The sequence below is a fragment of the Daphnia pulicaria genome, chromosome 1, assembly GCF_021234035.1.
Source record: "Daphnia pulicaria isolate SC F1-1A chromosome 1, SC_F0-13Bv2, whole genome shotgun sequence".
In the NCBI taxonomy this organism is placed as follows: Eukaryota; Metazoa; Arthropoda; class Branchiopoda; order Diplostraca; family Daphniidae; genus Daphnia; species Daphnia pulicaria.
The window spans coordinates 37,883,936-37,945,678 of record NC_060913.1 but is presented as its reverse complement, the minus strand read 5'-3'; the positions used below and the strand labels follow the sequence as shown (position 1 = coordinate 37,945,678).

The following is a 61,743-nucleotide window of genomic DNA, read 5'->3' as shown; positions in this document are numbered from 1 at the left end:
ATGAACCGGTGTCGATGCATTTAAATTCATTCGAAATTAGTATTTCACACGGGCCTGTATAACACAGTATATTGTCGTGATATATAGGCCCTCAGGGCAATTAAAAAATCAGCAATTGCGAATAGCCTCATCCGCCCCCACGCCATCCCCCATACTTTCATTTGAGACTTGTGTGTGTGCGCACCCGGAGGGAAGGACACGGGACTGGCAAGTTAATACACGTGTAGTATCCATCAGCGCGCCATTGTTTGCGCCTTTTTTGTCAGTTTTAACCGAGAAGTAAAAAAAAACACATAAGCCGACACAAGGAAAAACAAAAAAGATCTGTTTAAGTTCGCGCGGTACAACTATTTAAGGGGAATGTCCGGGTGGCAAACAACAACAACAACCGAGAAGATGATGCGGAGATAATATTCAGTTCGGCCTGAATATTATTATACTATTTTCGGGTGAAAAAGTAAATGGGGTGGACAGATGTTTCCAGTTAAAAGGCGGCGCCCTGAGTGAAATAAAAAAATGGCCGGACATTGGCATGTATGAGACTCATTGATGATCACCCAAGTGCAGGAAGGTCCGTTGATTTATAGGCAATTGACTCTCCAAAAAGCTTCGGGCGCCAATCACATCGGCAGCAGCGCAATCATAACAGCGGGATGATCGACATTGCAATGCAAAAATGTTTCTCACAGGGTTCGTCTCAGCTATTCTTACCAAGTTAGGGTCCCGCCTCGCAAAACCACACACAAGAAACTGAATGGAAAGAAAAGAAAAACTATTCTATGCGCAATCAAAGCATATCGTCCTCATCACACAGCGGCGGATTGACACTGTAAAACTAAGTAGTTCAGTGGCCCACGCCACTTGTTTGTGCAAATCCACTTAACAAACCTGCAAAACACCTACTATTTTAAGTATTCACTTACTTGATTACTCCTTTTTATGAAAAAAATTATGAAAAATTGCTCTAAGTATGAAATTTGCGTCAAGGAGTATAAGTGTAGCTGCACTTAAACGACCAGTAGTTGGGGTTATGGTATTTCCAATCCTCTCAACCGGATTGCGCGCTTTTGTATTGTCGGTGAAAACGTGGATTACATGTGCATAGTACGTACGCTTGATAACCACAGTAACGTAGAGCAACTGAAATGTAATGTAATGTACGTATTTATATGGCGCCTTTCCATTATATGCTCAAAGCGCCTTCAGTTTCCAATTTAGATGTGAAGCACACCACAGTATATTTAACGTCATATCCTTGAAACCATTTAAGAATCCTGTGTTATGCATGCTGCCTCAAGGGCGCTACTTACAGTTTTATGATGGGTTCAGCTGGGGTTCGGTGTTAGGTGTAACGTGAATATTATTTTGCAATGCAAAAGACTGCAATGGACAATTGAATAACAAAGAAGAAAACTGAGAAATAGCACAAAAAGTTTCATTTGGTTTTACAACAAATGAGAAGTGGTCATCGGAAAAATAGAGAGTAAATTTTCAAAGATGAATACTTTATCGTTGTCTTGAATCAAAACAGTTGATAATCTCCAAAAGTCAGGCATGGAATTTTCTATTACTTTAAGAAACACAGATCCTGTCTGACAGAGTATGCCAGATACTTTCAAGGTCTTTACAGATGAAATAAAAAATTTATTTCGACTAAGCAAGGCAGGGGGAATTAAAGCGAACCACCGACAAACCTTGAACTGTTTTCTTTTTATATTTATAAAAACTCAACATTCTTATAATTACAAATCCGTCGCATAACTTTTTTTTGTGGAGAATTTTTGGATTCGTATCGATAACAAGACAAGTATTGCGGTGGCCCGTGCAATCTAATCTGGGAAATGAAATGGAGCAAATAATGAAGTTTTGGGGTAATTGAATAGCCCGAAATCTTGGGAAACAATACTTTAAAAGCGGAATTTTGACTCTCTTTGTCTAACTGAGTGAGCTTTAGCTGATCCTCAGTAGAGGTGTAACGCTGAAGAGATGCACATATGCGCAATAGAAGGATATATTTTTTATTATGTGGGCTTTCATCGCATGTCACATATTTAGCAAGAGATAGGGTTATCATAATTGACAGTGAAGACATTTCAGAAGCGGAATATGATAATTTGCCGTCGCCCATCATATTTGCGACGGCAAATCTTATTTCATCATATTTGATTTAAGGGGGAGTAGTAAATTGCCTTTGCGATTTCAATAGAGATAAATCGCAGTTTATTTGGTCAAGATCTTTCCTCTTTCCCGCAATCAAAACTCTCAGTAAGAGTTTCAGTTCCAAGTTTAGGAATCCCTCGTCGGAAATGTGCATGTAATCACTAGGAAAAGCTTTGGTTGCATCGAAGCAATCTAAAGACGAAAGACACGATTGTTCGTTGATGCCATATACTTAGGAGAGCTCTTCTATGTCTTTTACGTTTTCAGCCACTTCGATTTCCTCCACTTGAGTTTTATAGCTTAGTATATCTCACAATCTACAGTCATGTTCATGATGGACCAAGTCCATCTGTTCCCTTTTTATGTGGCACATTCGGCAAGGACTTTCAGCACAACTGACACTCTCTTTAAATCCGGCCATTTGATTACTTGCTGGCATGTCTCCGGCGAAGTTTGTAAGAAACCCATGCCATTCCCGCTCTTCATTTCTAATTAACAGTTTAACGCCCATTTGCAAACCTGTGAGATCTTTCAATACCGGTCTCAAAAATTCCATCATACCAATTTTTTTTTAAAGAGAACTGTTTACTACGCCGAGTAGTTGTATACTACGCAAGGTTGACCTAGAAGTAGGAGGAAGATTCATCAAACTACAGTAAAAAACGCCAACTTTGTGCTCCCCTTTCTTGCTTCCAACCGGATTGGCTGGTTCAACCTCGTCCCAATACAATTGAAAGACCAATACTACCCCATTCAATCGTATAAAAAGTTTGTGGGTTTTTACGTAGCTCCCATCCCATACATCAGAGTAGACTCCTGTGTCTTCAGTTACTTTAATACGTTCAAAGCTGTTGAGGGTGGCATCGTACACAGACTTAACGGACTTAACGAACAATTGTTGGAGTGATTTAAAAATGGAATGATGTAACCTTTATCTTGATTGTGTCCAATTTGTAATGTGCCATCTGCGATGCACTTCCAGTGATACTCCGCGAAACAGGAACCGAGCGAAACACAAAGCTGAAGAGTTGTAGGAAAGTTTCGTGCCCAGCATTGCTCCATATGGTTGCGTGTTTGGTAGATTGGAGCCTTGATTTCCGCCATGGCCTGTTTATATTCAGGTTTACTTCTCGTTGACGAAGGTATCAACAAAGCCAATTTATGTTGAATAAGTAGATAAAAAAAGTTTACAATTGCGTTGTCAGTAGTAAATGTGGCACAAAGCTAGTGCAAGACTATATAAGTTACTTCAAATTCTATTAACCGCATCGCGAAAATCTCGTCAATATTTCTGGACGAAGGCAAGAGTTTCAAAGCTTAGAAAATGCTGATGCCTGAGGGCAAGAAGAAAACCAGCCGTGAAGATATCTTTTGAAATAGCCGGTTGAGTTATAGTTGCATCTGTCACGGAAACTTCTTCATCTTCATTTGCTGGTTGTAGTGCAACAGCATCATTCTTACCTGAATCAGTTTCACAGCTCAAATCTACGTCCAGCAGTTCTATAAGAAAAAAATATTCAAGTCACACGATGCATAATAATCACATAATCACCGTATTCAAGTGTCAGGCAATATAGCTTCGTAGTTGATGTATTAAACTAAATATACCATGATTTTGGACAGGTGGATTTCGTCCTCGATTATGATGACACAAATACCAATGACGACGGAAGGTAGAATACACGGTGAATGCTCGATTGTTGCATGAATCAACAGAACACAGAGTAAAAAACGGTTTTGTTGCACTATGATATTCTACAATGTGCCAGAAACAAATTTGTGATATCTCAGTTATTTGATTATCGCACATGGAACACTAAATTGCCCTTTGGGAAATCATTGCACTTTACGGTGTGGGTGTTATACGACGACGCCTGCTACGAGCGCGAGGAAGAAAACTTTCCCCATTCACAACCATACATGTACCTCAACAATATGAAATATTTTTTTCTTATCAACAAAACAATACAAAGTCTACTGCAAAATAAAATATTTTACAGCCACAACATAAATCGTGCAAGTTAAAAATTAAGTATGTAAGTACTTACAGAAACTGTGGCTAAAAATTGTCTGCTAGAAATATTCTGCGCGTTACAACCGTAAAATTTAGAGTGCTGCTAGGGATAACCAAAATTAACACTGAAATGATTGAGGTAATTTTTTTTTGCCCTATGCTGTTGACAAAGAAACTTTACGCACATTAAACGATGAGGCCAAATCAAGAGGGATGCTGGTCTCATCTACGTTCAGGTAAATAATGAAAGGATTAAATGTGTACTAAAAAATTTACTTACGTCTTTGACTAATAAGCAGTAAAAATGTCGACATCGTCATCGTCGTTACCAAGGAACACTATTTCAAACATGAAGTACTCTCATATTTGAAGAGAGAGTTAGGGCTGAAAGGATATTGGGGTGGAAAATGTGTGCACATGAGATGGTATTTGGACTCCTTCAGGTTGGTTCACTTATACTTAGTAATACATTTTGGCATTTATACGTGTAACATTTTTTATTTTAGCAATGGAGGATTACACTGGGTTTCGCCTTATCCCTACTTGCTATGCTACATGCATCCGTCTTGTCTCTTGGGGTCCTGTCCACCAAGAGTTACTCTGCTGAAAGAGGGGGTTTAGCAAGAGACGCCGTACATTGCGGAAGAACACAAAAAAATGAAACGCATAATTTGATCTACCTCACGATGTTATTCATTTGTAACCTAAACTGCCATTTGTTTCAATACACACACTGAAATACCTTACACGCACAACTATGTTACAGTGACAAGAGAAGCCTTACAACTTTTTGGCAATTTTATTTCTAGAATTAAATACGCCACCCCTCTACCCCCCCTGAAAACTTTTCAGAAAACTTTTCCTTTGATAAGACTGTGAAGGACAAGTCTGGCAGGGTAAAGAAAATGTACAAGACTTACGGCTTTTTTTACCTTAGAAAAAAAATTTAGAAAAATCTCGGGAAATGTAGATAGGGTGGAGGTAATGGTCACCTTTTTTTGAACAAAGAATGCTTGCAAAAGCGACGGAGAGACATCTGGTAAGCTTCAAAGCTTTACACATTACACAGTTTTGCGCCTTATGCTCCCACAGTTGGTTGTTGTTCCGGTTATTCTTGATTTCACTATGGATTTTAATAAAAAAGTGAAAGTAAGTTATGGCGAGGGAAATAGGAGAAATAAAGGTATTCAACTACCTCTTATTTCAACGCAATCGTATTCCGATATTCCATATCTGAGAAAGAATATACTGCATCAAATGCTGAAACACAAGTCATTTGAGGATTTGGGAGGAAATAGTAATACCAAAGTTTAAGATATTCTCATTTATTACCATGATTTTTAGTTTGGAAGTGATGTGGAATGCGAGTCGAACGTGATTTTGAAGAACAAGGAAAAAAACATAATCGCTAAGCTGAAGAAAAACTCTACACCTAGAGGCAAGTATAATATATTCGGAAAAATTATTTTTATTATGTTACAAGGTATTAGAGACATTTGCTTAATGGTCTTCCCAATATATTTTTAGAGGCCGCTCGTCATCGTACTCTCGGCGTTTCTTCACCGCAAGGCGGTGTCTCGGAAGACGACAATTCCCACAAAAGCACTCCAACGGTCGGAGACAGTTTGTCCGTGATGTTTGCGTTATGTAATCTACTGTGTTGCTCTCCGATAAAGATGTTCCACTGCTGCGTTTGACTCTGCCTAAACTCGATGTGACTCCAGGACGCTAAAGAACAAAAACGCATAGTCTCGAAGATGGTGTGCCTGGTGAACTATTTCGGCAGGAATTCGTATGAAATATGTCCCAATCCGACCCCTACAATGTTCGACGAATATTGCCGCATGATAGTTGATGATCATCCAGAGGTAGCTGACCGCAGCTATGACGTGAAGATTCCATCAACAAAATGGGTAAGCTACAATGCGGTAAATAAATAGAGAGGATCTTTCTTGGAAAATTTAGATTTTGCATGTTTTGATTTATAGTATGGCATCAAGCAGAAGATTGTGAAAAATCTTCAAAATAAGCGCAACTACAGTAAGAATTCTTCCTCTTTAGCTCAACCCCGCCGCGCGTCTAACGCTATAGGCCTACAACCACCGGAAGAAAACGAGGAAACCGCCACGTCGATTGCTGAAGCCAGCAAAGAATACAAGGATTTTGCTTTGAGGCGAACATTTGTACACGCTAATACCCTCAAATGTGATGACATTATAAGAACACTTCCCGAGTACAAAAGTTTTCAGGCGGCAATTATACATATCAGTATTATTATATGGGCCAAGCATTGACTTACCTTTTTACTTAGGTATTGCATGACTTCGAGAGGAATCATTGGGCAATACCACCAGTTTTTACTTCTAGACTTAATAATCATCTCTTGCATTTGCGGCTATTTTTGACGACTGAGAACATACGTGAGGACTATTCTGAACTCTTGGATCTCGAAATTATTGTACACGTCAACAATCTGGCCTCTACTAAAAAAGGGACACGGCATGACCCGCCACTCTTCGCTATTGAAAGGGTACTGTTTGTCTTTCACAACTTATATTTAATGGCCAATAACCTTATTTTATGCAATACTTCCAGGTTGGCGGCGTCGTCCCTAACACCCGAGCAGATAATGCCAGTCCTCACAATATTCTTTTCTTAGACAGCAACAAAGCCATCAAGACGATGATTATAGGCTGGTAGCGGCGTCTCCTATACAGTTGAGGGCATCGAGAGCAATATTTCGTTATATTGCTGAATATCTTATCGATATATTATACATTGGACATTTGCTTCCCTGCCCTATATGGAATTTTAAAAGTTGTAGACGATTTGTGTTTAAAGGGCTTTCACCGGTATAGTAAAAAGAGTCCACTGCTTTAGAGACGACGAATTGGGCAAGAAAAACTCGCTCTCGTCTAGAAACAAAAAAACGCCCGATTGTGTGTCTAAGTTTTTAAAGTCTTATTTTGCATTTTTGGATAAAATGAACTTACAGCTATAAATATGCCTGTATTCCCGTTTGAATAAACTTGACTTGATTGCATTGATCTTTGACTCTCTTTGTTTGTACGTCATTATAATAACGATTCCTATATATGGAATGCAGCAGTAGACTATTCCATAAAAAATATTATGTGTATTTTTAAGTATAGATTTGAGATTCAGCTTCAGGTACACTAAGACCGTTTTTCTTAAGAACGTACTTACTTAAAAAATATAAGTAGATAATTGCAATCAAGTGTTAAGATTTGAGGCCTACTTGTATTAAGTACCCAAATAGCTCTTTAAGTAGATTTGCACAAACAAGTACATTTTTTAAAGTAGCAAACCGCCACTGTGCAGTCATGCGATGACGTCTAACCTTTTCCCCAAAAAAATTCTTTCGTCATCACACAAAAGGCGATCGACAATGCGCCGTCCGTAATATAAAAAGTCCCGCGCTCAAGGCGGGAAAAAAACAAAAGAACTATGCGTCATAGTCAACATTGATCTTGATTTGTATTTGACTAATATCCACTCCTTTTTCTGTTTTTTTTTGTTGCCTCGCGGGCTGTTCGATTTTTGGTGCTCTTCCTCAACATGATGATCGAACGCGCGCACACAAAAAAACTTTTGAGTCGAGCTCGTTCAAAAAAAAATTATTTACTGCCTTTTTTAGTCAAGTTCTTTTTTCTTCAATCGAAAATTCGCCCTTCGTTTTGGCAGGGTGAAAAGGCCTCATTTTCTGAACACACCTCGTTAATGAGAGGTGTTACACGGACGCCACCTGAGGGACAACAACACGATACACAAAGAAAATAAAGTTGAAATGAGGATTTAGATGTACACAGTGAGATGGGAAAAAATAATCAGGGATTGACGCCGTCCAACATTTCCCCTTTGTCTTGTTTGATGTTATAAAATTTTGGGAAAGACACTTTGTGCCAAGTTGAATGGGCCGTCTCTTTTCAAAAGACGACGACGAGCCTTTTTCATGCGAGTAGGCACAACGGAATAAGACACACTGAAGCGGCTAGGGACGGTATATCTGCTGGAAATGGATTACGGGAGTGGAAAGGCGGCTACGACGACGACGATGGTTGTTGTTGTTCTCCCGACGAAGCTTTTGAACAGCACTCGCCGGACCCAAATACGCTCTCCTCTTGCCCAAAGGCAACAGGTATGGAACAAAAAATGAGAAAATAAGAATCAAACAACTGTCAACGGGCAGTTTCTTTTCCCCCTTCGATTGGCACAAGCACCTGCTATAATTGATTTTATATTTGATTTATCTAGATAAACCTGCATCAGTCAAGAATCCATCAACCAAGCGTTCAGCAAAGCCTAAAAAGAATTCAGACTCATCAAGTCCAGTGATGGAACCAACGCCGAGCAACTGGCCGAAACTCGGGAGGGGAATGGTTGTGCAATTACGAATATAGATTCAATATTTTGATGATTCGTGTGTTTCCAATCGCATCGGTTTAGGAAAATTTCTCAACTCCGACCATCCATGTCCAGTTCACATTGACTCCTAGCTACCGACTATGGACCGCAACAAAATTGGGGAAGATGGATTTTCATTACCACACACGCAAGAATCTAATCTCAGAGAGATTGTAATTTGAGATATACACCAATCACCCCCCTTCCCTCGAAATAAAAGGTAGAGAAGACTATTAAATCTTGATCAATACAATCAAATAAAAAATGAAAGGGAGATGCAACGAAAAAAGCATGGCAGAGATGTGGTGGCATTGTCTCTTCAAGGTCGTCTTCGTCCGTCCAACTTGTATCCAAAACAGGTAGCAGTCGAGCTATTACGGGTAGCAGCGCATCAACCCGATTCGATTGCATAAGAACGATGACGTCTGCAATTCACAATCATTTTCCACCTGTTTTGCTATTAAAGTCATCCAGCATTCCCCACACCGATTTTAATTGGGGAAATAATCATTTAAATAAGGATGGGAAAATTCTTTATGGACAATGAGAAGAAATCCGACAAATGTAACAACTTTTAAGTGCCTTTGGAAAACCGAGCTCTTAAGTGAATGAATAAGTGAAACGCTGAACAGGAAATCAGTCCTACCTTTTAGAGGAGGTAGGTGAAATTTATGGAATTTTTTAAAGTTTGTACAAAAAATAGTTTGACCCGATTTTTACCCGGGCCGTGGCCCGGACGGTATTTTTTTATGACCCATGGTGACCCTAAATTTCTTAATTATCTTCTTCTTCCAACAGTGACACGTCAATGATGTTTTTTGAACACCCCTGAACGCCGTTTTCTACCACTTATACTACTTTTTATGCTACGAAATTCTCGTAGAGCATTTGGCGGCAATATTTTTGGTCTTTCTTGAGGCCGCAGGCATTTGAATAACGACCTTCTCTATGTGACTACTAGATGGCGCCACCACTCGGGTTGGCGGTTGGCGGTCGGTGGTTGAACCCGTCACCCGCCCCGTAAAAAAATGCCTCGATGGGTTGATATTTTATGGGGTTTCTTTTCTTTAGCCCAGGCAGTGGCCCGGGTTTTCATGGCCTGGGCCACAGCCCTATTGCAGCGACTACTTTTACCGATTACATTCCCGTACACAACTTGCTAAAAATCGGCACCATCTACCTAATAGCATTCGACATTTAACCGTTTGACGTAATTTCAAAGTTTTGCCGTTGGACAAAATGTGACTCACTTTGAGTTTGACTTTTGATTTTCACGATATTTTTTTCATTTTCCTAATTAAAAGTTAATTTAATTTCTTTTGAAATATACATGTGAATAAATCTAATGTACTAGAAAATACTTTAAAGATACTGTCATAAAACAAAAAAATCAGTTTCTAGTTTTAACAAGAATGAGTGGATCGGCCCTTGCAACAGACTTGTAAGCACTCGGGGGCCCAATAATTAAGTATGTAAGCAGAATCATTTTCCAACAGAGAAGTGCTACATAGATGAACTTTGTTTTCTACTCAGTTTTTCCGAAGTGAAGAAAAGTTATCCAATTTTTTCTTACCATTTACTTACGTGTTTCACCGAGTTTGTTCAATAAACTGATAAGCCTACCAACTGATAAGCTGGTTGCTATCGTTACGGGTTGACGCAGTCTAGCAGAGAAAAAGTCCGTAACGATAGGAACCATCGAAAGCCCAAATTTTCACAGACTTCACAACTCTTCCGCCTCTGGTGGCAGAAAAAGGAACTAAAATTCTACCCGAGGCAGATATCATCATCGCCTCAAAAATTTCTGCAGGGCCTTATGGGAGCAACGTCTCCTCCTTTTCTCCTTCATGCCGAAACTCCGGAAGACCACGCGGGAATGACGCAGACAACAATCAGCAACATTTAATCGAACATGATTCCCATTTCCATTTCCAGACTCCAGAGAGCGCAACGTAGTACGAAATTCATCTACTAGGTGTGTAACGAAAAGAAACAGCAACTTTGTTACGTTAATTACAAAAATCTTTCGTTATTAAAAAAAAAGTCAATAACGAGGCTCGTTAATACCATGGTAGAAGAGGGGGTGGTATGTTCACGCGCTAGAATTTTCCCGTAAGGCTTGATCCCAGGTTTCCCCGGTATATGGAGTGACACCAAGCGGATTTTCTCCAGAACTATATCTGAACACGTTTTTTTTTATGTCCTAGCGAAAGAAAACCATTTAGGATTTTGTAAAAAAAATGTGAAAAACTCGAATTTTTTTACAGAATCTAGGTATTCTATCAATTTCGCTTTAAAAATATAGAAAAAAGGAAAAAAAATATGACTGTTTATTTGAACCTTCGTCGTCTCACATGGGTGCTCGACGCTCTTCCAGCTTGGCTAGAATTGCCGATAATAAAACCATTTTGGAAGCACAATTCAAGAAAACAGGATTCAGTAACGCTACACTAGGTGGCAGCACAATTTACCAGGGCCAAGGACTTTGAAATAAAACCCTGAAAAGCCGAGGATCTAGCTTTATGGGAAAATTCTGGTGCGTGAACATACCATCCCCTCTTCTACCATGTTAATACGTTTATTTCGTTATCGTTTTTTTAACGCTTGTTTAGAGGTTTAATACCTTCACAAATATTTTAGGAAAGCACTCTACACTTCTAACAATTAATAAAAGTGAAATGCCAGGAGGCGATGAGGCGATTTCCCAAATGCAGAATGGTGTATTGGTTTAAAGAAGTGTGAACATACCCAAATGACAACAAAAGAAGAAGAACAGTCAACAGCAAGTCAGAAACTCGTCTCTTGAAAGGCAATACACACTGGCACAACTAACTAGTTATCATCATATTTTATACCCAAACGTTTCTATTACCACGTATAGTTCGCGCCTAACTACGTAGTTCTACAAACGCTCAAGTTACAACTGATGACAGGTGTAGTTTACAGGCCAAAAAGTTCCAAGTTCTGGAAATCAGTGCAATAGTTTGTCATTTTCTGATCGACAATATATATGCAAAATCCTACAATACTTACGGCTTATGGGTTGACTTGAGTCCAACTTGCGTTGAATCCACGAAAGCAGATGTTGGAATCAGAGGTAAAGCCGACGAAAATGGAAGGTTGAGTGGACAGAACGGTCAAGTTGTCGACTAGGTCAGAAAGTTCAACCAGGACGGGTGACTCTTCAGTAACACCATCACGGATTGTCAGAACATCGTAACCTTTGCGTTGCATTCAATAATAAATCTTATTCGTTGAAGCCTGTTTCTTTTTGTTTTGTTTTTTCACAGAAATAGTCATTGGAGCTTAAACTGACCAGCTTCGGTATCCAGATGGTGGATGACGACGGCAATTCTATTTCCATTTTCAGCAGTCAAAAACCATCCGCAAGATTCATCAGTTTTGTAGCCAGTTGGATAGTTGGGTGAAATAATGCTTCCTCCAGTGCCAGTTTGATAAACATTACCGCAAACTACATTTTTCAAAAATCAACCACAAAATAATGCCGTTATAATATATATAATAAAGAAAAACTTAAAATAATTGTTTTATCATGCCAAAAATAATTACCTTCTCGGCTGACGACCTTACCAGTGGCAAGAGCCACCAAGGCAAAAAGAGCGAATGACTTGATGAGAGACATGTTGCGTGCAAGGGCTTTTTTAGAAAAACTGCTGTCAAACAACTATGCAGATGGCTATTTTATAGTTGGGTATGGCCATCCAAGCCATGCAGTCGTTTTTATCTCAACTGTGTCACATGAAAATGTAAATATGTCAAAACATGATGTGTATAAACAAATGGGCATGAGGTAAAATGTGGTAAAATGTGGCAAAATGTGGTAAAATTCAGCTAGTTTATCCCACCGACTGACAAGTTGGATGAGTGATTGTGTAGAGGGCATTCAGTTTCAGAGCAGATACAAAAAGAAAATATATCATACTACAATATGATACGGGTCATTGCGTAATTTAAAAACCAATAATACTACTGCACCTTGCCCTGAAGTTCAAACCTTCCGATAGACATCTGCGGTTATTCCAACAAACCTCCTAGGGCTGTTGGGGCCTTGTGGAGTTGTGGGATAGTAATTACTAATCATGTAACCTATTTCTAGCCAGATTGAAGTAGATTAATCTTCATCTTGATTGTGATGAGGACGGTGCCATATTCCATGATTCTGTCGAGCTCCTAGTTGGCGAGGATGGCGTGAGGAGACCATGGTTCCGAAATTTCTTTGGAATATTCAAAAGGACATTTGCTTAGTTAATTTTTTTTCTCCACAAAGAAACCGTGCGGAGTCACCAATGTGACAATTTCTAATAATATTACGTAGTAAGTCGCTTTTCTTGAATTATTTTGCTTTTTTTAAAATATAATTTTCGCCGCTATTGAAACTTCAATTTGAATTCATATTAACCTGGCGCTGCCAAATAATGTGAGACGATGACATATTTGTTTTGCGTTTATTTGTGGAATAAATACCGCACCAACCACACGAAAACAGGTATAAGGCCAATGAATAATGGGTCATGAAACTCGTTGCTGGTCTTTCATGACTCAGCAAAATACCGGCATGACTAAGCAAGATTCGTGTTACCAACGCTTTAAAACTGTGAGTAATATTACCGCATCCAGATGTGAGGTTAGATTGGGTTTTACACAGACGTCAGCCAAATTCACTTTCAAAGAAAATTTTGTTTCCCCTTTATTGCTTGGCCACAGGCAATCAATTTAGACCAGAATTACGTGTTCATAAATGATGGGTATATAAGACGGCTTAAATCCTCTAAGCTATCACAATCCTTTTGTAGTATTCAATCGAGATAGAAATCTACAAAATGTTCCGCTACGGCCTTTTATTATTGCTGGCCGCTTGCAGCGTCGCTGCATTTGCTGCGGAAGAGGTAAAATACCATTTGAAATTAGTTCTATGCATATAATTTGATTAAATAGGCTAAATGAGATGAAGAGTAGTTTTAAATGTGACATAAAACAACATGCGGAACCATTTTTAAATAGTGGAATGTCGAAGAAAGGACTGAACTATCGTCAGACTATCCTACCTATCCCGCCAGCGATTCGAGGGGTTGTCGACTCGAATAAATATTTCTTCACCCCCCAATTTTTAATCAGAAAATAAAAAAATAAAAAAAATATTACTCCTATCACAACGGCTGCTCCCACAGTCAACCCTTTTGTCTATTAAACTGATAAAATACGCATATATAATGACAAAAAATTCGCTTACATAGGAGGAACAGTTGACCGAGTAGCTGGAGCCTTGTGCCTGGTGCCTTGTGCTACGGTGCCGTAAGCCAGCTGTTCAATACTTAATAAAAGAAGTTAGACTTTTTTTTATTATTATTTTTAAGGAAGTTTTATGAAGTTGGAAAATATAATGTACATGATTTTGTAAATTTAATAAAAACATTTCTGTTCTAAACGCAATTTTTTTTCTGTGCGAGTTTTAACAGATCCAATCAAATTATTTATTTATTGTTTGTTTTCCTCATTATTTAGCGGATTACTTGCTGTAATTCGCACATACAGTCATTCAAGACAGGGCAAGTCCATCTTGATTGACTTTGCATAAGGAGATTTCCTGGGAAAGGAAGAAGAGCTCAGTATTTAAAAATCTTCGGTGGAATTTTCAAGAAAAGACCTATCCTGGCTATAAGCAACTAGCATTGGATAAAAAATCATTAAAAGCAGAATGGCTTCATTAGTTTCTAGTTTTCTCTATATTTTTCGTATAATTTTTTGTTCAAATGACATGGGAAAAGAAAAAAATCAAATTGGATGCTTATTTTTATCACATAAAAATAAAAATATAAATTAAAATTGGAGATTGAAATAACAAAAATGTTTATTCATGCCAAGATTTGAACCACTTTTCTAGATGTAATCAAAGTGGGTTAAGTTACCGAACGATTATTTATAAAAGTCAATATTTCTTTAAATAAAAACAAATGTAATTAATTTTATTTGAAATGCTTAAAAAGCAAAAACAATCCTCAGTCATGCAAGTTGGCACACATTACCAAGTGTGTGGTCCCATGACCTAGTCAAGCCCTCGCACATCTTACAGGTACAATTCAAGTACTAACCATTACACCCAAGGAAGGTAATATAAATCTTATTTTATCGAATTTTCTTTCACTAAATTTAGCTCAGTATTTATAAACCTTCAGTAGAATTTTCAAGAAAAGACCTATCCTGGCTATAAGCAACTAGCATTGGATAAAGAATCATTAAAAGCAGAATGGCTTCATTAGTTTTTAGCTTTCTCTATATTTTTCGTATAATTTTTTATTCAAATGACATGGGAAAAGAAGAAATATAATTTAATAATATAATTTATATAAAAATATAAACGCGACTTAAGAATAAAATATTGTTTTGACCGATTGATTTTTAGCCATGACTCTTACAAGTAAAAATTTCGCGAAAAAAATTTTTTTTAATAAAAATAGGCCCCGAATTTGTCATTTAAGACAGTTTTCAACTGGCTTACGACTATCCATTCGGCGAGCTGATAAGCTTGCTTTTCTATCTTTAATTAAAGTCAATATTTCTTTAAATCATATTATGTAATTAATTTTATTTTAAATGCTTAAAAAGCAAAAACAATCCTCGGTCATGCAAGTTGGCACAAATTACCAAGTGTGCGGTAATTATAAATTTTTAACAAGCGATCCACGAATCAAGTAGACCAAAATCCCGGAGCGGCTTTCCTGATCTAAATCCGGAAAAGGCATTAAAAATCTAAAAAAAATATAGCCATGTTCGTCTTCGCACGCCGGATTTACCTGCGTTTGCAGAATGACATCGGCCAATAAGAAATCTGGGTTCACTATATATGAAGGCCTGTATAAATGCAATGGGTCTAATGTGAAGGCCGATATATAAGACCTTCTGCTGGCTTCCGCCAGGAGCGCAGCGGACCGTACGAAAAAATGGCTGCAAGCCAGGGAGGGAAACTAGCTAAATAATCCTTTCACTAAATTGGTAATATCTCAACCAATAAAATCCGGAAAGGAAATTCCTTTTGGATTTTGGTGGTTGAGATTGCAATAAACCTTTTCAAAAAATTAGTTTTTTCCCTAGCTCCCCCACTTTTTCGAAAATGGATGTCAAAGCCCCCCCACTTTCTGACAAAATTCAAAAAAACCAAACTTTAGAGCTAAATAACTCCTAAACGGGGGGGGGGGGGGAAATCGTCATTCTGCAAACGCAGGTAAATCTGGCGTGCGAAGACGAACATGGCTATATTTTTTTTAGATTTTTAATGCCTTTTCCGGATTTAGATCAGGAAAGCCGCTCCGGGATTTTGGTCTACTTGATTCGTGGATCGCTTGTTAAGTAAAAGGCATTTGGTTTTCAAGGACAATATCCTGCCCCGAGGAAATAGAACCCCGCGCCACCCCCTTTGTCCCCTCTTAGTTTCTTCCTTCGTCTCTTCTTTCCATTCTTCCCTTGGGGCAGGAAATGGTGATATTTTTTCGTAAACACGGTAGGGACGGTTACAAAAAAATTATAATAAATAAACTAAAATGACTATCGAGGGGAAATAAATCTTAAAAGATTACCTGATAACTAAGGAACGTATTTATCTAATTAAGAATAGCAACTGAAGACAACTTAAATGGGAAAATTAAAAACTAAAACTAAAACGGGCGAAACTCCATAAGCCGCCATGCAAGACATTTTACTTTTACGTGTCCAATCGATTTTTCACAATTTCAGCGAACTGGCAACTTCGGACGTTAGCCAACTCTATAATGCCGAGAATTTTTAGTCTGCTGTTTTTAATGTGCTCATAGGTAGTCTGCGTGTTGACATTTCAAATTGCAAATTGGCACCGAAAAAATTTATTTGGCCGAGTAAGTTTCTGCTGCTTGCAAACTGCATGACTCAAATTTGTCTTTCTTTAACGTCTTCAACCCTGTTTAGGCACAAGGAGTCATTCATATGTCAGCATGTCCAAAGAACATGATTACGATGAGAATGTTGCTCTTAATATTAGCACGGAAAGACAAAGGTCTAACGGCAGTGATATTTCTTTTACATTAGAGTCAAATAGTGAAGATAAGAGAACAGCCATAAGAAAAGTGATCAAGCTGGATTTCATATTGGAAAGACTGGTGATAAAGATACAGTGCTGGTCCACTTATCAGACCGCCTGCCCATACGACCAATCCAGGTATACGACCACCCTTTTGCTTGCACCACTTTCTGGCGCGAGATTCCCCTAGTTCAAATTTTTCTGTCGATAAACATGCCGCGACTTGAATTATTTTAATCCACTTCAAGGTATTTTGTTTTTAAATCATCGTTGACCTTCATTATTGAAAAAGGGTTGGACTTTTTCGAACAAAGATGAATTTCGTCAGTGGTAACAATTTGTTTTCCTTAAGCAAAGTGTTACTAAGATTCAGTCATCACCTTCTACATACTACTAATTCATTTGGCCGGTTATGCGACCATCCAATTATACGACCGCTGCACCAAGTGGTCGCATAAGTGGACCGGCACTGTAAAGATGTCGAGGCTGAAGGTAGCTGCTGGTATAACCGTACCTGCTTTTCCTTCTTTACTTTTACTCCAGAGCTTTTGCAATCAAAGCCGAAAGATAATGACAACATAAAGGGGAATTGTAAAAAGTGTTTTCAGACATGCAGTGGACAGGTTCGATCAACAACCAATTGGATGAGGCATATCAAGGTAATGATGCTAACTTTCAATTTGCTGTAAGCTCATCTTGATCAATTTTAGAATTTATCCTAATTCTACTTTACAATTTTTTAAATATTTTAGAAGCACCCAGACTTTTATGCTGATTATAAGAAGAAGAAGGAAAGAAACCAAGCTAGAGATAGTGTGACTGTGTCATCCAAGGCGGCTGCTGCCAGAAAGGAAAGAGTAGCTGTTCGTCAATCTCTCCTGAATTTTCCGTCATCAAAGGCCCCATCTAAGCTATCTAAATTGGAACAGAGTAAAATTGATGCTTTGATTATGAACTTCATAATAACGAAAGCCCTTCCACTGAACACCGTCGATGATCCAGCTTTCATTGCCCTTGTCAATGGGCTCAATCCAAGAGCTAATGTTATGGGTGCCAAAAAATTAAGGTCACTTATCGACAGTGTAACTTTCGAATAGAATAACGAAAAAAATCGTATATATATTCGTTATTCGTCAAATTAAAATTTTCTTTATTTGTATTCGTTATTTTTATTCGTTGTAGCTCACAATTTCATGAATTCGAATACAATTTCGAATATTTAACGAAATTTTATTCATTATTCGAAATTATTCGTTATTCTCGAGTAAAACCCCCTTTTTATTCGTTATTCGTATTCTTTTGTACACCTTATTCGTATTCGATTACAAAATGAATTAACATTTTTCTTTATTCGACAGAACACTGCACTCAAGCTCTCGTGTTTGGTCGTTACAAAACAGCAAGTAACTCAGATGGATGTCGTTGATAAAGACCATTCCACAGCAGAGATTTATTGCACGGGCGAAGGGCTCGAGCATCAGCTACACGTCACGTCCGATGCAGTTGTTCCGGTCATTGAATTTGACTTCAACCTAGGCGTCCTCCTCGTTGTTCCAGAGAGTTATTCACAACCCATCGACAGATGAAGACGCGGAAAAAGTGATCATTTCATCAGGTTTGTGAGTACTTTGTACCTGTTTCGGAGTAAATCACCGAGATGTGAAGAAAAGGGGTACAAATCCTGTCCTTTCGTGAAAATTCAGAACCTAGGACAAGGAGATGGAGAATTTCTTCTGTTTGAAAAACTCTGCGATTGCCGTAAGGTGTGTGAAGATTTGAAGTAGCGTTTTCTTTTCTTTTTTACTTTTTTTTGCCGCAAAATTCTTTTGTTTAATTGTTGTCTTATTCGTGTATCTCTAACTCTAAATTCGTGATGGATTCTTTTCTCGATATCAATAAATGGATTTCATCCCACAAATGCTCTTGGTTGATGGTCAAAATTATTATTTAATTTCACTTTTATTTACACTGCACATTTCACATTATTCAACACCTAACTTATTTTGAATTGAAGATGTCGTACAGTTTTTAAAGTTCAACGAGGTTTACCTATAAGTGGCAAACATCGACGTCAATCGCAGGAATAAAGCCGAAATACTACTTTATTCCACTTATTAACCCCGATCATCGTAATTGCATCGGTTACTTACATGTTGCATCCATATAACTCTGATTTGTCTAATAAGTAATAACGGCCGGGAAAATTTAAAATTCGTCAGGGGAAAAGCGGGAAAAGATCACTATATATGCTCAAACTGAAAATCATGTTGGTAAATTTGCTTCATCGATTTCAGTTTTCTGTTCGGGATCCTATAAAAAAGAAACAAATGATAAATTGCCTCTTCGAAACTACTCTGAAGACGAAGGGTATAACGCTCATCTTATTGTTTCAAAAACTCCCTGGGAGGCTAGTCGAGTATTGATTGTAATAATATGGGCAGCAGTGCTCATTCGTTCTGAATGAAACCCGTATCATGCTAGAAGGCTTTTGTCTTTTCCGACGCCCACTATTTCGGTAGATTTCTCTGAAAAGGGAACCACATTTCAAGTACTGTAAAAAAAACAAGTTTAAAAAATAGCCGCCAAAACACAACTGGGTGTCAGCCTTCGAGATTCTATGTGGCGATTCAGTTTGATTTGTGCTTCGATTGATTTATAACTTCGCTTGACTGTTTTATGATAAAAGTTTGTTATTCGTATTGACAAAATTTTTTTTTGCTTTAATTTTCAATTTCGAACCTGCGCGCCATAAAACAGAATGGAGCAGTTACACATCCTGCGTTGCGCATTCTCCGCAAATGCGAAAATCTCATTTGTGTCCAAGCTGGTGTGTGTCGCCTACAGCGTCTTATGGGAAAACCAACTTCTTCCCGTTAAAACAGTTGTTTTCTTACCTATAACTTTGATTTCCCCCCTTTTCTTCCTAACAGTGAATACTTTATTCATTTCTCTATTACCTAATTTTTATTTTTATCCCCAATTCCATCTGGTTAATTTTTAATTAATTTTTGTTTGTGACTGGTTTTTTTGTTCGTCTCCTGTAGCAGAAGAATTTCGTTCGTAGCGTGGTCGATTCTGTCTAGAAACGTCTGCTACAGGAGACGAACAAAAAATCCAGTCACAAACAAAAATTAATTAAAAATTAACCAGATTAAATTGGGGATAGAAATAAAAATGTGGTAATAGAGAAATGAATAAAGTATTAACTGTTAGGAAGAAAAGGGGGGAAAATCAGAGTCATAGATAAGAAAACAATTTTTTTACCGAGGAGAAGTTGGTTTTCCCATAAGACGCTGTAGGCGACACACCAGCTTGGACACAAATGAGATTTTCGCATTTGCGGAGAATGCGCAACGCAGGATGTGTAACTGCTCCATCTGGCATAAATAATCCCATTTAATTTTGTCTTGGGGAAACAAAATCGAAAACATTTACAGTTATACAGGTCTTTCATTTTTTTTTTTTTTTGCAACTGGTAGGTTATTTCTGTATTATTGTAACAACAGTGCGTGCATCTATAAAATCTTCTTTTATTTCAGATATTTACTTTACAAAAAACGGTGTGTGTAATCGTGTGTAATAATCTAACGACATTGAATTTGATTGACTCTGATTTCTAAATCGACATTATTGGTGTGGACCAGTTTCAGGGAAACCATCTCTTCCGACGGCGAAAACTCGTACGATGCTACATCGACAAGGAATAAGTTATAATCAGAATTTCAGCACTGTTTCAATAATGTCGGTATACATTTTTGTATTATATATTTACTTACTCTTGCGACCTGTCATATTTCCACATAGTTGTTTCCCGCCAACATCAAGGTAGTTTGATTCACAATTAGTTTCATCGGTGATATCGAAATTAAAAAAATCCAATTGTAATCCACACATTCGACGGCTCCATCTGTAGAGTAAAATTAAAGGGTTGTTGGAAACTTTTACATAACAGTCGACTAGGCAGCAAAAGTTAAAATTATTAAGCACTAAAAATTATAAATTAGAACAAATGTCAATATGTGGTGCACAGCACTTTTTGAAAAACTATTCCTCAGCTAAAGACAAAATTAGAACCATTTTCGGTTGAACGAATAAACACTTACCTTCGAATAACAAAATCGCATTCAGTTCTCTCTGAGCTTGACAACGCACTGTATTTAAATGTGCTTTCCGAAGACCATATTGTTGAACTGCATTGCTTTCTCTGTATCTTTTCGCAGCTAATTGAGGAAGTGCTCAAGTTCCACAAAAATTTTTGCTGTTGCGTAATACGAAATGGTAAATATATTGGCTGACCGTCGACATGGAATCTGACATCAACTAATCAACGGAAAAATAAATTTTCATTTATTTATTTGTTTGTTTCAAAATGTTCCAAGGACTTACTTTTCATGTTGTTCAATTGCTGACCACAAAAGTGCCTGTTGTCAACCTCGATGTAATTCTCACTACAATTTATCGAGGGTGTAATGTAAAATTCCTTAAAATGGAGTTGAACGCCACAGGCGTCTACAGATCGGAAAATTCAAAAGTGAATAATAAAAATTAGTGTGAAGCATTACAACATTATTATTAGAACCTTATTCGAAACGAAAACAATTCTAAAAAAGCCATGGAGCGAAAATTATCGTCGCTTGACCTAAAAAATAGCTAATTTTATATCTGTAAAATTCTTACCTTCTTCTTGATTTATGATGTACACACACTCTTGATTTTGCCGCGATTCTATCTCAGTCGAGTTGACAACCTCGTTAGTTAAAAGAGGAATTTTACAAGACGAATCTTCAACTCTGATTGGGAGCGCTGTTATCTCCGTCACAGTCGTAGTGCAGTCGGTAAGCTGGACGACCTGAATAGAAAAGCCTTGCGCTTCATTGTCGACCGAATCAGAGTGAAAGACAATCGAAACTTGGGAGCTCAAAAATGGAATTTTTCCTGTTCGGGATAAATTGGAAATTTTCAATCATTAAAATACTGATAGTCCATCGAAAAGCGATCCTTTACGAGGTTATAAATAAAGGAGGAAAAATCACTCATACTGCTCGTTTGTCCCGACAAATCTCCACAAAATCGGTAGTTTTCTATTTCTAGATAATCTTCTTCGCAAATGGTGTTAATCGTTCCAGGAAGCGAGAAGAAAATAAATTTTAGTTGAAGCCCGCAGACATCCTAGAAATACACAATAGGCCCTATATAGCAGCATTCACTTTCTATTGCAATACTACACGATTATCGTCATTTATTTTATATACTTGCGATCTTCGGATGACATTGTAGTTACAGTCCTGACCAGGCAAGTAGAGAAGAGGGAATTGCGGAGAAATGATCAGGAAGCTGGATTCGCTGAAGATTTTCGTTTGACAAAGATAACTCGATGGTGAAGTAGACGGAGCCGGAGCTAAATAAGAAATAATTTCCTGATTATAACATTATATTTTTTTAGAGCTTCAAATTTATTCTAAAGATTTTTCTATAAAATTATACTTTAGAGGACCATAAATATACAAAAATTAATTTTCTTAAATAATAAATCGTCTACTTGGGTACGCAACAAGGACAACAAAAAAATCAAACAAAATTTTTTAATTAGTTCAGCATCTTATATCGTTAACCGTTGATCTTTTGTATCGCAAACTTTTAAATATTAAGTAAATGAAAGAATGAAATGAACTCACGAGCAGTTTTAACTTGTCGATCAATTAGAACAACGCTTAATTTAAAGCCTGTTTGTTGGACGGCTCCATCCGAGTGGAAACGAATTTCAAATGGATCGGCTCCCACGAACGGCACTCGTAAAACCAATCCAGTTTGGACGCCGCAGTATCTCTCGGCGCTGATTTCCAAATAATCGTTGGAGCAATCTGTGCTGTTTTGCAAGTCGAAGGCTATAAAGGAAATGAGTAGTTGCTCAATAACCTGTAACAAAATACATGATTAACGGTTAGCCTACATTTATTCAATGTTAGGTTTCGGTGATTTCCTATAAATAGAAATTACGATCTTACTGGTGACAATTTGACGACCGTGTAGATGCAATCGAGATTCTTCAAGTAAGGCAACGGATAGTTAACGCTTGTGACTGTGTTCTCTAGTTCGCTAAAGACACGATCACAAGTGACACCTGGTGGTGTTGTGTTGGGAGGTTCGGTAGTTGAAAATTCTTCACATGCCATCATCCTATATCGCCCATCAAATCCCCGGAAGCTTCCATTTGAATCAGTTACAAACTGCAGGCTGATGGACGATCCCGAGACGAAAGTGATCCTCACTATTAAAATAAACAAATAAAAAAAAAATAAATAATAAACGTCAAAATTTAAGCGCTAAATAATTAATAGAAAAAATTTTTACGTCTTTGATCCGTCAACGAGGTACCGCAATACCGATTGCCACCGATAATCAGAGCGTCTTTGAAGCACCCTTTACTTTCTTCCAAGTAAAAATCCTGGAAATGCAGTTCGAGTACGCAGAAGCTTTTGTTGGACGGTACAAATCTATGGCGAAGAGAAGAAGTCGAATTAGATACTTTCAGTTAACATAAAAAATAAGTCTCGCCGTCCAAAATACCTCAGTTCACATGAAAGATTGGGCCCGTAATTTTCTGGATAGTTGGTTGATTGAAATTGGCCTTGCGGTGTAGTCAATGTAAGGTCGCACAAAGTGGATGATGGTGTGGTAGAGGTAGGCGTGAATGTTGGCACAGGTGGAATAATGGGCGGCTGAGGGGGGTACGTTGGTGGAGGATATGGTGGATGAGGTCTTGGCGTGTTTGGGATGGACGGGACTTTATTGAGCAACGGCGTTAAAGGAGTTTCTATTTTTGGGCGTTTAACCACATCGGTCGGTGGCAATAAAGGACCAGATGGTCCAGTAGGATGGGCTGGGCGTGGAAACGGCGGTGTTACGTGAGTTCGCAATGGAGGAATCGGCGGATTCGCCACATAGCGAATTTGAGGCGGAATGGGTTGACAAGGAAGTTGTCGGCCGACGATGTAGAATCCATGAAACTGAAGGAAGGAATCTGAACGAAACTCGATCACGAAATCCTGATCCTTATGGAGATAGTTGAGCGAAATGATGACTGAAAATTGCAATAGTGTCAAATTTTAATCGAATGAAGTTTCTATCGCCATAGAAGCCAAAGTAATCTCATACCTTTACGTGGGCGATGAAATCCACAATACTTGCGATCGCCGATGAGAAGCCAGTCCTTGGAACAATCCACAGTGGGTTCCAAGTAAAAATCGCGAAAATCCAACTCCAACGAGCAAACATTGAACGCCTTTTTGATGACGTAGCGGCAGAAGGTATTTTCACGGTAGGGTTGCGGATAAAACGGACTTTTCAAGTAAAACAAAAGGCTCGGAATGATGACGTTGTTACACGAAAACTGGGGGAAGTTGCTGGAGATTGGATAGCCAAACGGTGGAATATTTTGATTACTAATTGGCCTGTGGGACGATTTCGGTGGACTTTGACTACTATAGTATTTTTCTTTCTTGTTGACGGGATAGGTTTGAGCTTTAAACGATCGAAAGGGGTCAGCGTGCGCTGAACGTCCCCATTCGAAGCGCGGGTCTACAAAACGTGAGCTGACGGAATGACCCCGTTCACCATATCCCGTATGACTATTTTCGCTTTTGTTTCTCCATTCCTCGACGTCTAGGGTTGAGCGCCCATCTACAGACAATCAAATGTTTTCGTATAGGTCAAACAACCGGAATTCTAAGTTTCGTTCGCCGTCCTATTTTACAGGCATTGACTCTATTATCAAACTCATTATTCACACACTGCTGCTACTACACTCGATGTTGTTTTTACGGAAAGGTTAATGTTATTAACTGATAAATAAGATAAACAGTTGCGCAGAAAATGTTGGATGCATAACATGCGCTTGTACAAAGTCGAAATATAATGAATGACATGTAAAACAAATTTGCTGTGCATAAAATTTCTTACAAATCAAAATAATGATAATAAAAAGAATCAAAGGCTGTTTTAACTTACGCTCAATCGAGTGAAGCTGGACGAGCCGCTGTGGGAGAACGAAAACAAGAAAAATGAACAACTGATGTTGAGAGCACAAAATCATTGCTTTGTACTACACTAACGTTCAAAGAAAGACTGCAATATCCTTTAGAGAGCAGGCCGAATTTGAATGAAATCTTTGTTGTACCCGCAAGGCAATTCTCCGGTTCCAACGCATATATCCAGACTCCACCCAGGGTTTCCATCCGGGTTCCATTATTAAGACTTGACGATTTTTATTTGTTCGTTTCAGCTTTATTTTTCCACGATTTAAAATAAAGACCCTTCCGGCCGAAATTATCCACGCTCAGTCTTGTTTACCGCGGAAGTTTGAGGGAAATCTTTCTTAGGCGTTGACGTCTTTTAGGATGTGGGCGTTCAAATATTCATCATGCACAGTGACCCATTAACATATCTTCATTATTACTTTTTAAAGTTCACTGAATAGAAAGTTCTCACCAGATTGGAATAGTGGTACCAGGCCTGTACAAAGCTGTACATATTTGCATAACATGCATGGAGACCGGAAACTGGAAAGTAATTTTTCGAAACGCGCTTCTACATTAAACGAAGACTAAACGCAGGAAGGCTAATTTATTATACTACAACTTAGTATTTCATTTTTGCCAAACGTAATGGAAGCAACTTACATGTTATCAGCACATCCATTTATCTCTTGGCAGGATTATTGGGCCCCAAACACCAAGTCGTGTTCCCGTTCGTTGAAAAGTTGTGGCATCATATCTCCGTTAACGGTTTTCACTTTTTCGTGTTGTGATAATCAGTTAGGTTAGGCGTGTAAAATTACATGGCGTCGAATTTTCTCCGTAAAAAGTTCATTACTTGTTTTGGGTAAAATGCTGGGGACGTGTGCGTAAATACGGAATGTAGGGTGGTAAAGTGCGAGATTGAGGTGAGCAGTTGACGCCATCGGGAGCATCTTTATGGGAGTTTTTAGTTTTTGGATTTTATTGTGGTTTTCCTAAATATCTCACATAAGCCATACTAAAATTTCAAGCTGTAGAAAAAAAAAGAGGTCGCAGTCTATTTGTCGACTAAAATCACGATGGAATGCTAAAATCAGGTTCTAACCAATAAACTAGTATTTTGATCAACCTATGTGCTAAAGGTGATGCATCAAATATTTGATTTGTTTCTTGTGTTTAGTTTTACAAAACAATAATTAGTTAAGATTAAAGTAAAATACCTTAAACAAGAAGCGTTTTCTTGCATTACACAAGATTGACTACTAGATTTCTTTTTATTGATACTCGAAATGATTTGGACATTTATGTCAAAAACAAATTTTTTATAGTAATATAAACACTCACCAAACAAACATGCTAAAGGTGTAGCACAATTAACTAATACAGAATTTCCCCTTCAGTTAATGTGGAATGTGTGCTTAGTCTAGACGGATGTTCTTGTGAATGGCTGGCTTAATCTCATAGACATAGCTCATGATCTGCTGAATTACAAGTTCTTTATTAGAAGCCATGCATCGATTGATGACATCTAATTTCATCTTCATATCTTTATCAATCTTTGCTGCAACGTCATCTCGAGATCCCAAATGCTGTGATGACAATAAAACAATGTTGTATTACAAATAAATTCATGTCTGAAATTCAGCTTTACCTTGGATTCAAATTCTTTGAATTGCTTTTCTCTCTCTAAACGGTATGCTTCAATTTCAGATTGGGCTTCCTCTTTTGCTTGCTTCAGTCTACGTGCTTTCCCTAATAGCAAATAAAATTTGATAAGAGAGAAACGAGACAGATGATTCTGAAAAGCTTCTTTACTTTGAGAGGACACAAAGTAATAAAACAAACTTAAGGGAATAAGAATATAATAAATTCTTAGGAATAAATCTAATATGTATGAAAAATTACTAAATTATCTTCCTATAACAATACCAATCAATCAAATTTAAAACCAAACAAACAAACTGACTAAAAAGATTTGTAAAAACATTGAAACATAGTAACACAATGATGTTGAGCACAGAAAAATTATCTTTTTCTAATTTGATGAAATTAAATTTTTCTGCTTTGCCTTTGAGTGACCTTAAAAAGGATTTCAATAGTTTACTTGGAAAAGGTTATCAAACTTGAGTTAATCAAAAGTTAACTAGTACTACATATACAATTGAAATTTTACTCACTTTTTCTGGCTTCAGCCACTTTGTCTGCAGCTTTTTTTTCAGCAGCTAACAGCTGTTGAATACCTTGAGTTTGGCTAGCCATGATCCAACTTACAATGTGAAAAACGAAAAGATGACAGAAGAATAGACTTGATCTTCTGACAGAAACGTATCTCTGATACAACCGAAGATCTTGTGACTTCCTGTCATATGACTGCTGGAGCCACAGCAAACTTTGTATGAAGGCCTGAAACTCCCCATCTCGCCTGTGCTATTGCCGCACCTACCTAGATCTTCTGCCCTGCGGTTTTTTATATAGTTAAAGCAAACTATCAGATTTTTCCATGAGCTTTATAATAGTATTATATTGTTTTAAAATAGTATAAGAAACCTAATAATTACTAGTCAGTAAAGTCAAATAAATAAAAACGATAAAAAATTTAAACGTAGTAGCGTCCAGTCCAGCTAGGTTTTTAGCAAATGTGGGTGCAGCGGTGAGAACACCAAGCGGGTGTGTTCATAAATCCGACCCCTCGCTTCGCTCGCGAGTTTCCCTCTAGGTCCGACCTTTTTCTGATTTTTTTTCCTACTTAACTTAATTTGTTTTCGTAATAAAGCCCCTTGGGCGCCTTCGGAATTTAGAGTTAGTTAAAATTTTAGATGAAAGTTTGTTGCGAGCCCGAAGGGCGAAGCTAATAATCGCATACGCAGAAAAAAAAAAGCCATGTCACTTTGTCTGTATGTATGTATGTATGTATGTATGTATGTAACGCTCCATAGCTCGGGCTTTTTACGACACATTTCAGACTTTTTGGTCTTAAAAATTAGACAAAAAATATGCGGTGCGACCAGAACAAAAATAATTTCATTTACTTAATTAGTTCTTCTGTAATTAATGAAAAACTGTTAAAATAATTGCTTAACGACTAGTGACATCTGGCGGTGGCGACTACAACTTTTCACCTTAGGTTTAAATTTCACTTTCCACTACATATGTAAGTGTCATTTATTTAAAGTGTTAAGTTAAAAATTCATCCTTCTCGTCGAATAATTTTTATTGAAATATATTCGTAATGGATGGTTAAACATGAGTAAAATAATTTTACGAATATATTCCGCCCAAACAAATCACCACCAGATGTCCGTAGTATCGCCGTGATGACGCAATCTTTGATGTCCCATCCATGACGCAACAACCAGATTTGCATTTATGTTTTGCAGTTATTTGACTAAAAAATGGTTATTTTTAAATTCAATTATTGAACTTTATTTGTAAAAATAGGAACATTTGAGTTGAGCAAACTAAACGAAAATAACTTGCAAGGATATTGAACTGTGACAGAAAAATCCCACAGGATTGCAATTGCGAAAGAAAGTGTTGATACGAGGTTATATAAGGGTGATTCGACTCGAGTTGATTTTAAAAGGGTGCCAAACACACACCGTTTCTGTCAGACTGTTTTTACCACACAAAAACACCGTTTCTGCCTGATTGTTTTTTTTACCATACAAAGAAAACAAGAAATCACATTGCTCCATCACTTTGATGATTTCTATTCCCAGAATATCGATTGTTTTTACCATAAAAAAAACAAATTGATTTTAAAGGGTGCCAAACACACACCATTTCTGTCAGACTGTTTTTACCACACAAAAACACCGTTTCTGCCTGATTGTTTTTTTTACCACACCAAAAGCAATAGTCAAATCTATTCCCGGATTATCGAACGTCAAAATGTCTTCTAAGAGAAAACGAAAGGATGAACTTGCAGCTAGGCAAGCCAAACGTAGAGCAACGGAATCTGAAGAACAGCGGTTTGCTCGACTTGAAGCAAATGCTGTCAGGAATGCTGCAGCGAGATCAGCCGAGTCTGAAGTTCAGCGGTGTGCTCGACTTGAATTAAATGCTGTTAGGAATGCTGCAGCACGATCAGCAGAGTCTGAAGTACAGCTTTGTGCTCGACTTGAAGCAAATGCTGCTAGAAATGTTGCAGCACGATTAGCCGAGTCTGAAGTTCAGCGGTGTGCTCGACTTGAAGCAAATGCTCTCAGGAATTCTGCAGTACGATCAGCCGAGTCTGAACAACAGACTGTTAATCGCCGTGCTGAAGATGCTCTGAGGCATACATTCGACAGAGAAGCCGAGTGTCCTCAACAAACTGCTGCTAGACTTGCTGCTTCCGCTGCTCGATTTGCCGCCAGAATATCCAATGAAACCCAAGATGAAGCTAACGATAGGCGACAAAGTAATGCAAGTATTCAACGACGATCTAGGGAAACCCGTCAAATCTCCAAAGAAGAATATCTAGATGTTTTTGATGCTTCCGTCAATGGACCGCTTCATAAGCAACCTTTCGTCGACAAGCATATGAAAAAATTCCATTCTGAATTGCATCAATTAAATCAGCAGCATTGCCTCCACTGTCGAGAATTGTGGCCTACAACAGATGCAATTGTCGATCCCTACATTTGCTGCCGTTGCAAGAAACTTACGGAATTCAACCCTTTTGGCATTCAAAATGATATGGTGCGTGATTTTTCATCTATTCCACTAGCAATTCAGAAGCACTTTCGGGAACTTACTCCTCTTGAAGAAATGCTTCTCTCGCCAGTAATTTCCATCATGTCTGTCTTCCGGCTACCTTCTGGTGGACATGTTTCTCGTGGCTACGTGGCAAATTTCAAACAAGACGTAGCCGGATTCATCAGAGAGATTCCTCTCACAGCAGAGCAACTTCCGTGCCTCGTCATAAGAAGGAGAGGTGTGGACAACACCTGTGCCGAATTCAAAGTTTGCCGTAAACGAGTTGAAGCAGTTGGCCGATTTCTCATTCAGAACCATCCAGGCTTTGCTTCACATCGTATCACTTTTAGCCAGACCAACTGTGATTTGCTGCCCGAAGATGGACCTTTGTTAAATATTCCGACGATGGACAGCGACAACGATGAATTGAATGTCACTGACGAAGGAGCCATGACAAGGGATGTTCCATCAGAAGACATTCTTGATCAGCCACAACCTCCTGATGTCGCTTTCGTCATTTCAAACAACATCAGGCCTCCTCAACAAAATGAAATATTAAATGCGCTCGATCCGGTTAATTGGCCAACAATTTCAACTGAGCCTATCAACGAATTTGAGGTCATGTCTGGTCTTGCATCTCTGGCTTTCATCAAGTTGTTTCCTCTTGGGCAAGCTGACCCAACAAAGAAAGGTCGCAGACAAGACCTATCCGAACTCGTTGCTTCTAACCACTTAATGAAATATGCCGAGATTGATTGTACAAAGGAACCCGACGAATCTCATCCAAACGAGTATTTGTATTATCCGTTTGCTGAACATGAGCGCTTCTGTTTTTGGTCGGTTGATCGCATACGACGCCATCGAGCCCTTGGGCAGTGTTCCGTTTTTCTGAGACAAAATCCCGAAGAAGCTGCATTGTCTATGGAGGAACTTAAGGCTATGGCTGCCAACGGTCAACTTGACTCGGTCATCAGCAAAATGTACTCTTATACAGCCAATGTCACTGGCAGTGACGCCTACTGGAGCAAGCGTCGGAGAGAATTAGAGGCTATAATGCAACAGAAAGGTCTTGGCACGGCTTTTTTTACTGTTAGCTTTGCTGACAATCACTGGGACGACCTCCATCGTCTCATGCCCAACGGTTCAGCTGAACCAAAACTTCGCTACCAGAGTACAAATGCAAATTTACATCTAGCAGACTGGTACTTTTCCGAAAAATTACGTCTTTTCATGAAACATTTTTTCGGTGGTGTCTTGGATCTCGAATGGTTTTGGTATCGTTTCGAGTGGCAATCAAGAACAGCCATTCATGCCCACGGTGTTGTAAAGCTCAAAAACGACCCGGGGATTGCCGACCTAATGATTAAAGTCTACGCTGGCCGACTTATGGCGCAAAAACTAGCTGATCCACAGTACACAGCAAACCTTAGCGAACAAGACGTCCAAGAAAAGCAAGATCTAGTTGAAGCCGGCATTCTTGCAGAACTCAAGGTTCTAAAGTATGCCGATACTCTGTTGTGTGCCTGTAATACTCGGTCTGATCCAGTCAACCCGTTCAATGCTGAAGTACCAGTTCCCCATCCGTGTTCAAGCAATGTCTCGTCAATTTTGAACGATGGAGCAGCCATGGACGACTTCTTCGAAAGATTGGCAAACTGTGTTCAACGTCACGTCTGTCGACCAGACGGTTACTGTAAATCGAAGGACGGCAAATGTCGTTTCCACTTTCCTTTTGATCTAGTTAGTGAATCGAGAATAGTTTTTGAAAAAATCGGAAACACAGACTCTGTTCGTGCGAAAATTGTTCTCAAAAGAAACGACAAGTACATGAATGTTCACAACAGATCAATGTTGGAACATTGGTGTGCCAATGTAGATCTTCAGCTCATTCTTGATCATCACGCTGCAATGAACTACATGGTCAAGTATGCTAGCAAACAAGAGCGGTCTGGAAACACTTTACAGCAAGTGATCAAAACGATTATCAACAAGGCTGATGTCACAGATAATGCTGGCTCCGCTTTTCGCTCCTCTATCATTCGTTCCATTGGCCATCGTGACATCGGGAAAGGTGAAGCGTCGCGCATTTTGTTTTCCGGCCACCACTGTGAATCATCCTTCAATTACGTCAACGTTTCTTTGGACCTGACTGTAAACGAAGTCTTCAGAAATCCAACGACTGGTGAGTTGGAAACTCGACCAACTCTGCTTACCTACTTTGCCAAACGTCATGTTTACATTGAACAAAACACCTACCCCAATTGGAATCTTGATCAACCCAATTTTATCGAGTTTTGTCGTCACTTCACTGTCGTCAAAGGGAATCTTAGAAATAATCCCAAGCCGGACAAGACCATTGTTTTGACATTCCCGGTGCATCGAAATTCTCCTACGTCAGCTACCTACCATCTGTTCTGCCGATATTCGCTAATCAAGTTTTTCCCATGGACGGAATCATCTATTCCAATGCTTTTGGATGACAACCTTGTCGTACGCCAATGGCAAGACTTTCGATTGACTGCAGCTCAGGAACTGCGTCAATATTTCAACTTAGACGAAGAATTACAAAGTCGATTAGATCAGGCAGCTGATGACCTCCAGGAAGAAGACAACATTGAAAACGACAACTTTAATCAACTTGAATGGCAGCAAGCGGTCGGTATGCGACCTGCTGGCGAACAAGAAGTTCGTTCTGATCTACCTGTGATTGACCGTTCTTTCCCTTGGCTGACTAGTCTTCAGCTTCATTACACTCCACATGAATTGGCCTGTGGAAGCACTTGGGTGGTTAATCATCTAACCAACGGAAGAGATCTCGGCACTGATTCTACAGATTTACCGTTTGTCAGTCCCAGTCAACTGAATCGTTCACAACGAATGTGGTTCGATATGGTTGTTGAGGCTCTGCAATCTCGGAAACAGTTGTTATTGATCGTCAATGGCACAGCTGGTACTGGCAAAACCTTCACTATTTCAGCAATTTCCAGTGCTGTCCCTAAAGAACATATCGTCCGTTCGGCCTACACCGCGAAAGCTGCCCATCTCATCCGCGGTGAAACTTTGCACAAGATATTTCAAATTCCAGTAGAAAAAGGCCAAGGCACAAAGTTTGGCCCTCTTAATGGAGCGAAACTGGCAGCTCTTCAAGAGAAATTTCGTCATGTTAAAATTATCATAATTGACGAATATTCAATGTTGAGCTTGACCATGCTTGGAAAAATTGACGCTCGTCTTCGTGAAGCTAAAGGCAACAACCTTTTTTGTGGTGGGCTGACTGTTATTTTGGTTGGAGATCCAGCTCAGCTTCCTCCTGTGGCTGCTCCTTCCCTCTATTCCCAATCAACAGCACCGTTTGCCAACGAGGGTCGGGCCGCTTACTTGGCTTTCCAATCCGTCATCAAGTTGACAGAAGTTCGACGACAACAAGTAGAAGATGGCGACATTGACCAGCAAACATTCCTGGACACACTCAACTCTTTGAGAGAGGGAAACTGTTCCATAGACCAGTGGAAATTCCTTCAAGCAAGGAATCCGGAAGCCATTGCCAACTTTGGCACTGATTTTGAAGATGCGACCTACTTGTTTGCCACCAACGAAGCTGTTAATCGCAGGAATTACTTTAAATTACCACAACTTCAAATGCCAATCACCCTACTACGGTCGGTAAATGTGCCTTCAAGTGGCAAGTCAAAGCCATCTGATCAGTTTCGAGGGCTTGAAGTTGAACTGTACCTTGCGATTGGAGCCCAAGTAACGTTAACATCCAACATCAACACGGATGTGGGTCTCACTAATGGTGCCAGAGGTACCGTGGTTGACATCGTCTATTCCAAACAGCCCAATGTTGATCTGCCTGATTTCATCGTTGTTAGATGGCCTGATTATACCGGTCCTCAATTCTTCTCTACAACCATGAATAACGGCATTTCAACTCACAACTGTATACCAATCCCGGCAATATCCATACGGTCTGATGACACGAGAGCCGTCCGGATTCAGTTTCCCCTTCGCCTGGCTTATGCGATGACCGTATGGAAATCTCAAGGAGAAACTCTAGGCAAAACTGTTGTAGACATCGGTCCCAAAGAAACCGCCGGCCTGACTTTCGTCAATCTTTCAAGGGTAAGACACATTAGTGATTTGGCCGTCTTGCCATTTGACTATCAAAGAGCATTGAAAATATCGACTGGCGATGGGTTATTTGCTAGAAAGATGGAAGAAAGACGGCTAAATATGTTGTGTCAGGTTACACAAGATCAATGGTTTGAAAATAACCCAGAATAAATTTGTTTTATTTTCTTACTGTTTTGCTGTCTCACAAATTCGCTTTTCGTGTGCCTTTGTCACTCAACAACGTAACGTCACTTTTGAATACAAAATAGGTCCTGAATTTGTCATTTAAGACAGTTTTTAACTGGCTTACGACTATCCATTCGGCGAGCTGATAAGCTTGCTTTTCTATCTTAATTTAAGATGTGGGTGGGATTGTTTGACATAACGTTAAAAAAGGCCACTCTATTTTAACCGCTTCTTACTATGGCTTTTTGAGGGGTTTGATATTTATTTAATGTAGCGCAATCTGTTATCAGTGTAGCGCCATCTGTTATCAGATCTGGGAAAATCACAGCCGTCAAAAAGTAAATGGCCGCTACTCACTTTTTAAATGCATCGAAAAGGTTAAAAGAATCACATAGTTTCTTTTTTTAGGCTCAGAAACGTCTAATAAGCTCTATGCCTAACTTTGTCATGGGTTATAATTAAAAACTTTACCTTAAAAATACCCTAAATCGTGTTTTTCGGATTTCCTCGATTCTGATTGGTCGAGAAAATTCCCAATAAAGACTTTCGGGGTGCCTCTCTCAGCGGACTACTTTAACTTGTGCTGCATTAAAGGCCCCTAAACCTTCGGTAATTTAGTAAACTAAATTCCTCAGGGATAAGTTATTATTAAAAATATTATATTCTTATGCTTTATTACGTTTTTATTTCCTTCTCTTTTTTTTCTAGTAATATACCTAGTTATTGATTCTTATGGGTTTAATCCTTTATCAGCTGTAAACCATATCAGTTTATCCAATGGAGCAGTTACACATCCTGCGTTGCGTATTCTCTGCAAATGCCAAAATCTCCTTGGTGTCCAAGTTGTTCTGTGTCGCCTACAGCGTCTTATGGGAAAACCAACTTCTCCTCGGTAAAAACATTGCTTTCTTATCTATGACTCTGATTTCCCCCCTTTTCTTCCTAACAGTGAATACTTTATTCATTTCTCTATTACCTAATTTTTATTTCGACCCCAATTCAATCTTTTTAATTTCTAATTAATTTTTGTTTGCGACTGGTGTCTCCTGTAGCAGACGTTTCTAGACGGTACCAGACGTTTCTAGACAGAATCGTCTACGAACGAAATTCTTCTGCTAACAAAAAAGTTGTTGTCGTCCAGTGTTGTCGATAATAGAAATTTTTTAGATTATCTGAAATATCGATCGCGATATTCTGATATAGTTATCTGAATCGGGAAGAATATCAAAACCAACGCCACCAAGTGGTGAATATTATAAATTTGTTGAATGGATTTTTATAAAAATAATAAGAAGCCGTGGTTTTCTTCAGTTTTCATTTAAATTTAATTGCTCGGAACATATTAAATAAAAGTCAACTAAATCAAAGGCAAACGAAAAGGTATTATAAATTCCAATAATCGATGACCAAACAAGAACAAATCAGGCATTTTTATGAAGAAAAAGAAGCATGTCAATGTTGTCACGGGACAAACGACTTCTTTCTTCTGTAAGCAAATTGCCGGTATCAGAAAAAAGTTGCTCAGACGGCACAGATATTGCTGGGATATATAAATACGCCTATACAACATGCAGCATTGAATGTAACGTTCCCTCTCTGTGTCTAACCCACCACCATTTTAGCGGGTCTTCTTTCCATTCATTCAAAGAAAAAGCTAGATATTCATCAAGGACGACGATGTGACACACCGAAGTCTGAACTTGGTTTCTAGCCCCACTTCTTGCGTCATTCTTGTAAGCTACAAGTTTGTTGTGATAGTTACTTATTGAGACTTCATTTGTCGACGCAGAATTTGGGGCTCCATTGGTTGGACAACGAAGTTGTGATGCCAATTCTCTATTTCTTAAATCTTCCCTATTTTTCAATTCTGTGCGCACTTGTCGTTGCGCAGTGGCTAGTCCAGATGTAAGGTAATTCGGCAAATTCTTGAATTTGCGAAAAAAATGATTAGATTACTAAATATTTATATATTTCATTTTGTAATAGGTCGAGGATAGGTCGAGGAAGGTGGAAACAACAAATTTGATTTCTCTTTCCAGTGTTATAAAGCTCTCTCCCAAATTGAGTTTCAAGTCATTCAGTAAATTGATTGGCCACGGGTTGAATTCCGTGGCACATCAACCATCTCGTAGCACACTCCTGTTGCATTTTGTTTTTGAATAAGTTTTCGCATAACCTAGTCAACGTGGCCGTAGCCCCAGTACTTGAATGAAAATGATACTATCGTGCGGCAGCGTTCTAAAATTTGCATGAAAGCGACATTTTTTTCGATAGCTCATTGCTAAGCTTAGAGTATGGGAAAGGCATGGAATCCGAATCCAGCCACAGTCAGTAACGGCCTTTTTTATGTTTGCCGCATTATCCGTGACTACGCCGACAATTTTATTTCGGATTCCCCAGCGATCTACTATAGAAAATAATTCGTCAAAAAATTCGTCGGAAATTATGGCTTGAATAATACCTTTTTTGCTTAATCAGTACAATCACTAACCGTAGAGACTCTTCATTTCATGTCAGGGCGACGTAGTCCACTCTTTCTAATTCGCGAATCAATTTAAGACGAGCTTCTTCGTACAAAGCCGGGAGATAATTATAAGTGATCGTATTTCGGCAAGGAAAAGCTAATACAGACATTAGTTCGTCGGCGTATACGGTATGCATGTCTGATGCGTGATACTTGAAACATATTAAAAATGTATATACCTATTCTTGGGTCGATACACTTTATAAATGCTGCAAAATTTGGGTCGTCGACAATGCTGAGCGGTAACAGACTTTTGGAAATAAAAATAACAAAGGCCAGAATTAATACTTTCATAACAGCACCACCAACTTGAAACATATTGATGCCGAAAGAGGCAATAGCTTCTTAAGGAATTGTCGCTAATATTTTTATAGGTAATTAAAAATAATCATAATTCACTTCTATATTATTTTGCAAGTTTAATAATTATACCAGAACTCGAGGACGACGATTCATGCTCTGAAGATCTATGACGGGATGTGCTAGGCTGGCAATCAGTGGTGGCATGGCGGCTTTCTGGATTATCACAATTTCAGGCCAAATTTCTAGATAAATATCATTTATAATCGCCATATGTTACCATATATCACTGTTGAGTCTGAATTCCGTTGTCTTCTTGATAGATATCGCTCATGACTTCCTCGTTTTCGTGATCTTCGTCTTTCAGTAGACCAATAGGCCTGTTTGGCATTCTTGTTGTCTTTGTTTTTTTGGGGTAAAGATCGGGATGTTTCAGTCTTAGATGAGGAAACATATTGGTAGTGTTACCAGAAAATGGTTGGTTGAGTTTGCAAACAGTACAGGTCACTGTTTTTTTCCGGGTATCTGGTTTTTTTTTTCGAAATACAGCCACGCAACACTTCTTACCATTTTCTTTTAAACTTGTTCTTGATTGCAATTGATAAGATAGATATTGAAAGATAACAATCAGCTTGAAAGCGGACAGCCCCGACTTTTCCATCACAAATGATCTAATGAAGAGTCAAGGAAGGGTAAACATGATTGTGCCTAAAGAATTTTTTATTCCAACATAAGAATTTTATCCGCTTTCTAATCAAATCAAAGTTTTTATTTCTGTCTCCTAGATAACAGGAGAAGCGGACTTTGATACAGATAGATCAAATATATCGATACTTTGATATATTGATAAAAAACAGATATATATGCATCAAAAGTCTCATATCGACACCACTGATCGTGGCAAACGATTTTACCTTCTGACGCTATCCAATTCTTGTCCTTGAAAATGAAGTAAAGATATTTCAAAAAATGTTTGGTGAAGAAACATTATAAACATTTCAAATTTATTTTCGTCTTAGGGGACAATACTTTCGTTCGTTACCAAAAACCTTGCATCTATTGCAAGGTATTTTACATGCATTAAGGCAGTATGTTGTATAGGCTTGGTTGTCTATGGGCAGTTGTCTAGAAGTCCAATGACTTTTGTTAGGAGTGCTAGTAACATTTCTTACATGGGAAAACGAAAGCCTCCATTTTCTACATGGAGAGTACGATACATGGCTTTATTTGTCGATCACACCAAGCGTCCACGTCCTCTTTCAAAGTGGGGAGTTCAGGGATGTTGATTTGATTTTGCAGGGTGATTCCCTTTTCTTTGTCCAAACCATTGAATTTATCTCTCTCCTTTAGCTTCTCGGGCATAGCATTAAATTCGTGTTCTGCTTCGATAAAATTCATGAGGTTTTTGGAAAATACCTTCGATGATTTTGGGTTAATTCCGATAAACCGGTGAAAGACTAGAAGACAGTGTTTGGCAGAGAAAGATTCATCCAATTCCAAATGCGTGGGTTTGGCTACAAGACTCGTAAAAAGGGCCGCATCCTTTCGTTGAGTGGTAACGTTATGGGCTTTGTGAATGGAGGAGTAAACGAGTCCATTCGTACATTTGGCAGGTAACCCATCAACTTCCCCGCGTGCTCTCTCACGGATGCAGACAGGAGACAAGTGACGAGTTTTCGTCAGCACCTCTTTACCTTTTATTATTCAGAATATCTGGCTGATTTTATAAAATAAATGATCTTTCCCATCGTGATGGGTTTCGTCGTGGAAGATGTTAATGATATGCTCGGTAAGTGGATGGCGATCAGGCAATATAGGTGGGTGTGTAGAACGCCAAACGTTAATTGCGCGTCCAATTCAGCAATCGAATCGTAGTAAACCATCTTCGCCTAGCATTGGATGCAGGATGAGATACATAAAAGATGCGAGGAATTTCCTAATGTTTTTTGGCAATGCTTGATTAAATCGAGAGCTACGTTGTCTAATCAGAGAAAAGACGAGTTTTTCGGCCTCAATATTTATTCAAGAGTTTTTATGCTAATAAAAAATGCACGCAAAGCCTAAAACAGATGAAAGAAACCTCCACTATCGACGGACAAAAGAAAAAATTGGAAAACTGCTCATGCATTCACACAAGTGGTCCCCACAGCGGCTATCAGTAGCAGAACACGGGCTTTTTTGGTTTTTCTGTCCCCTCTCCCTGTCTTATTTAGCCCTTGTCACAATTTCCGTTCGCGCCCCGTTAGTAGTTTCTGTGCCCGGCACATCGACAAGCAACGTTTTGATGCCCATCTCTTCTTTGCTTCCGGCTAGACCCCCCGCGTCTGCGTCTGTTGGGCTGAAAAGTCAAGCCGTTTCTACAGGCGTCATTAGGAAGTCTCGCAAGTCCAGAGAGTTGCCTTCCTGCTCACGCTCGAGCGCAAGGTTGGGTGCGAAGAACAGACAGATTGTTTCGCACCGATCAAAACCAACCGACCACAAAATGCGCGTAAGAGTAGGAAACAAAATTTCACACTACGAACTAATAGAAAACGGAGTATCTCAAGGAGCAGTAATAAGTCCCATTCTCTTCAACATCATTGTATCAAACTTCCTAGAAAACAAAAGAAACAAATCTCTCCTTTTAGTAGACGACGTAACAATATTTGCATAAGTGCACAAGGGAACAGGGCACAAGTGAAAAAACCAAGCCACGCCGAGATGTTACAGATGTGAATAACATTTAGTAAGAAAAAATTGTTGATTCAACTATCTCTCTTTAAGTTTACTTGTACCTTAGTAGGTACTTGTTAAAAAAACAAACAATAATTAAGTGGATAGAAATAGGATTTACGGACACATTAATACCCCGGTCAACTTTTTGGTGGTTTGGATTGTATGCTGCTCTAATGTGAGCTGCAGCATCCCTGAAATTCAATTCCGTAACTGATTCTGCGATTACAAAAGATTCTGGTGTGATTGCCTCCTGGTCGATGGAAGCTGCCACTTCAAGCATTTTAGCCTCTCTCTCAGGATTCAGTGCATAGGGCTCCTGTTATGGTCTTACCAAAGCCAATGTTGGTGCAGAAAGGATTGAACTTGACGAGAAGACAATTTTGTCATAAATCAATAATGTAGAAATAAGAAAAAAAGTACATATTGGAAACAAAGTTGCTACAGAGGTGATTGACATTTCGACAGCTAAAAATATTAACTTATCTACTTGTCGCACCTTTACACTAGGACTAATGATTAATGACACAAAAAGGAAAGCAAGAAAAGTTTTGAGAAAAATGCTTAACTTTGTCGGTCATGCGTTACTTTTATCGAAAATAAAGTTTTTTCTATTCATTTCCGCCTTTTAATTTTAGAAAAAAGTATCAATTAATATATGCAGTACCCACACTAAGTTTGGAAACACAACCAGTGTTTCCGCGCTTTGAACACGGCGGCTTACGAGCCAAAGTGTTCCCCTTTTTTTCGCGATAACTTTCGTTTGAGTTATCGCAAAGAAAAACTAAAAAAATCTTCTTCTAGAGGAAAAAATCGGCTTTCACCTTGATTTTTTAGAAAATTTTGTGATTAGCACTTTACCCGCAAATCCATAGATTTAAAGTTTGGAAACATTGGCGATTCCGCCATATGTTTCATAGGATAGGCTGTGGCACTTAAAAAATTGCCAAAAATTGAAATTTGTCAATTGTTACTTGAAACTTGCATAAACAGTAGATGACTAAGTCATCTACAATTGGGCAAAGCAATTCAAATTTTGAAAATGAAACACATAAAAAAAACGCAAATTTTAAAATAATCTGAGTGTGTTCCTCTTAACTTAAACCTTATCGGCAACAGATATAATCTTCATCTCGAATTTCCGTAACTTCGTATAATTCATTTGTAGAAATACGGTTTATCTCATTTTTGAATATGCAGTAATTTCCACACTGTCTGTTGAAGCACGATTAACGACAACAGCTTCATTCTGCATGTGAGATAGAGCGACAAAATGGGCAGGCATTTAGGCTTAGTTTACCCAGTGATGCAAAGGAACAGGAGCATATCAAGCTTGAATTAACGGCCTTAGAGGTATGTAAATTATTTGGACAAGAGAAATCCTTTGTTTTTTATCGCGGTAAAATGCGGTGCATAGTTGTCTGCGATCCGAATGGCTATAAAGCGAATTTGATTGTAACAATCATTTATTATTGAAGTGTACTCAAATAAGAAATGGGTGTGGGTAGTTGACCATAGCCATCTTGCAGAGCTGTGACTGGGGCTTTTTCATTTATTGATTGACGTGCCGCTGATGAGACCACATTCACTATGACGAACTATGACGGTACAATTTCCTCAGTTCCAAAAGTGGTGAACGAAGTAAGTTATTTCGCTGGTATATTCGTACTTTACGACTGATAATAAGTTGTTATATTCTTTAGCCAGGCATGCGGTTTAACGATCATAAATTTAAAGGCAACTATCCAATGATTGGCCTTCCGTACGGTTCTGTAGCCGCCAGTTGGTCTTTCCATCTTGTTTGGACTAATCAAATAGGTCTTTGTGGAGTACAAGTGGAACTCGGTTACATGGTATCAGAACATTGGGTAGACAACGAATTCAGGAGTTTCCTGTATCCAAGACCAGATTTTCATATTAACGGCATGTATCCATGGGACTGGACGTTGGTATGTTAAAAAAAAGAAAACATCCTGTTTGTAGAGTACGAGATCATGGATGTCGTGATTTAATGCAGACCAAGTAATATTTGAATTTTAGTAATATTTTACGCCTCTTTCTTTTCAAAACTAGTCTCCTAGGACGAAGCAACATACGAAATCCGAAAAATTGCAAATTGCTTAGCAGAAACCACGACCACAATAGTTTTGAATCATGGGATATTCCACCTCAACCAATAGGTCAGTGTTGCTTTATTGAAAGTTTGTGTTTCTCATATTCGGTGTTGGGAATATATTGATTTCCCAACAGCTCACTACAAGATCTGGCCGTCGGAGTCGAGTACCTCGACTTCTTGACGATTATTGCCGTCGGGACCCCCCTTGTCACCATTTGCCCTCACCCCAAGTGTGTAAACCGCCTTAACCGTTAGAAATAAAACTAGTGTGAATCCCAGAGCCAGTCTACACCATTCTTTTTAGCGTTAGAAATTCTCATCTTTTGAATAAGTAAAACAGGTGGACACTTCCGGAAAGTGTGCAAATCCAACATGGTCCTTCGAAACAGTTTGTAATCAGATACCTTTGAAAATTCTTTCCTTGCTCTGCTCACACTCAATTTTTTTTTCAATTTCCCATTTGTCCTTTGAAAAGATGTCGTCGTGTAAACTTCGACATTAGAAAAAATTACTCTCTCAGATTCTAAAATTTTTTAAATTGATTGTTCATTTTTATTGTTGCTTTCTCAAGTGTACACAGTAGAATCACGGGGTCTAGTTAAACCATACCCTAAAATTCTCAACTATCCAGAGTCAGCGAAAATCTTGCTTGATTAAATAATTTCCTATAAGAATTAATATCAAAAGTCGCCATTAAAAATGTCTTTAAAAATTTAAATTTTTTGCAAGCTCATTAGTAAAAAAAAACCCACCACGTGGGCAGCCATCCCCCCCCCCGTTGTCTCGCTGTCGCCTCGCCTTATAGGAATTCTCTCCTCTCCTCCGTTCATTATGTTTTTTTTGCGGGGGTTTCTTATACATTAGTGGAATACTTACCTCCGGGGAGAGAAAATTTATATTCCCCCTAAGCTTTCGTGTCCTATAATATTTGTATTGCTTAAATTATTGAGAATTTAATTTTTTTCTCTTTAATGACGTCCGTAGAATAGCGGAGCGCCTAAAAGGTACTCCACACCTGCATAAAAATAGGACGCCTTAAAGCAAGAAGAGAGGTACGAGGCCCGTCTACGAGGAGAAATACCAGAGAATGCTTGCCAAAGTTACACCATAACACAACACAAGGAAAGCGTGAGGCAGTCCAAAGAAAACGGAAGGCCTATTACAACAGGCCCCTAGTACCATTCAGGAGTCCCGCGTGACACCCTGACCCAAAAGTGAAGAACGTCAGCTACGGGCAAAAAGGGACTACGTTTTGAACGAATTGGAAAAAAAACTATCCTCTTCTTGAAGACCCCCATGACCGTCGTATTTTCAAAACTCCAGCTACACTTGAGGATTTCATGCAAGTCGCTGCCAACTATTTGGCACCAGAAGAGCTGGCAGAAGCGAGAAAACCTAAGTTTTACGGTGATTTCCGCTAAAAAACTGGAGCTGAAGCCACTACTTCGACAGCAGCTCCAAGTCCAGGTTCAACATCAGGAAGAAAAGTGGTTTTCTCGGAGCCAGCTCCTTTAACAGCGTCTCCCGTGGCTGCCGACTCAAGTTCTGAAGAAGAAAAAGTGCTGCAGGTATTGACAAGTACTGAATCTGACAACGAAATAACGGGAGTAGCAACCGCATTGGCCAGATCATCGTTACGTATCAGCCAGTCCAAGCTATTTGTAAGAGCCCCAAGGAATCCCGACGGAATTGGTCACAGCGCCTCCAGTCCCACCGCAAAAGGCGGTAACTTTTCTTCGTATCCGTCAAATAAAACCCGATTTGTATTCTTGGGATGATGGCAGCTAGCCATTAAATACAAACGTGGGTTACTTCAATTTATATCGTTAGTCTTCTTTAAAAAAACTTGCAACGTTGCCTGATTACTCAGCAACCGAAAAAAAAACACATTTTCTCTCTCAATCTCTAATATATTGTCGGAGCCGGTTACTAAACTAGCTCCAAAAAAATCTCGCATTGAATTATTTGAGTCCAAGCATATTATTGGAGCTAGTAAATGAACTAGCTCAATAATAATTATTCTCAATTAGGCAGAGGGGCAACCGGCAAAAAAAGTGCTCTACACAGAAGGAACACGCCACCACAACCAAGCGGAACGACGCGGAAATTGCGTCATCTCTGATACAAAGAAATAATTATAAAATTGCATTGGGAATCATTAATCTCTCTAATTTTCTTTCACTCAACAGACGGAGCCCCTTGAACAAAATGGCTCCAACAACAAAAGGAACAAAATCTGGTATGAAAAGCCACATCACCAAAAACATAAATAAAGTGAAGAGTTACGAGGCAACCACGATGACACTAAAAAATTCAGTTGAATTGGACGACTTGAAGCAAAATCTTAACATTCATTATGAAAAATTTCAACAACATTCTAATGAAATTCAAGAAGAATTAGATGGATGCCAAGAAGACTACGATGAAGAAGCATATATTTGCAGAGATGTCGAAGAGGAAGTCTATGCAGCTAGAAGTATACTAAGTAAGTATAGTTAAAGCAAAATATCAGTAGATTTTTCCATGAGCTTTATAATATTATATTGTTTTAAAATATTATATGAAACCTCATAATTACTATTTAGTAAAGTCAAACAAAAAAAACGATAAAAAATCTAAATGCTAGCGTCCAGCAGAGTGATGAGAGGATGGTGACGCCACCCTGTAGGAGTTCTCCATAAGGCTTCGTCAGAGGTTTTCCAGCATTTTCTCAAAGTTCGAGAACACATGATTTGCGGACCCTACAACAGCTCTCCCTAATATGTAGGGCTGCCACCACGCGTAGGCTTGCTGAAGTGCTGTTTTGCTCCGTAGAGGTTATGATTAGCGATTATTAGGCTAGAAGTAAGCGATTGGAAGCCTAATGGTACTGGGTATAGCGGTGGATTCTCAAGGGAGTAGTCTGTGGTTCAAATCTGTACAATTCATTCATTCTTTCCGGCCCGCGGCTTACAGGCCCACCTTTTTTAACGTGCCTTTCAGGCCCAATTTGGGCGACATTCCGGCCCAAGTTAAAAAAATAATAAAATGATGGTTAAATGTTAATTTGTTTGTGAAATAATTCATTTGTTAACAAAATACGAAAGACGGCTTTTTTAGTGTTAACAAAAGATAATAGCATAGAAATGTAAATGTTGGCTTAGTGGTTATAGTATTCGTAATCTACACTGTAAACTAGAGTTCAATTCCTATTGAAACCAAGTTTCGCTTGAATGTTATTCTTTTTTGAAGAGTGGCGGAGATATTGGGGCGGTCGAAATAAGACCCTACGACATAGACTCACTTTAAAAAATCTTACGAATAGTATAAATAACCATACATATAACCTTAAATACAAATAACCTTGCGGTGGAGGCTGCACGCACTTATGGGAGAGAGGTGAGTAAACAGGGGTTTACCTGGGCCATACCATACGCTGCCTTGTTTTCCCTTCTCTATTCATGTCAATGGGTGGTAATGAAGAAATATTTTTGAAACATTCAACATCCAAATACAGCATCAAGCACTGTAATACCACAATAATAATTTGTCAAAGCACGTCAATAGCCTAAAATGATTAATCATTACTGATTGATCATTATTTAAAAAGGTTGATAATAGACTCATATTCTTAGGTATGAAATGTATTTCCAACATATTTAACTGTAAAAAAAATTAAAAATTAATTTGGGCCTTAATGATATTCAAGTCCACCTTTCAGGCCCAATTTTTGCGACGTTCAGGCCCAATAAAAGTGGGCCTGAAAGACGCGGGCCTGAATGATCGGGCCTGAACTTCGTACACTCCCGTACAATTCATAATCCTTTTTTCAAATTTTTTCCTTGTTTCCATATATAATAAAATTATATTTCCATATATAATAAAAGAATAAGCTTTTGGGGGAGGAGCCTGTGTCTGTCACAATGCGCATCAGAGATAAGGAGATGGGTCACTCTGAGTAAAGTCCAGCAGCCGACATTTTGCCCCTCCCCCTTCTCAGACGACGAATTCGACTGCGCTGCTCCTTTTAGCGAGCTCCGGAAACTTTGCCTTACTTGGCGGTGAGGGCGGTCCTGAAGGGGGAGAACTACTGGGAAATGCGGGCGTTTGGGGATGCATACCAGACATAGGCCTTTGTCTTTTACAGGATATTACTAAACTAACTGAGGACAGTCCAAATGAAAAAGAACTTCTAAATATGGACTTTCCAAAGAAAAGGGAGATTGGTCACACATACACGTCCCTCTGTATTTTATTTTTCCAGCGCCACCTGCCGGTTGGTGATGGAATGTTTTTGTGCGTACGGCCCCTTAGGCTACAAAAAGGCTTCTTTTGTAAGAAGGCCAAGAAATGTTTGGAAATGTTTGGCCTAGATATAGCCTGAATAGTAGAAGACGGGATGATATGTTCACTTACTAGAAATTTTCCATAAGGCTAGATCCAAGGTTGCTTTGATAAATGGTAGTCAGACCATGCGAATTTTCTCCAGAACTACTGTATGTCTGAACACGGTTTCTAAGTCCTTGACAAAGAAAACAAATTCGAATTTTGTAAAAAAATGTTAAAAAAATCGCATTTTTTACAGAATCTATGTATTTTATCAATTTCGCTTTAAAATATAGTTTTTTAGAATAGTTTTGTGGTAAACAATTGTGTTTTCTTCTATTAATTGTTGTTTTTAGTTATTCCTCATAGCTCTACAATTGTTTTACTTGAATTACTGACATATTGGACATACATATTACTGACACATACTACATAATGAAAGGAAAATGCACAAAATGATTTGTTTCTTTTGGGAAAGTGTGAAATAGGTTTCAGTATTTGAGCGCTAGGTGGAGACAACCAACGAACACTTTTTCCGAACCTTTCATTTTCGGACGCAATTATCTCAGAGTAAACCCTTCCTTAATAAGCTCATTTAAATAAACAATACAAAAAGAAAAAATCTGGCCACGTCGCCCAACTCCCAATTCATGGAGTAATATTCCTTCCTACTCGTGGACTTGCCTGCTAACTATGATTACGTCTATTTATTTGCTTTACAACACTAAATGGCTTTTTAGGGTTGTGTATTCTTACGAAATTACACCATCGTAAGAAGAAAATGCAATTTATTATATATGTTTATGTTTAAACTTGCTTGCTTGCTTTCTCTAATTTGAACACAATGGCCAATAAAAGGAAGAGGATAGAATTCAGATTTTTGTACATTTAATAAGACTTCGACAAATTTATTGTCACGCTACTTCGATTTATACGGAGGCTGCCTTTTGGGAAGAGAAATCTGAAATAAGAAAATGTCACTGGCTAAAGGAACATAAAACATTCAGTATATTCACAAGAATAAATGACAAATTTTAATTTTTTACCAGATTTATTTCCTTTCTTCTACTCCTCATTTCCACCCCGTGCGCCTCTTTCTCTGTTAAACAGAGAAAAACTAAAAAAGGCGTGCTTATTAGGGGGAGACTACACGAGTGGGTGGAAATGGGGGAGGGACAAAAGGAATAGAACGGATAAAAAAGAAAAGCAGCTTTAAGGAAATAGGAAGTAGGCAAAACACTAAGAAGAACCGAGACGACCCTGGTGGAATGAAGCATGTAAAGCAGCTATTAAAAAACGCACGAAAAGCCTAAAACAGATGGAATAAATCTCCACAATAGACGAACAAAACAAAAAATTTGGAAATGCCGAAGTTAAAAAAAAAGAATCCTGAAGACAATGGACCGACTTATCTCAGAAGTAGGGCCACAAGATCAAAACAAATTGTGGCATGTTCATTAAATACATGATCGGAAAGGGAGTGAACATGTCACCCGACGACAAACAGATAATAAATTATGGAAACATAATCGAAGCCCAAAAAGATAAAGCAGAAATCTTGCTAGACTGCTTTTGCAAAGTGCACCCTTCAAGTATCCCGATCAACTCCCACTTTGAAAGAACCATCACGAATTCAAGAAGATGCACCGACAACCCTTAATGGCCGCAAAACAATGGAGGAGGTGAAAAGGAATCTACCGAGATAAAAAAGTAAATCCGTAGGACCGAACCTAGTCCACAATCACATGCTAAAGAACCTATCAACGCAAACAAAACCCACCTTCTTCATTTACTTAACCTACTACTTAAGCACTCATACGTACCCATACAGTGGAAACAATCAATTGTAATACACTTGCTCAAACCGGTTAAAGAAAAGACCGAGCCAAGATCCTATCGGCCAGTGTCGCTCACGTAGTGCTTAAGCATAGTAATGGAAATAAATGTAGTCAATTGGTTATAATTGTACATAGAAAAAAAGGAAAAATTAAAAGGATACAAGCTGGATTTACAAGAGGATGCAGCACAATGGATCATATAGCGCAGCTGGAAACCGACATCCAAATAGGTTTTAGCATGAAAAAATCTACAGTTGCGGTGTTTCTAGACATAGAGAAAGCATAGGACTCGGAATGGAAGCAAGGCTTAGTATATAAAATTGCCAAATCTCTCAGAAGAAGATGTTGATTTGTAAGATGACCTAAATATATTTGAGAAACAGTTAGCTGCAGAAGAGGTAACCATAAAAAATATCTTTAAATTAATACATAACTAATAGAAAATGCATTAGCTCCAAGCCAAAGTTGAAATACTTGAACAAAAATGTTCAACTTTGGACAGCAAGAATGCTGAGTTAAAAGCTGAGCTTGACAAAGTAAACAAACAAAACCTGGCGCTGAGATGTAAAATTTCCTCCATCTTTAAAACTGCCAAAGCTGAACTGGTGAGGAAGGATCGCCACCTGAAAGATCTTCAAAGAGAGTAAAGTCTGTACAAATTCTATTTCCAAAGACATTTACTAATTTTACTGCCTTCTGTTATAGGCATGGCACACTTATTTTCCGTAGAGGTGCAGCAAACAATAGAATGCCTCCACACAACAGTAACACTCCACCGAAAAATACTAATCCTCTCCCTGCCAATAGTAGTATTCTTCCTACAAAAACTAGCATGCTCAATCCAGAGTACATGGTCAACCCTAGTCAGAATCCTGCAGCCATCCCAAGTTTCTATGAATTCAAGAGAGATACCGTCCTGGGTAATCTTGTCACAATTGAAAATGAGGTATTGCTTTTATTATAATCAGTGGAAACACACCAGCCAAATAATAATTTTCTTGTCCAGACAGAATACACCTTAAAAATGGGACCTATAACACTTTCTTTCATATCAGAAAGTTCAGATTTCTGGAAAAGGCGTTTAGAGCGCCTTCAAAATGTAGCCCATGGTAAAGGAATTGCTAGGCCCGATCCGAAATCTTCAAAAGAAAGAGTGAATGGCGAACCATCGTCGGAACAGCAGCCTGAGAGCAGCCAGGTCTTGCCAGAGTTGCTCGTGGATCGAGCCAACTTACTCAAACAGCTTTCCAACGCGAATGAGAATTTAGAGGAAGGTGAATTCACTGAAGAACCGACAGCAGAAACTGAAAGACAATCACAACAAGAATCTCGTGACATGTCCCGACGAAAAAACGTTACCCATTCTCGTGGCAGATCCCGTTCCAGGTCCCGCAGTCCCATCGATGGCCAAAGAAAAAGAAGCGTAAGTGATGAAAGACTCGACTTACGAAATTCCAGGTCTAACAACCGAGGACCTCCCAAACGTTCGCAGCAATCACCAGCGAAATCTTCGCGGTACCGAAACTCGGGGAATTCCCACTTCAAGTCCCGTTCCAATCGATGCTGAAACGATTTTTTCTTTTGAAATCATTTTTCTAATGCACTTTGCTTATAGTAGGGGGAGAAATAGTAAATTTCTCCTTCTTCTTCTTCTTCTTCTTCTTCTTCTTGATGTAATATACGTTAATACGAGGGCAGCAGCAGCAACAGATTGATGACAAAGGAGGGGTCACTTTTTCGGTGGGGGGTAGTAGGCGACAGCCAAAGTAAAGTAGACCCTCTTGCCCTCTCCATCATCTGCTGCCAGTCGGGAGCAAGGAGCGTGATGCATGATCCCGCGGCAGCAGCAGCCCCCCAACCCCACCCCAGAAACTGACCAAAAAATTCCCACTATACTTGCCCGTCATCGTGTTCTACTATGTAGAGAGTTGCAGAGCAGCTAAGGAGAGATCGAGCTGCTGAATCTCCCAAGACCGTTTTCATCCACCCAGGACGCCCCGGAACTCGTCGTTATTCTTCTTCTTCTCTTCTTTTACCATCGACACTAGTCAAGTGCTTTTGCGCCATGTTTCAATTTTACAATTGAATTTAGAACACGGAGACAAAACGCATTTAGGCGAATAAAGAAAATCAATTCCTGGGTTATTTTTATATATGTAGGTGAGCTTCAAAGACGGAAAAGTCTATTTTTTAAAATAGTTGGGAAGGCGGGAAATTCGATTTTATTTTCGGTAAAAATCAAAAGAGGATTGGTGACGAATTGAAAACGTGTCGAGCGAGGTGAATTCTTTAATCCCGGCGCCAAGCCCAGGGAGTTGCTTAAAGGCCTCTCTCTGTCTGCAAAAGCGTAAGGTGTGTGTGTAGAGCACACAAGCGGAGGCGGCCGACCAGCATCAAACAGCCGCAGCCGAGAGACAGAGAGAGAGGAAACGGAGGGGGTCGCAGCAATGATAAATCTCAGAAATGGGAAAACAAACGGGTCGGGTGTTTTGTGTGAGACACATCAGAGTCATCGGGATCCTCCTTGTGTGTGTCACATCTCTTTGCTTTGGCACTAGGCCACTCCTGGGTGCGGAGAGTTCCATTAGCTGGATTTTGGGTACTAGCCTGAGAATCTAGCGGCTATCATCGCAAGTTCTCTCCCTTTGATGGGAAATCAATGCCGGCCGGCAGCTCTACAAACAGGCCATTGATGACGAACGCTGGCATTGTTGGCCCCCCACTACCACCAACCCCAAGTACATAGATAGAAGCCTTTTGAGTTTTGAGCTACGTAGAGAGTTGAGAAAAACATGGGGATCAATTTGGGCCTCTGCTGCTGATTTCATGCGCTCGGTGCCAGGCACTTTTCTCTTTGCGGCCGTTTCTCACTCGTCCATGGGTCCTCCGCCATGTTTGATGTGTCTAGATCGATCACGTTCAAATAGCTGGGCGAGGGCCCGCCCTTTTAGGGGGGCTCCTTTTCATCCTCTATAGAAACTAAACATTTCTAAAACCTTCTTCACTTACTTAACCTACTACTTAAGCACTCATACGTACCCATACAGTGGAAACAATCAATTGTAATACACTTGCTGAAACCGGTTAAAGAAAAGACCGAGCCAAGAACCTATCGGCCAGTGTCGCTCTCGTACTGCTTAAGCATAGTCATAGAAATAAATGTAGTCAATTGGCTATAATGGTACACAGAAAAAAAGGAAAAATTAAAAGGATATAAGCTGGATTTACAAGAGGATGCAGCACAATGGATCATATAGCGCAGCTGGAAACCGACATCCAAATAGGTTTTAGCATGAAGAAATCTACAGTCGCGGTGTTTCTAGACATAGAGAAAGCATAGGACTCGGAATGGAAGCAAGGCTTAGTATATAAAATTGCCAAACTGGGCCTCCCAGGGTGCATGCTAGCATTGATCAACTACTTTTTAACCGACCACAAAATGCGCGTAAGGAGTATCCCAAGGAGCAGTAATAATTCCCATTCTCTTTAACGTCATGGTATTAGACTTTCAAGAAAACCAAAGAATTAAATCACTTCTTTTCGCAGACGACGTAACACTATTGGCACAAATGAAAAAACCAAGCCACGCCGAGATTTTACAGACGTAAGTAACATTTAGGAAGAAAAAAATTGTTGATTCAACTAGGTCTCTTTAAGTATACTTGTACCTTAGTAGGTATTTGTTTAAAAAAATCACTAATTGAGTGGATAGAAATAGGATTTACGGACATATTCATACCCTGGTCAACTTCTTGCTGGTTTAGAGTATTTTCTGCTCTAATGTGTGCTGCAGCATCCCTAAAATTAAATTCCTTAATTGCTTCTGCGGTTACAAAAGATTTCTTTGTGATTGCCGCCTGTTCGATGGAAGTTGCCACTTCAAGCATTTTAGCCTCTCTCTCAGGGTTCAATGCATAGGGCTCTTTTTATGGTCTTACCTAAGCCATTTTTGGTGCAGAAAGGGTTGAAATTGACGAACAAACAATTTGTTATAAATCAATAATCTAGAAATAAGAAAAAAAAGTACATATTGGAAACAAAGTTGCTACAGCGGTGAGTGACATTTAGTAAACAAAGTAACTGTTGAATCAACTAGCCCTATTTTAGTCAAAATTTACTTTATTTGGTATTGCCGTTTACTTTAAAATTCTTCAGCTAAAAAAATTCACTTACTTACTGGTCGCGCTTTTTCACTAGGAATAATTATTAATGACACAACAAAGAAAAAAAGATAAGGTATGAGAAAAAATGCTTAACTTTGCCGATCATGCGTAAATTTTCTCAAAAATAAAGTTTTTTCTACTCGTCTCCGGTTTTGAATTGAAGAAAAAAGTATCAATTAATATCTACAAAGAATAAGTTTACTTTTGCGATGTATTCATATTATAAATCACATAAATATTATTATTGTTAAATACCTTAACAGACATAGGAATAACGTATACACACAATCTGAGATGACGGAATAATATTACTACGGTTTATTACTTGTTACATTCTTGTAAAAAAACATGTGGTGTCAACACCATAAGGTACGTTCAGACTATACACTGTTTTTGAGCGTTTTAGTACTACGTATAACGTTTTGACGCTACGAGTTACGTAGCTGGGAACCTGAAAGTGTTCAGACACACGCTCTACGTAGAACGTAATACGTAACAGCAAAATGTAGTTAAAACGGGGTCCAAACTGAGCCTACCTAAAAATGATATCAATCTATCTTTTTTTTTACAAAAACTTTTTGAACGTTGAGTGTTTTACGTAAAAAGTAACGTTGTTTTCATTACTTCTTTGATCATCGTTTTGTGAGAACCTTGTAACAACTAATATGTTTGATTGCTTATTCTGTATTAGGTCTTCTAGATTGTGGTGTGAAGAAGAACGGGGACAAATTTTTGCGGCAACCAAGAATTATCCATCAATACGATACGGTACGACACCAGCAATTGTAAAACCTACCAAGACATCACAGTGAAAACCAATGCAAAGCTGACAATAGAAAAACTGTTTGAAAATTGTAGCGTAGAGGATGTCACAGTGCAATGGGGATATCTTGTAGACAAATTCAGGAAAAAAAATGGCAACAAAACGTTGGTGATCCTACTGGGACATCAGCAGAAGAGTCAAGTTTTCAGCTCCCACATTGGGACTTATATCAAAGGATGCCTTTCTTGGAACATCACATCAAACAAAGAACGTAAGTTATAATTAACCACTTCTCAAATCAGTAAATTCAACAGGTATACTAAGAGTTACACATTTTTAATATTTCAGCAGATTTACAAATATATCTTTGGCCAAAGCGAACCATGTTGAAGAAGGTGGCTCAGACAAAATGTTGGATGATGAGCAAAGCAATACGAGTGACAATTTATTTGTACTTTCGAGCAGTGATGACGGTGTATTTACTCTTGATAGTTTGCCCAATTCGGTTTCTGTAGAGGAAAGCATGGATTCTTTTGAAAATTAGTGACAAATCTCTTCTCATGACAGGTATTTTAAAATACATTTCATTCATGTTGGTTTCTCCTTTTTCCCTATTATTATACATAACTTGTCTTTCTGTTACAATACAGATACCAGATTTGAAAGAAATTCCATTGACTGCACTGATGTGACAGCAACAAAAGGACAGAGAGAGGCTAAAATTGTTGGAAAAAAGACTGATGAGAGTGCTTCTAAAAAAAAATCTACTCCTACACCGTCGTCTTCGTCAAGTGGTATTAAAGAAATCCTCTATTAGTATGAGACATTTTCTTATTTTTTTCAATGATTCATATTCTTTAATATGCGTAGATGATCTCCCAAGTTTTCCAGAAAGTTGGATTAAACGGCAGCGTCGGTAAGCAGAGCCGCACACCGCATTGGTGTCCCAATTGATAACCCAATTGAAACCAACCCCTATTGCAGTTCACAACGAAGAAGTAGACAATGCAACCAAGGAATGACACAACTACTGCAAAGTATTTTCCAATAAAGGTTATAGAATGTAATTACTTTCTATGTTTTAAAAATTTGAGTTAAGGAAGTGTCGAGCAATTTAGTTTTAAAATGGGGTCCAAATTTATTCTGTTGACAAGACGGCAGGTACATTTTCTAGAAATATTCCAATTACAGTACACAATTATTTAATTGGTAAAATACACAGTGAGTGATAGAAAATTTGCAACTATGTAGTTAGAATAATCACAATAAGCTTACATGTAAATAATTGGTTGATTTTGGGCAGTAAAACATGAAAATTCGAAAACAGAAGTTGAAGAAACTTCACACATTTCAACATTTTTATAAACAATACCAATACCATCTAGCGGCACACTGGACAATCGTTTGAATTGTAAAAACAACCACTAGATGATGCCAGTGCTTCATAGCAGACATGCAGAATCTCCTTAGAAAGGAGCTGACAGCTGAAATAAGGAAAATTGAAAGAATTTGAAAAGTCAAAAGTGAAATCAATATTCACCCTTAGTTAACAATACCATTTTTGAAACTGAAAACCTGAAAGTGGTAGAAAATCACAACTGTAAACTATTTCTAAAAAATCGCGTGTAGTTGTTTTGTTTTATTGGAAGAAAAATCCTCGAATTAAAGTAAAAAATAAGTTCAACCTCTGTCTTACTACCAGCATCATCTTTGGTCGTATTTGTGTCAGTTATACCAAACGACTCTGCGTTGGCAACAACTGAAGCACGAGTAGCAGCAGATTTCAGTTTTCGAATTTTCTGTTCAGTCCTCACTTCCTTTGTTTTTTTGTTTTTTTTTGTAATTCTGTTTGGTCCTGAACAGCTTCAATGATTTTATCTTTGACTCTTTCATAGGAATATTAAAATTTTGTTTTATTTCTTCTAAAACTGTTGAAAAAATAAGATAAGCAAGAAATGTATAAACAGCTACTTCCAATGTGTTTAAGGCAAGAATATTTAACAATCATGTCGACATAGCTTCTATAGTGATTTTAAAACCCAGGTGCGGTGAGTTTTCAGTAGATACTAACATAAATTAATTGAAATATAGAGTCGTTTATGATCTTCTTCGATACCTTTAGCAAGCTTTTCGTTGATTTCCCAAGGTTTGAACCCTTCGTTAGGTAGAGTGATGGTGAATAAATTTTATCTGAATTCAAAAATTAAACATTAAATGGAAATGAGCAGTATGAGCAAGCATTATTATTTAATATAATGTATAGTTAATATACCAAAAATCATCGTGACATTTTTTAAACAAAACTGACGTTACATATTTTTACAAACAGACTGAACAAGAAACCTCCCTGTCATAGCATCTAATAGGGATGATTGGCAAATTTAAAATCGAAAACAAACAAACATTTAAATTTAATTGACAGCTAATTGACTACCGACGACTGATTGGTACCCAAGCTGTCTTTATTGCTTAGAAATATAGGTTGGACATCACTCGTACTAGATTTAGATGACGCATTTGATAGTTATTATCTATAATGAGATTACATATCTCTAACTCACTTTCTCTTTTTCACAGACATATTTGGATTTTAATATTCACTGGTGACAATTATAGAAAAGTATCAAGTTTGGGGCTATCATTTGACACATGATTCACGAATTAAATTACTTGATTATAAATTTGCTGAGCTATTTTTGCTGCTTCAACTGCTGCATTAACAACAGATATGGTTTTTTTTTCGTTTTTTCACTGCTGGTTGGTGCTGGCTTGGAAAAAGTTTCATGTTGATTTTCAAACAAAACAAAAACAACCTTGGAATGGAGATATTGATATTTTGTGCAATGTGGCCTTCCACTTGAAATTGCCGGACGTAGATGGGCTTGAGTACCACCAACGACTTGCTGTGAACTGCCATTTTCAATATCAATCGGCCTTTCCCGTCCACGGCCTATCCTTACAATTGTGGGACTTTGATTTGGTTCGTTAATCATTTCTTTTGAAAATTCTATAACAAGAATTGATTTTGATAGTGAATGAATTTATTTTCGGAATAACTGTCAAATTTTATATATTTAACTTTTTTTTAAACAAGTTTTTCGTGAGATTGATTGACTGGATTAGTCTTCCGCTTTGCTGACGGTTCCGGATAATATCTAGTAGTTTGTTTCCTGCTACACTTTTCCACTTGCTTTTGTATAGGCATGTTGTATTTTTGCATGGTGGAAAAAATCAATCTGGAACTGAAAAACTACAAAAGAGCGCGATGAAAACTGTAAGTAGGATTGCCGGTTAAATTAAATTCTTCATCTTTGCTGAGGGGCGCTAATTCCAATTGTATTATTATAGCATTTCTACCTTTCATTTAAACAGTCAAAGTATATCAATGATCACTACCTGAAGAAGATCTTAAGATTTCCTTGCTTAATGCCTGAAGATTATGAGCCGGCATTGTGACATTCAATCACACCCTTATTATACGTCCTGTCATATTCAACCATCTAAAATCTTCAGTCTCCACAAGTTACGAATAAGATGTCAAGAAGAGTTGATTGGAAATTGGCATCAAGTTAAAGGGGTTTTATATTTTTTTCCTTTAACAAGTCTAAAAAAATTTAATCATTATTAATCAGTCACATTCCTAAAACTTGAAATGAAATTGTATTTGTAGAAAGTGTAAATCAAATGTACTCAAATGTGTTTTATAAAAATGAAATGCGAAAAACATCTATTAAATACACATATTAATTACTGAAACGAGAGATCTGTGGAATGTATTTGTATATGTAAATGTGGAGTAGACTGACTGTGGCACAGATTTATAACAGACCCGTTTTACGGATTTGTAATACCGGTCTGTCAAAGACTTGTATAACAGTCTGTAAATATGACTCACTCCAAACAATTTACAGACTATCAAAAACAGATATGTAACAGACCTGTACTAGAGTATGTGTGCTAACTGGGTATACAAATCAAATAATAGAAAATAAAAATTGTGAATAAAAAAGCTTAAGTTGACTTTGATTTCGTCCTCTTATTTGTAAGCAGATCGAAGTAAGCTGGCTGGTGAAGTTAGCTGTAAGCTGGTGAAGAGGATCTCTTCGCCAGCTACTGAATGAGGGTGTTTGGCCATCACAAGCCACACTTGCATCTCTAGTGCTGTCCCCAATCTCTTTCTGGGCCTTCTTTGTAGAAATGTAAGCGTTGTTGATGAGCCTCAAATTGATTGTCACGTTCACTCTCGCTGGAATCATCGATATGTTTTTCTAATGCCAGCCTGTCCAGAGAGAAATTATGAAATCTAAATTAAACATTAAAAAAAACAATATACACAATTACAATTACAATTACAAAAACAAACGCAATTAGTTTTATACTCCCCCTCCTAGACAAAAAAGAAAAACATCTTTCTTGAAACCTTTCAATTCCTCCTCAAAGTTTCATTACTTATAATCTTTTTTTTGTGCTAAATGCTTGTTGACTGGGACGTTACTTATTATAGATTAACTTGCTTTTGATCCTCGAATTTCTTCAACAGTTGGTTACAATAACTGATAAAGGGGTTTTGCCTTGGCATCTCTTAGTTTCCCAAAGTCTTCTTGAGTGATATGATGGAAAAAAATAATAAAATTTAGTCAGTGGACATCACAACTTACCAAAAATAACTAAGGGATTAGCAGCTCTAAATCCATATTCAAAATTTTTAGACTTGTTACAAATCACATTGTGAAATCTCATTAGAAAGCCCTCTTGAGGCTACCTACACAGATAATGAAAGGTTCCTGTTTAAACTGACCACAATAAGTTCAAGAAAAAATTGAACGTATATAATAGAAAGTTGATTCTTTATTCGGGATGAAATCCTCTTGTTCACCATTTTAATATCTTCTTTCAAATTTTTCTAAGCGTGGATTTATAAATCTAGGTAATTGGAGAAATTCTTGGTGGTTCATCTGTGGTAAACTTAAAAAGAACTAAATATTTCTCCGTTGTATTACAAAAGATAAAGTAACATCCAATGGTCGAAACATAAGGGAAATTAGAGGGTAATTTCTTAAAAAAATAGATTGTTATCTGTTGATGAATATTGTGACAATTAAATTGATAACTCGTCTAGCATTGATTTTGATTGAAACAGACAACGAATAATTGAAGTCAGCAATTTATGAACACTAATCACATCTATTCAAATATGGGAATGAAAAAAAATAAAAAATTAACTTTCATTTATAATTTCAGTAATTTAGTGATTCTCGAAAAATCGGTAATGGATAATACACATCTCATAAAATACAGGAAAAAGAAAATTTATGCATGTTTCCGCTTTTAAAAATCTCATGAAACGTTCACATTCAGGAAAGAAAAGAACGCTAAGAAATTATATTCCGTGCCTAAATACAATTTTATTTTCCTCTCGCTCACGTTGGCTTGGACGAGAAAGTTATTTCAAAAGTCATTAGATATTTTGTGTCACAATTGCGTTTGAAATGTGGATAAACTAGCCATGTAAGGGAAACGTTAAGTAATTGTGTTTTAGTTTCTAACAAAATTTTGGATTTGTAAACATTGACATTTATTTTTCATGTATCCCTTCTGAGATCCATATAGAATCATATTACAAAAAATACGGTAGAGATGGACGTGATGGTGGTATTTCGTCGTGTATTTTATTTTCCAAATAGCCGACCAACTTCACCACAAGCTTTTCATTGGCAGTGTCAATACCGAAATCTTACTCTGATGGTACCCTGGTCTTACTCTTAGTAGTCCAGCTTTGTTAGTCCTGAAATTACACAATTATACAGTTTCATTTCAAAGTCTTCGCAGAATCTTTGTTCCTTTTTTTAAATTCTATTACGGTGAATTACTGTTCTGGGTTTTATGTAGATGCATTATTTCATAGTTTTTAATTTATAATAGTGAACCTAGTTGAATCACGCGGAACTAACAACAAATTCATTCGCGTAATTTACATCGTGTGATATTTAAAACTTCTGAGAGGTGTTATGACTGAGTTTTAAGAAACGAGCAAATTTGTAAGATTAATAAAAGAGTGAAAATGTATTGCCTTTAATTAACGGAAGTTGCAGGCATATTTTCCGAAAACGTTTGATAACTTTACGTATTTTTTACCTTTGGTTTATATCTGATAAGTGACAAAGCATGGCAGGTCGTGATGTAGTCCAGGGAATTAGATCTTCTATGACATCTGCTTCATAAGTACCTTGAATATTAATATTCATTTCAAGAACAGATTCATCAATGTCAACTGAAGTATTAACTGCTGCTGCTTTAAAAGGAGCATTTGTTAAAAATGAAATATAAATTTCTAATTAATTCTAATATATAAATATTAGATTAAATGATAAAATCAGAGGTTATTGAATTACTCTAAAGACTGAAATCCGAATAATGAAAAGCAAAAACTTTATTAATTTCTTTGAATTTGATATAAACATTTTGATAAACAGCATTTCTCGTGTTATTGATAACCTCATTTGGAATGCTCGGAAGTCCAAATAGTATTTTTTTATTTGATGATTTTTATACGTGGTCCCTTTGTTTCTTTACCTAGAAAACGCTATATTTTCGTTTGCTTTTCTTTCACTGGGGACTGTATATCTTTTTTTACTCAACTGTACAAAAAAGTTAACCACCCTAACATTTTTTTTGGACGCGCCCAGTATTAATACCAGTGACTGAAAAAATCAAGTGAAGAAATATGATTGAGGATTTGCCATTTGTAAAAAAATGGTTCATTTGCCAGATTGCAAAGTTTTATTACTCATACCATCAACTTTATACGAAGATCCTTCTTTAGAAATAGAGGGGAAGTATACTAGGATCTAAAAATATAAATTTACAATCTTACCAATAAATTACAGACTGGCATTCATAAACAAATGAAATGATCAATTACCAGTCTGTGAAATTGGCTCAGTTGGAAAATCCATATTGGATATGATAAGCTTTCTGTAGAAATTGGGAGGGTACTGGTATTACCAGGAACTGAACAATTCATCCTCCAAATTCATTCAAAGAAGCCAACACCTTATGATGATTTCAGTGTCCTCATCCTCATTTTCATAAATTGTTCATATTTCACCAAAATAAAAAAAAAATCCAAACTCTGCTATCGCGACCTGGTTTCTTCATATCCTTCTCCTTCAAAAACTAGTAGGACTCATGATGATCATCCTGTTATTTTCACCCATACTGAAATGCGCCTAGTACACGCCTAGACAGTAAACCCTTTTATCTAGATAAAGGGAAAAATTAAGAAACCAAAAAAAAGTATGTCCCGAAGGCTATCTCTGTTTTTTCCCCATCGTTTCTGTCTCAAATTTCCCCAGCCTGGTTTTCTCACTAGATTGCGCTTGGGTTTTGTTAGGGTACTGTACAGTACACTTAGGATGAATAGAAATCACTTTTCCAATTAATAGAAAGATGAATTAGTGCAGATAATAGAGCTGTCTTTCCTAAATTAAGTAATCTATCCTTGACGGAAAAGCGGTCACTAAAGAAAGCCCTGTTACATCCTAATAACAATTAACAAATCATACTTGCGTTTGATCTCAATAATTATTTGACGGGCAATAACAGCAATTTTTTAACCAATGGCAGAATTGTGTATCCTGTCATTGCTACTGTCGAAAGTGGGAAAGAAAAGAGGGCTATCCATTTTTTGCAAAATATAAAATGTTAAATGTTTTTTCCAATAACGGAATATAGTGTCGTGAATAATCACGTAATTTCCTGGCAGATAAGTAATTTCGAAATCAGCTTTGCTATAGGTTGCGAGTTCCCTTATGGAACAACACTATTCCCTACCAGAAAATAAAAGGTAGGCAGACTTTAATTGAACTGGTTGAATCCAAGATTTACTTGGATTTACTCTATTCGCCTTCTGTAATGGAATGTTCGGTTTGTCTTGCAAATTGCAAGAATAATTTTAGTGGGAAATGTGCTGTGTGTGGTAGGGGAAATTCTATCCGAAGATCTCTGTCCGAACCAAGTAAGGAAATTAAGTTCAGCATGGATCTTGTGTGGAATCTCACTTTCAGTGTTGTCCCACACGAATATTTGTTCGTGGTTGGGAGATACACTGGCGGAAAAAATGGATACCTCTCATCGCTTCAGATGTGAAGCCTTTTACTACAAATAAGAATTTTATTGCTCTTTGATAACAGATTGGTGTCTTTCGAGAACTTGTAGTCGTTACATGGAAGTTGTAGTGGTTGATGTGAAGGCATAATGAAGCATTAAACGTTGGTCCGGAAAACTTGAGTTTAAAGAGTACCGCATTGGAGTAGTTGGTCAAATTTTCGTCGATTTAATTTCCGTCAAATAATTCGAAACGCATTAAATGCGTAACGTTGAGTGGCACAATTTTCAATTTCATGTTTTCTTCTCCACTGCGTTCGCTCAGTCATTATTTGCCGAACGCTAATTTTCGGAAAGAGGTTATAAATTGATAGTGGTTTAGCTCATAAGGGAAGAGTAAAGGTTCGTGGAAGGAAATGTGTCTTTTCCTAGAGGCTTTCTTCATAGGGGAGTAAAGGGCTTGGAGCCTTGGATCAAAGTGATTCCCTCTCTCTTGGGTTTCTGTCTCAAAGTAATTGAAAACTGAAATGGGAAGGGAAGAGCGAGTGAGAAGAGTGGGTGGATCAAATGGATTTAAACGTCTGCTCCCGGCGGTGTCGTGCTGTCGTCGATTCACTTTTGTTTTGGTTTTTTTCTCTTAAATTTTATTTGGTTAGTTGTGCGTCTAGCTTTTACACTCTAGGTAGTCTCTTTTAGCATCGGTAAAATAAGGTGGGCGTCGCTGACACCCGAATAAAATACCACGGTATTACTGCGGTACTTCGGCACTACCGCTGGTTTCTACCGCAGTCTTACTTTTTTAAAAGTACCAAAAGAAATTTCGGTTTTCGGTCCCGGTAATTTTTTCTTAAAAATCGCCATCTAGCGGTCAAGTTTTCAAGGCTTTTAAGTGGAGTTTTTTTTACAGACGATTCAATTTTCTACGTCCCTCCTGTCAAGTTGTTGAAGTTGAATGCAGCGTTGCCTTCTTCGGTAGCTGTAAAATGGTTGCGTATCTTCCGACGGACTAGAATAGGTTGTTAGATACCAACTTTGAGAAAATGTTGTTATCTAGAGTGAATAGCAAATTGTAGTGATAGGGTACAGGCAAACGTGCTGATAAAATGATTCAGGCATTTTTTTTAATGTAACGCAAATTGTACCGGTACCGCGGTAATACTGTGGTTCTTTTATCGGTACCGTTATCGATACCGCAATTTAAAAAAATTACCACAGTACCGCCACCGCGGTACTTTTTCAAAGTATCGCTTCAAAC

General features: G+C 38.1%; 5 protein-coding genes and 2 long non-coding RNA genes across 10 annotated transcripts; 3 read left to right on the top strand and 4 right to left on the bottom strand.

Moving 5' to 3' along the window:
• Positions 1-11,299: 11,299 nt before the first annotated feature.
• Positions 11,300-12,306, bottom strand: LOC124321204 (bone morphogenetic protein 1-like). Its single transcript, XM_046784106.1, has 4 exons — positions 12,170-12,306; positions 11,916-12,071; positions 11,633-11,820; positions 11,300-11,563 (listed from the first exon to the last, which is right to left on the bottom strand). The coding sequence occupies exons 1-3, from the start codon at positions 12,240-12,242 to the stop codon at positions 11,636-11,638; spliced, it is 414 nt and encodes a 137-aa protein (XP_046640062.1). The 5' UTR covers positions 12,243-12,306; the 3' UTR covers positions 11,300-11,563; positions 11,633-11,635.
• Positions 12,307-17,145: 4,839 nt separating this feature from the next.
• On the top strand, positions 17,146-18,585 carry LOC124320825. Of its 2 annotated transcripts, none has more exons than XM_046783723.1 (3): positions 17,146-17,326; positions 17,420-17,597; positions 18,026-18,585. In XM_046783723.1, the coding sequence occupies exons 1-3, from the start codon at positions 17,312-17,314 to the stop codon at positions 18,091-18,093; spliced, it is 261 nt and encodes an 86-aa protein (XP_046639679.1). In that variant the 5' UTR covers positions 17,146-17,311; the 3' UTR covers positions 18,094-18,585. The 2 variants fall into 2 exon arrangements, with proteins under 2 accessions (XP_046639679.1, XP_046639676.1); XM_046783720.1 differs by having other exon boundaries at positions 17,420-17,733.
• Positions 18,586-20,049: 1,464 nt separating this feature from the next.
• LOC124325340 lies at positions 20,050-20,533 on the top strand. Its single transcript, XR_006915420.1, has 2 exons — positions 20,050-20,142; positions 20,207-20,533. It is a non-coding gene; the product is annotated as an uncharacterized LOC124325340 (long non-coding RNA).
• On the bottom strand, positions 20,207-25,850 carry LOC124325308 (cubilin-like). The gene is made up of 16 exons (XM_046784418.1): positions 25,346-25,850; positions 25,155-25,269; positions 24,779-25,055; positions 24,675-24,702; positions 23,823-24,347; positions 23,235-23,748; positions 23,019-23,161; positions 22,673-22,935; positions 22,343-22,583; positions 21,920-22,065; positions 21,707-21,836; positions 21,345-21,602; positions 21,054-21,176; positions 20,771-20,987; positions 20,444-20,574; positions 20,207-20,355 (listed from the first exon to the last, which is right to left on the bottom strand). Exons 3-16 carry the CDS (start codon positions 24,899-24,901, stop codon positions 20,252-20,254), a joined length of 2,946 nt encoding a protein of 981 aa, XP_046640374.1. The 5' UTR covers positions 24,902-25,055; positions 25,155-25,269; positions 25,346-25,850; the 3' UTR covers positions 20,207-20,251.
• An 87-nt stretch (positions 25,851-25,937) lies between these two features.
• Positions 25,938-27,059, bottom strand: LOC124325324 (V-type proton ATPase subunit G-like). Its single transcript, XM_046784420.1, has 3 exons — positions 26,860-27,059; positions 26,334-26,434; positions 25,938-26,271 (listed from the first exon to the last, which is right to left on the bottom strand). The coding sequence occupies exons 1-3, from the start codon at positions 26,939-26,941 to the stop codon at positions 26,101-26,103; spliced, it is 354 nt and encodes a 117-aa protein (XP_046640376.1). The 5' UTR covers positions 26,942-27,059; the 3' UTR covers positions 25,938-26,100.
• Positions 27,060-34,793: 7,734 nt separating this feature from the next.
• LOC124321082 lies at positions 34,794-37,089 on the bottom strand. Of its 3 annotated transcripts, XR_006914128.1 has the most exons (6): positions 36,954-37,089; positions 36,766-36,885; positions 36,618-36,701; positions 36,365-36,435; positions 36,123-36,282; positions 34,794-36,068 (listed from the first exon to the last, which is right to left on the bottom strand). It is a non-coding gene; the product is annotated as an uncharacterized LOC124321082 (long non-coding RNA). The 3 variants fall into 3 exon arrangements; XR_006914126.1 differs by having other exon boundaries at positions 36,766-37,089; XR_006914127.1 differs by having other exon boundaries at positions 34,794-36,065; positions 36,766-37,089.
• A 3,692-nt stretch (positions 37,090-40,781) lies between these two features.
• LOC124312761 lies at positions 40,782-41,271 on the top strand. The gene is made up of 2 exons (XM_046777212.1): positions 40,782-40,838; positions 40,901-41,271. Exons 1-2 carry the CDS (start codon positions 40,788-40,790, stop codon positions 41,153-41,155), a joined length of 306 nt encoding a protein of 101 aa, XP_046633168.1. The 5' UTR covers positions 40,782-40,787; the 3' UTR covers positions 41,156-41,271.
• Positions 41,272-61,743: the final 20,472 nt, after the last annotated feature.

Bases quoted from the DNA above. Each gene is read 5' to 3' on its own strand.
- LOC124321204 (XM_046784106.1), bottom strand. From the start codon at position 12,242: ATGTCTCTCATCAAGTCATTCGCTCTTTTTGCCTTGGTGGCTCTTGCC. The intron at 12,072-12,169 runs GTAATTATTTTT...TGAAAAATGTAG, and splicing joins TAAGGTCGTCAGCCGAGAAG to TTTGCGGTAATGTTTATCAA. The intron at 11,821-11,915 runs GTCAGTTTAAGC...TGCAACGCAAAG, and splicing joins CCATCTGGATACCGAAGCTG to GTTACGATGTTCTGACAATC.
- LOC124320825 (XM_046783720.1), top strand. The intron at 17,734-18,025 runs GTCACTTATCGA...TTTATTCGACAG, and splicing joins ATGGGTGCCAAAAAATTAAG to AACACTGCACTCAAGCTCTC.
- LOC124325308 (XM_046784418.1), bottom strand. From the start codon at position 24,901: ATGGAAACCCTGGGTGGAGTCTGGATATATGCGTTGGAACCGGAGAAT. The intron at 22,584-22,672 runs GTAAGATCGTAA...ATTTTGTTACAG, and splicing joins CGGTCGTCAAATTGTCACCA to GTTATTGAGCAACTACTCAT. The intron at 20,575-20,770 runs GTAAGTGTTTAT...TTTACTCTACAG, and splicing joins TGCGATTTTGTTATTCGAAG to ATGGAGCCGTCGAATGTGTG.
- LOC124325324 (XM_046784420.1), bottom strand. From the start codon at position 26,941: ATGGCTAGCCAAACTCAAGGTATTCAACAGCTGTTAGCTGCTGAAAAA. The intron at 26,435-26,859 runs GTGAGTAAAATT...ATTTGCTATTAG, and splicing joins AGTGGCTGAAGCCAGAAAAA to GGAAAGCACGTAGACTGAAG. The intron at 26,272-26,333 runs GTAAAGCTGAAT...TTGTCATCACAG, and splicing joins TCAAAGAATTTGAATCCAAG to CATTTGGGATCTCGAGATGA.
- LOC124312761 (XM_046777212.1), top strand. From the start codon at position 40,788: ATGACGAACTATGACGGTACAATTTCCTCAGTTCCAAAAGTGGTGAAC. The intron at 40,839-40,900 runs GTAAGTTATTTC...TATATTCTTTAG, and splicing joins TTCCAAAAGTGGTGAACGAA to CCAGGCATGCGGTTTAACGA.